The sequence below is a fragment of the Vipera ursinii genome (assembly GCF_947247035.1).
Source record: "Vipera ursinii genome assembly, chromosome: Z".
In the NCBI taxonomy this organism is placed as follows: domain Eukaryota; kingdom Metazoa; phylum Chordata; class Lepidosauria; order Squamata; family Viperidae; genus Vipera; species Vipera ursinii.
In genome coordinates, this window is record NC_139517.1 from 125876330 (window position 1) to 125941366 (window position 65037).

A 65037-nucleotide genomic window follows, 5' to 3' on the forward strand; every position below is an offset into this window, starting at 1 on the left:
TCTTTGGGACATTGGCCAAGCTGGTCAAAAGAGCGTGTGATAAGTGGGCATCATCAGAAGATAAATCCAACTCATAACAATAACAATAATGTTGGAAGGGACCTTGGAGGTCATCTAGTCCAACCCCCCGCTCAGGCAGGAAACCCTACACCGTTCCAGTCTCTTCTTAAAAACTTCCAGTGTTGGAGCACCCACAGCTTCTGGAGGCAGGTTCTTCCACTGCTTTAATTGTCCTAATTGTCAGGAAATTCCTCCTTAGTTCCAGGTTGCTTCTCTCCTTGGTTAGTTTCCATCCGTTGCTTCTTGTCCTGCCTTCAGGTGCTTTGGAGAAAAGCTTGACTCCCTCTTCTTTGGGGCAGCCCCTGAGATATTGAAAGACTGCTATCATGTCCCCCCTCATCCTTCTCTTCATTAAACTAGAGATGCCCAATTCCAGCAACCGTTCCTTATATGTTTTAGCCTCCACTTCCCTAATCATCTTTGTTCCTCTCCTCTCCTCATCTTCTCAGAATTGAGTTTGGCATCCTTCTTTCCGCCATTGAGAAAGAGCCAACATTTTTTCTCTTCAGGCTTTTGAAGATGGAGTCACTGTTTTCACTTTTTGCTTCTAATGGATTTTAGCTGTTCTGCATTTTCTTTTACATTTCTTATCATTTTGACCGACGTCAGAAAATATTTGCAAACCTGGAACATTTTAAGTGAGCAAAGGATGATACATAACGTTGATTCATTGATGGTCCATGTTGGTTCATCCTTCTTACTATAAAGTCTCCCAGCAAATCAAAACATTTGAAATTTTACACCATTGAGATCACTCTAGTATCATCTGCTTGAGACGTGCACACTTCGGTTCCCAGAATCCCCCAGCCAGTCAAGCTAGCTGGAAAATTCTGGGAGTTGATCCAAGGTTGGGAAATCCTGATAGACATTGTGGCAACTTTAATTCACACGTTGTGTTTGAATTAATTACATTGTAAAACATCTTTTCTCTGTTCACATAACATGCGATGCTGAAATGGAATTCCAACTAACCCCAAGTGTTATAGTTTATTGTGATAATCTGATTTGTACATGTCAAGACAATAGCTTAGATGCCACCAACACAAAGGAGAGGGCATCAGCTTATTTTCCAAAGCACCTAAAGGCAAGACAAGAAACAATGGATGGAAACTAATGAAGGATAGAAGCAACCTGGAATTAAGGAGAAACTTCCTAACAGGTAGGACAATTAACCAGCAGAATGACTTGGCCCCAGAAGCTGTGGGTGCTTCATCAGTGGAGGTTTTTTGAAGAAAAGATTAGACAACTATTTGTCTGGAATGGTATAAGATTGCCTGCTTGAAGAGGGGGTTGGACTACAAGACCTCCAAGGACTTGATTAATTGTCCTCACTATCAGGAAATTTCTCCTTAGTTCTAGATTGTTCCTCTCCTTGATTAGTTTCCATCCATTGCTTCTTGTCCTGCCCTTAGGTGCTTTGGAGAATAGGTGGGCCTCTTCTTCCTTGTGATGCCAATCAAGGCCTATACCGATGATGTCCAACAAGCCTTTACTAATTCTACTTGATGGGGCCTTCTTGGTAGCTCGGCCCATTCAAACAATACAGAGGAAGCCATTTTGGTATTTCCTTCTCAAAGAACATGCCATATACTCATTTACCAGAACTGACTAGCAGCAAGAAGGACATTGACGCTGAAGAAAAGCAAGACGTAAGCATGGAATATGGGTCCCTATGAAAATACTTGTGCTTTGCATGTACAGATGGCTGAAGAGATTAGAAGAAGGAAATAGAAGCTTAGTAGATGCCATGACATCCTAAAGAACTTCCAGTTAAGGAAATCTGGTGTTTACAGTTGTCCATTGTATGCACCAACTTGTTAGAGAAAGATATCCTTGCCGTACTTACCTCCACATCTGGAATCTATCATTGACTCCAGTTCTTTCCATTTTGTTAACCCTCATGACGTTTCCTCCTAAATCTTCAAGCTAGTCTGACCTTCTCGACCAGGTCTGAATGGCTAAAACAAACAGTGAATTCTGTTCCCTAAGAATTACAAATCCATCTGACGTTTTTTCAAATTTCTTCCTGGGTTTTGGAATTCCAAACAATCACAAATCGGGACAGTTGGATTTTGAATTCTTCAGCAGTCCTTGGATGTGGGATTGTAGGGAGACCCACAACTGGATAGACTTTAGTGTACTTAATTCAAATATAGGTATTCTCGATTTACAACAATTCATTTAGTGACCGCTCGAAGTTATAACAGCAGTGAAAAAAAAGTGACTTAGGATCGTTTTTCACATTTACAACCGCCGCACCATCCCCGTGGTCATGTGATCAATATTCGGATGCTTGGCAACTGATTTATGATGGTCGCGGTGTCTCGGGGATCATGTGATCCCCTTTTGCGACCTTCTGACAAGCGAAGCCAATGGGGAAGCCAGATTCACTTAACAGTCAGATCACTAACTTAACAACTGCAAAGATTCCTTTAACAACTGCAGCAAGAAAAATTGTAAAATGGGGAAAAACGCACTTAACAACTATCTTGTTTAGCAACAGAAAGATTGGGCTCAATTGTGGTTATAAGCCGAGGACTAGTGTATTCACTTGTATGTGTGCTTTTTTATGACTTCTTAGGCAAGTCTATTTTTGGTAAGGGACTGCAAGTGAGAAGAGAAGGGGAGGAGAAAAGGAAGAGAAGAAGGAAGGGAAAGATGGGCAGGAGAAGGAGAAAAAAGGAAAATGAACAACAAAGGAAGAAGGTGAATGGGAGAAGAAAAGCACAAAGACCAGGAGGAAAAAGAGAAGGAAAATTAGAGATGGAAAAAGGGAAAAGAGGAAGAGATGATGGAGGGAGAGAAGGAGAAGGAAAGGAGAAGAAAAAAGAGGAGGAGGAGGAAAAAGGAGAGAAGAAGAAGAAGGGGAAGAGAGAAGAGGAGATGGAATAAATAAAAGGAGGTGGAGAAGGTGAGAATGAAAAAAGGAGGACAAGAAGAAGGAAAGGATCACCCAAGTAAATTTGGAAAACTCAACAGTGGCCACAGGATTGGAAAAGATCAGTTTACATTCCGATTCCAAAGAAAGGCAGTGCCAAAGAATGTTCAAACTATCGCACCATTGCACTCATTTCTCATGCTAGTAAAGTTATGCTTAAAATCCTACAAGCTAGACTCCAGCAGTATGTGGATCGGGAACTACCAGACGTACAGGCAGGATTTGTTGGATCACAACAAACTGTGGCAAGTTCTTAAAGAGATGGGAGTACCAGACCATCTTATTTGTCTCTTGAGAAACCTATATGCGGGCCAAGAAGCAATAGTGAGAACTGGACACGGAACCACTGATTGGTTCAAAATTGGGAAAGGTGTCCAGCAAGGCTGTATACTGTCGCCCTGCCTGTTTAACTTATATGCAGAGCATATCATGAGAAAGGCAGGGCTAGATGAATCAAAAGTTGGAATTAAGATTGCCAGGAGAAATATCAACAACCTAATATATGCAGATGATACCACTCTAATGGCAGAAAGTGAAGAACTAAAGAGCCTCTTGTTGCGAGTGAAGAAGGAGAGTGCAAAGGTTGGCTTGAAACTTAACATTAAGAAAACCAAGATCATGGCATCCGGCCCTCTCAATTCCTGGCAAATAGATGGGGAAGAAATGGAGGTAGTGACAGATTTTATTTTCCTGGGCTCCAAGATCACTGCAGACGGGGACTGTAGCCAAGAAATTAAAAGACGCTTGCTTCTGGGGAGGAAAGCCATGGCAAATCTAGACAGCACACTAAAAAGCAGACATCACCCTGTCAACAAAAGTGTGTATAGTCAAGGCTATGGTCTTCCCAGTTGCAATGTATGGCTGTGAAAGTTGGACCATAAGAAAGGCTGAGCGCCAAAGAATTGAAGACTTTGAACTATGGTGCTGGAGAAGACTCCTGTGAGTCCCTTGGACTGCAAGGCGATCAAACTGGTCAGTCCTAGAGGAGATCAACCCTGACTGCTCTTGAGAAGGCCAGATCCTGAAGTTGAAACTGAAATACTTTGGCCACCTAATGAGAAGGAAGGACTCACTGGAGAAGAGCCTCATGCTGGGAAAGACTGAGGGCAAGAGAAGAAGGGGACGACAGAGAAGGAGGTGGCTGGATGGAGTCACTGAAGCAGCAGGCGTGAGCCTAAATGGACTCCAGAAGATGGTAGAGGACAGGAAGGCCTGGAGGAACGTTCTCCATGGGGTCACGATGGGTCAGACACGACTTCGCAGTTAACAACAACATGTTTAATCTGATGTTTGGACTTTTGTGGGTCACTTAAAATGAAGGTCCAATGGTGCCATGGAAGAGAAGAAGTTACAGAACTTTCTGGAGGAGCTTGGATAGGGGTTCTGGGCTCACAATGATTTTTGTGGTACATTCTTATCTTGCAAGTAGACAAACAAGAAATCTGAGACAGATATGTATATTTCCATCATTTCTATTTAAAAAAAGTAAACAAAAGATGCCCATGACCACTTAACTGAAGCCTTGCCTCCTCTTAGTATATGCTGAGGTGACAATACATGCTTCAGGTTCTCCCTCCCTTTCTCTTCCTCCTCCTCCTCCTCCTCCTCCTCCTCCTCCTCCTCCTCCTCCTCCTCCTCCTCCTCCTCCTCCTCCTCCTTAATTTTCAGTCCAGTTTATCCTCAAATCAAGATGGAGACTGCTTCTGTCATTGTTGCTCTACTGTAGGGGTCTTCAAACTTGGCCCTTTCATGACTTGTGGACTTCGTCCCAGAATTCCTCAGCCAGCGTGCCTGGCTGAGGAATTCTGGGACTTGAAGTCCACAAGTCATGAAAGGGCCAAGTTTGAAGACCCCTGCTCTACTATAACTCTAAGTAGATCCATGGCAATCTTACAGAAACCTGGGGATTGTTGTCCAGATTTTTCCCCACCCTCCTTCTCAATAACAGTAGGTTCCCTGTGGGTTCTTTATGTACAGATCGGAACAAACCGACCTGTTTGTTAGTTCATTCCAGGACAGAAGCATTAGTTGGTCAGGCGTCTCCCCAAAACGCCGCAGCATTCTTTCTGTTGGCTAATGAGGCCATACTCATTGAACTCAACCCAAAGTACACATTACAGCTCCCCTGGAATTTCTCCAGCCTTCCGATCTTTTGAAGAGGGTTTCATTTTGGTCCTTAAGTGCAAGAAGGCCTCTTCATTCAATGAAAATCATGATCCACTTGAAGGAACCAACTTTTTGCCAGCCACATCCCGCCTAATAAAAGACAGATCTCCAGATCTTAACACCCATCACTGAGGAAGAGTGTAGAGAAATGTGCAGCACTCATACAACCAAGGGTTACAATAACATGGTTTCCTCTAATCCTGAATCTTTCCAGATGTGTTGGAACTTTAATGTGCGAAACTCTGGGTCCAAATACAGCCTGGAATGGAGATTACGCTGATTTTCAGACTGCAACAAGTGAAGTAAAAAAATATACACATGGTCCCCTGCCTCTGAGCAGTCCAGTAAAGCATTCTCCTTTTAGAGATAGTCCTTGACTTATGACCACAACTGAGCCTAAAATTTATGTTGCTAAGCAAGATATTTGTTAAGTGAGTTTTGCACCATTTTACAATCTTTCTTACTTCAGTTGTTAAGTGAATCTCTGCAGTTGTTAAATTAGTCACAGGTTGTTAAGTGAATCTGGCTTCCCCAATCACTTTGCTTGTCAGAATGTCGCAAAAAGGAAGTCACGTGACCATGGGCCACTGCAACCATCATAAAGGTGAGTCAGTTGCCAAGTATCCAAATTTTGATCATGTGACCATGGGGATGTTGCAACGGTTGTAAGTTTGAAGAATGGTCATAAGTCACTTTTTTCAGTGCTGTTGTAGCTTCAAACAGTCATTAAATGAACTGTTGTAAGTCAAGGACTACCTGTATGTCCTAAAAATCTGTGCAAAAATATTGGACTTTAGCTCCCGGGAATTCCCTAGTTAGCAGTACAATTGCTGAAAATTCTGGGCATTCAAGGGCCCCTTCCAGATAGACAGACTACAACTCCCAGCATTCTCCAACCAGCAAGGTCATTACAAGTAGTTCATTTAGTGACTGTCCAGAATTGCAGTGGAACTGAAAAAAGTGACTTAAACCGGTCCTCGCTCTTACGACCATCACAGAAAACCCATGGTCACGTGATCAAAATTTGAATTTTTGGACGACCGCTATATATTTAAGATGATTGCAGTGTCCCAAGGTCAGTTGATCGACATTTCCAACCTTCCAGACCAATTTCGGACAAGCACAATTAATGGGGGAAGTTGGATTTACTTAAAAACCATGTGATTCACTTAACAACTGCAATGATTCACTTTACAACTATAGCAAAAAAGGTTGCAAAACAGGGCAAAACTCACTTTAAAAATGTCTCACATACGAATGGAAATTTTGTGGTTGTGGTTATAAATTGAAACCCGTAAGAGGTCTCTAGTCGGCTATAAATGAAATATTAGGAGTTTTTTTGGAATGAAAGAAGGACAGACTAACCTGTCTTATTTAATATTTAACTCAATTAACAACTACCCTGTTTAGCAACATAAATTCTGACTGTGGTCATAAGTCAAGGGCTACCTGTACATATTTCTAAACAAAGTCTTATAAAATACATGTCAGGACTTTAAAAATGCTTATCAGCATTGATTTAATTTTTTGCTCAATAAAATTCCGAATAGCTGTAGAATTATTAAAATGAAGAATTCAAGGCAAGGTTTTTTTTTTAAAAAAATGTTCTGAATTTGCCTGAGGTCCTAACTTACAATGTACATATTTTAAAAAATAGTGTTTGATTTCACAGACTGTAGATTATAGACTTGCTTTTACTTGCCTTTACACAAATGAAAAACATATGTGTGCAAAAGAAAAAGAAGAAGAAGAAGAAAAAATAACACATCAGCACACCAACAAACCACTGGAGAAATTGTTCATTTTCTCCTAATGGAAAATGATATTTCTGGAAAAGACTCATAGCATTAAAGCAGCTCGTTACAAAACGCAAATTGGTGCAAATTAAAACTGGTTGTGTGTGTAGCTATCAGAAAGCCAGAACTGATTTGTCCGAAGTTCTGCCCTCAAATTAAGACAGTGCTAGGATCAACATGATCAACACCTACTTCTTTATGGGTGTCAGATACCTGCAAAAGTTGTGGGTGCTCCAACACTGGAAGTTTTTAAGAAGAGACTGGCCAGCCATTTGTCTGAAATGGTATAGGGTTTGTTGCTCGGGCAATGGGTTAGACTAGAAGACCTCCAGGGCCCCTTCCAACTCTGCTACCTTGTTATCTTTCTGCTTAGCACTTGAGTGGAGACCACTAGGAGTTTATTAGCTAAAGAGCAGAGTAGAAAAGAACACACTGTAAAAAAAAAAGGCGAGAATATTTACAACTCTACGTTGATCTGTGGGGTCCTTGGTGCTCCCTGAATTTGAGTGGGTGAGAGTGGGTAGGATATTATTTCTTTCTTGGTTGTTGGTCTAAGGCCAATTTTGCTGTAAATCTCTGCTTATCTGCAAACCATACCCCAATCAAGGAGCTCCCAAACAAGCTAAAAGTAAACAGCAGCCTAATCAAGGACACGGCCATAAACAATGACAGGGAAAAACCACCGGTATATATGTTGTTGTTGTTGTTAGCTGCGAAGTCATGTCGGACCCATCGCGACCCCACGGACAACGTTCCTCCAGGCCTTCCTGTCCTCTACCATCTTCTGGAGTCCATTGAAGCTCATGCCTCCTGCTTCAGTGACTCCATCCAGCCACCTCATTCTCTGTCGTCCCCTTCTTCTCTTGCCCTCCATCTTTCCCAGCATTAGGCTCTTCTCCAGTGAGTCCTTCCTTCTCGTTAGGTGGCCAAAGTATTTGAGTTTTAGCTTCAGGATCTGGCCTTCTAAAGAGCAGTCAGGGTTGATCTCCTCAAGTCCACAAGTCATGAAAGTCCACAAGTCATGAAAGGGCCAAGTTTGAAGACCCCTACAGTAGAGCAACAATGACAGAAGCAGTCTCCATCTTGATTTGAGGATAAACTGGACTGAAAATTAAGGAGGAGGAGGAGGAGGAGGAGGAGGAGGAGGAGGAGGAGGAGGAGGAGGAGGAGGAGGAGGAGGAGGAGGAGAAGGAAGGGAAAGGGAGGGAGAACCTGAAGCATGTATTGCCACCTCAGCATATACTAAGAGGAGGCAAGGCTTCAGTTAAGTTGTCATCGGCATCTTTTGTTTACTTTTTTTAAGTAGAAATGATGGAAATATACATATCTGTCTCAGATTTCTTGTTTGTCTACTTGCAAGATAAGAATGTACCACAAAAATCATTGTGAGCCCAGAACCTCTATCCAAGCTCCTCCAGAAAGTTCTGTAACCTCTTCTCTTCCATGGCACCATTGGACCTTCATTTTAAGTGACCCACAAAAGTCCAAACATCAGATTAAACATGCTGTTGTTAGCTGCGAAGTCATGTCGGACCCATCGCGACCCCATGGACAACGTTCCTCCAGGCCTTCCTGTCCTCTACCATCTTCTGGAGTCCATCTAAGCTCACACCTACTGCTTCAATGACTCCATCCAGCCACCTCATTCTCTGTCGTCCCCTTCTTCTATTGCCCTCGATCTTTCCCAGCATTAGGCTCTTCTCCAGTGAGTCCTTCCTTCTCATTAGATGGCCAAAGTATTTGAGTTTTAGCTTCAGGATCTGGCCTTCTCAAAAGCAGTCAGGGTTGATCTCCTCAAGTCCACAAGTCATGAAAGTCCACAAGTCATGAAAGGGCCAAGTTTGAAGACCCCTACAGTAGAGCAACAATGACAGAAGCAGTCTCCATCTTGATTTGAGGATAAACTGGACTGAAAATTAAGGAGGAGGAGGAGGAGGAGGAGGAGGAGGAGGAGGAGGAGGAGGAGGAGGAGGAGGAGAAGGAAGGGAAAGGGAGGGAGAACCTGAAGCATGTATTGCCACCTCAGCATATACTAAGAGGAGGCAAGGCTTCAGTTAAGTTGTCATCGGCATCTTTTGTTTACTTTTTTTAAGTAGAAATGATGGAAATATACATATCTGTCTCAGATTTCTTGTTTGTCTACTTGCAAGATAAGAATGTACCACAAAAATCATTGTGAGCCCAGAACCTCTATCCAAGCTCCTCCAGAAAGTTCTGTAACCTCTTCTCTTCCATGGCACCATTGGACCTTCATTTTAAGTGACCCACAAAAGTCCAAACATCAGATTAAACATGCTGTTGTTAGCTGCGAAGTCATGTCCGACCCATTGCGACCCTATGGACAACATTCCTCCAGGCCTTCCTGTCCTCTACCATCTTCTGGAGTCCATCTAAGCTCACACCTACTGCTTCAATGACTCCATCCAGCCACCTCATTCTCTGTCGTCCCCTTCTTCTCTTGCCCTCAACCTTTCCCAGCATGAGGCTCTTCTCCAGTGAGTCCTTCCTTCTCATTAGGTGGCCAAAGTATTTGAGTTTTAGCTTCAGGATCTGGCCTTCTCAAGAGCAGTCAGGGTTGATCTCCTCTAGGACTGACCGGTTTGATCGCCTTGCAGTCCAAGGGACTCGCAGGAGTCTTCTCCAGCACCAGAGTTCAAAGGCCTCGCAATTCTTTGGTGCTCAGCCTTTTTTATGGTCCAAACCCCTTCATGGATTACTGCCTTGTCGTGGCGAAGGGGCTTGCGTAATTCAATGAAGCTATGAGCTATGCCGTGCAGGGCCACCCAAGATGGAAAGGTCATAGCAGAGAGTTCTGACAAAATGTGATCCACTGGAGAAGGAAATGGCAACCCACTCCAGTATCTTTGCCATGAAAACCCTATGGACCTGTATCTATAAAAAAGAGCAAATCCTATTCAGTTCTAGCACTGATGTTATTACCTAGTTGGGTCGTGAAATGTCTGCAACAACCAATCTCATCGAGCATCAAGACTCCACAATCCTCCTCCTCCTCCTCCTCCTCCTCCTCCTCCTCCTCCTCTTCCCTTCTCCATACCCCACTCCCTCCTAGCACTGATTATGTTACCTAGCTGGGTCATAAAATGTCTGCAAGAAAACAACCAAGTTCAGGATGCACCCAGCAGCCCAGAAAAAGATTAAAAGCAAAGTACTTATGTACAAGACTAGAAAACTGGGCGAATATGTCCCCAAACCCACCAGAGGACCTTGACTTGAAGACTTTACGCATTCAACCCCCAAGCCCCACGTCTTGCCTTAAAAATTAAATACATTAACAGTTATCTTTGCACAAATAGCAATTAGCTTCAGAAACGTTTGCAAGGATAAGTGAACAGGGCAGAAATAAAATCCAGGAGCATCAGAATGTTTCTATCTTAGCTCAACAGTGGTTCATCTTTTCTGTATTCAGCAACTTTTAATTTGTAAGGGGCTTTTTCCTTGTTGTTGTTGTTGTTGTTGTTGTTAGTTGCGAAGTCGTGTCCGACCCATCGCGACCCTATGGACAATGTTCCTCCAGGACTTCCTGTCCTCTACCATCTTCTGGAGTCCATTTAAGCTCACGCCTACTGCTTCAGTGACTCCATCCAGCCACTAAAAAGCAGCTGATGGAGATAATTAAAACCCCTCTAATCCTCTTACACGTTTCACTTTTCAGAACAGAGTGAAATCATTTCTCTTTTGTTTATATAATATTTCCATTAACTGTGAAGAGGCATTAATAAAAGACAGAAAGAACGTTGCTTTGTGCCTTCCCTGGAAAGCTGTTTAACCTCTGATGGTCCATGAGTTCCAAGATCAAACCCTTGATCAGATCTTGACTATCATCCTCTCTGTCTCGATGCTCAAATAACCAGTCTAAGATTGACAACAGAGTGCTTGTTCTTCACTCACAACTGAATATTGACAGACTTGAACACAGGGACCTATTCTAACAAAATTAAATTCAATGGTTAGAAAAGTAAGGTTCTACATTTAGGCAAGAAAAACCAAACGGACAGGTATAGTATAGGTGGTACCTTGCTCAATAGGAGTAACTGTGAGAGGGATCTTGGAGTCCTAGTGGACGATCACCTAAATATACTAAGCCAGCCGTGTGCTGCAGTGGCCAAAAAAGCCAATGTAATCCTTCGCTCCATTAACAGAGGGATAGAATCATGATTACATGAAGTGTTAATATCACTTTATAACGCCTTGGTAAGATCCACACTTGGATCCAGTTTTGTTTGCCACAATATAGAAAAGATGTTGAGACTGCAGACAAGAGCAACAAAGATGATCAAGGGGACTGTAGGCTAAAACATAGAAGGAACGGTTGCTGGAATTGGGTATGTCTAGTTTAATGAAGAGAAGGACGAGGGCAGACATGATAGCAGTGTTCCAGTATCTCAGGGGCTGCCATGAAGAAGAGGGAGTCAAGCTATTCTCCAAAGCGCCTGAAGGCGGGACAAGAAGCAACGGATGGAAACTAATCAAGCAGAGAAGCAACCTAGAACTAAGGAGAAATTTCCCGACAGTGAGAACAATTAATCAGTGGAACAGCTTGCCACCAGAAGTTATGGGTGCTCCAACAGTGGAGGTTTTTAAGAAGAGTCATTTGTCTGAAATGGTATAGGGTTTCCTGCTTGAGCAGGGGGCTAGACTAGAAGACCTCCAAGGTCCCTCCCAGCTCTAGTCTGATTGATTGATTGACTTTGCTTGTCAGGTCACAAAATAAGATCAAATGACCCCAGGACACTGCAACTGTCACAAATGCAAGTCAGTTGCCAAGTTTCTGGATTATGGTCATGTTACCACAGAGATGCTACAATGGTCATAAGTGTGAAAAACAGTCACCTTTTTAGTGCCATTGTGCCTTGGAACTGACACTAAATGAAATGTTGTAAGTTGAGGACTATCTGTTTGGGGTCTATGCTGTCCTGAAGTGTACATGTGCTGCCTGAGCAGGGGGTTGGACTAGATGACCTCCAAGATCCCTTCCAACTCTGTTATTTTGATATTGTGGGATTATCAAATGTAGGTTGCAACCATTCAAAACCCCTTTTCAGACAAAGCAGGATGGGGGAAGATCTCCAAAGGATTGGGAGAGGAAACACACTGCAATATTTTAGGTGCGATTAAATCTATCAATCCTCTTTAACAGAAGGCAATTGCTTAGTTTCTTTCTATATGGGTAGCCCTCGAATTATGAACACAATTGAGCCCCCCCCCAAATTCTGTTATTAAGTGATACATTTATTAGGTGAGTTTTGCCTCATTTTACAACCTTTCTTGCCACAGTTGTTAAGTGAATCACTGCAGATGATAATTTAGTAAACTGGTTGTTAAGTGAAACTGGTTTCTCATTGTCAGGTCGCAAAATGAGACCACGTGGCCATGGGACACTGCAATGGGTCATAAATATGAACCAGTTGCCAAGCATCTGAATTTTGACCACATGATTATGTGATTCCCGAGGTTGCTGCAAAGGTCCTAACTGTGAAAAACAGCCAGGAGTCACATTTTTCAGTGATGTTCTAACTTCAAAAGAAACTCTCGTAAGTTGAAGATTATCTGTATTGTTCACCCAGAGAAGACTGCAAAAAATACGCTACCCTGCCACGATGTAAATAAATCAACAACGAGTATCTCAGAAAAGTTGCATGTTGACATTTCTGGCAAGGATTTATAAAGCAAACAGATGCTTATATAGTTTGGAATGTGTTAAGGGAGATTAAAAAATTGTTTAAGTCTCAATAGCGTTTGGGCTTGCCCATCAAAATCTTGGAATATAGTTCTCTAAAGATCACATCCTGATGCTATATCATCCTGATAGTCATTACTGCACACCATCTGCACATTTTATTAATGAAAATCAAGTTGCACAGTGATTAAATGTAAAGAAAATCAACTTTAATGAAAACTGGTTTAATGAAAAGACGGACTACGGGTGACATGATAGCAGTCTTTCAGTATCTGAGCGGGCTGCCATAAAGAAGAGGGGGGGGGGTCAACTTATTCTCCAAAGCACCAGAAGGCAGAACAAGAAGCAATGGATGGAAACTAATTAAGGAGAGAATCAATCCAGAACTAAAGAGAATTTTCTTGACCATGAGGACAATTAACCAGTGGAATGGCTTGACTACATTAGTGGGGGGAAAGTGGCAAGAAGGTGACAAGCAACAGGGAGAAAGCAGAACTATTTCACTCATTGTTTGCATCTGTCTTTACACAAAGGGAAAAAAAACAGTCCAACCTATCAAAACCAGTGCCATAAAAAACAGATTAGAAACGCAAGTTAAGATAGGCAAGAAAATGGTAAGTGAGCACCTGTCCAGCCTAGACGAGTTCAAATCACCAGGACCAGATGGATTACACCCCAAGGTTCTCAAGGAACTGGCAGACGTGATCTCAGAACCATTGAACTATATCTTTCAAAGATCCTGGAGCACTGGGGAACTACCAGAGGACTGGAAGAGAGCTGATGTAGTTCCCATCTTCAAAAAAGGGAAAAAAATAGATCCAGGAAACTACAGACCTATCAGCCTGACCTCAATACCTGGGAAGATTCTGGAAAAGATAATCAAACAACAAATCAGCGAACACCTTGATGCAAACAAAATCATCACTAAAAATCAACACAGGTTTGTCAAAAACAGATCATGCCAGACAAATCTTATTACATTCTTTGACCAAGTGGCAAAATTAGTGGACCAGAGGAATGCTGTAGATATAACTTACTTGGACTTCAGTAAGGCATTTGATAAAGTAGATCACAACCTACTACTTGATAAGATGGAAAAATGTGGGTTAGACAGCATCACCACCAGATGGATTCGTAGCTGGCTGACAGGCCGGACTCAGCGTTTGGTCCTCAATGGAACCGCATCTACATGGAAGGAAGTGTGTAGTGGGGTGCCCCAGTGCTCTGTTCTGGGCCCAGGGCTCTTCAACATCTTCATCAACAATTTGGACGAAGGGATAAATGGGGAACTCATCAAATTTGCAGACGATACCAAGCTGGCACGGAATAGCCCACACTCCAGAAGACAGGCTTAAGATACAGGAGGATCTGGACAGACTCGAACACTGGGCGCTATCTAAAAAAATGAAATTCAGTGGTGAAAAAAGGAAGGTTCTACATTTAGGCAAGAAAAACCAAATGCCCAGGTATAGTATAAGTGGTACCTTGCTCAAGAGTAGTAACTGTGAGAGAGATCTCGGAGTCCTAGTAGACAATCACTTCAATATGAGCCAGCCGTGTGCTGCAGCTGCCAAAAAAGCCAACATAGTGCTAGGCTGCATTAACAGAGGGATAGAATCAAGATCGCGTGAAGTACTAATACCACTTTACAATGCCTTGGTAAGGCCACACCTGGAATACTGCATCCAGTTTTGGTCACCACGATGTAAAAAAGATGTCGAGACTCTAGAAAGGGTACAGAGAAGAGCAACAAAGGTGATTGGGGGACTGGAGGCTAAAACATGTAAGGAACGGTTGCTGGAATTGGGTATGTGTAGTTTAACGAAGAGAAGGGTGAGGGGTGACATGATAGCAGTGTTCCAACATCTCAGGGGCTGCCCCAAAGAAGAGGAAGTCAAGCTATCTTCCAAAGCGCCTGAAGGCAGGACAAGAAGCAACGGATGGAAACTAGTCAAGGGGAGAAGCAACCTAGAACTAAGAAGAAACTTCCTGACAGTTAGAACAATTAACCAGTGGAACAACCTGCCACCAGAAGCGGTGAATGCTCCAACATTGGAAGTTTTTAAGAAGAGACTGGACAGCCCTTTGTGTGAAATGGTATAGGGTTTCCTGCCTGAGCAGGGGGTTGAACTAGATGACCTCCAAGGTCCCTTCTATCTCTGTTATTCAGTTATTCAGTAAAACTGATGATCACAAGTACAACAATCAGCCTCAAAAGTGAAGAAGATTCTGAAGTGGAAGACACCTTCTGTTTTTCAGCATCAAAATAAATGTGTTTTATTTTGGGGATGTTTTTATGCTTGATTGTTTTAACACAGGAAGTGTTAACACAGAAATTGCGGTCAGAATTCCCAATGATAAGCAAGGCAGTTGTCACATCCAATTTTGTGAACTCTCTTGCTGTGTTTATCCCAAAGATGCCTTTTTCACGAGGCAACTGGAATTTCTTTTTCTTTGAAGACGTTTCGCTTCTCCTCCAAGAAGCTTCTTCAGCTCTGACTGGATAACAAGAAAGTCCAGTTGCGTCCTGAAAAAGCATCTTTGGGATAACTACGACCTGGATGGCTGAGAATATCCATAGACATCTTCCATGTTTGTTAAGTGAATTGCTGCAGTTTATTTATATATTTGTTAAATTTATATGCTGCCCATCTGGGCCAACAGGCGACTCTAGGTCACTAAATATCAATTGTTAAATGAATCATGCAGTCGTTAAATGAATTTGGCTTCCCTCATTGGCTGGTTGTCGGAAGCCAGTTGGGAAAGTTAAAATAGGGCTCATGTTACGAACATAGGTCGGTTGCTAAGTACCTGAATTTTGTCCGTGGAACTGCAATGGTTATGAATCATATTTTTAGCGGCACTGTACAGGTAGTCCTTGACTTATGACCAAAATTGAGCCCAAAAAATTCTGTTGCAAAGCGAGACAGTTGTTACATGAGTTTCCCCACTGACTTTGCTTGTCAGAAGGTCGCAAAAGGGGATCACATGATCCGAGGACACTGAGGCCATCATAAGTATGAGCCAGTCACCAAGTGTTCAAATTTTGATCACGTGACTGCAACCGTGATAAATATGAACCACATGGCAGGCGTCCAATTTTGATCACGTGACCATGGGGATGCTGCAATGGTCGTAAGTGTGAAAAATGGTCATATGTCACTTTTTCCAGTGCTGTTGGGACTATGAATGGTTACTAAATGAACAGGACCGCCTGCATCATTTCCTGCGTGTGCATTTAAGAGGTTTCTTCTAGGAAGGTCAAAAAAGTCAAGATGGCCACCATAACCAGAGACACTTTAGACAGCAAGATTGACGGCATATAAATTTAATTTAAAAAACATGCCATTTTTTTACACCATACTTGGAAATGGAGTGGAGATTTAATGACGTGGTTGTGGAGGCCATCTTGACTTTTTTGACCTCATCCCTCTGGACCCCCCCCTCAGATGTTTCAATCCTTGAAGTGTAGGGAATATAAAATGTCCTTGGGTGTATTTTCGTTTTGTTTTGTAACCAGCAGATATTATAGTAACTCACAGGATATACATCTATTTTTCAAACATCCTGAACAAAAGGTATTACATTTGAATAGGCTTTGTGTCTGCACTTGAAAACAATAAATTAAACAAAAAAAAGGCTTTTAAAATATCTCATACAAAAAAACACCTTATCAAGATAATCATAGCCCTCATTTTACATAAAAGCAAAAAGAAATTTTAAAAAGAGAAGTTGTAAATGGAATTCTTAATTTTGTGACCTCTGAGAAATCTATTTATGTTTATAGATTATATGATTTATCACTTTGTTGCTATATGTTTACTGAGAGCACCTGAGACAAATTCCTTTTGTGTCCAAACACCCTTGGCCAATACAGAATCTTCTCTTCTCTTCTCTTCTCTTCTCTTCTCTTCTCTTCTCTTCTCTTCTCTTCTCTTCTCTTCTCTTCTCTTCTCTTCTCTTCTCTTCTCTTCTCTTCTCTTCTCTTCTCTTCCTTTCTCTCTTCCTTTCTCTCTTCCTTTCTCTGTCTTGGAATAAAATGTTGCCATCATTGGCAATAAAACCAGTATTTAAACTAGATACTTCCTGAGTAGCTCCCGCTCCTTGGAACATTCTTCCTGGGAAACAGAAAAAGGACTGCCTTGGAGGGTTTGATGTATACTCGGCTAGCCTATTTCCCTGGTGTCATCAAAAGCAAGTCCCAACTTTAAAAAAAATGTGAGGGTTAAAATAAGCAGTGAAAAATAAAAGGAGAGCCAGTTTGATTAAGGCATCAGCCTAGAATTCAAGAGATGGGGAATTCTGGTCCTGCCTTAGGCATGAAAGCCATCTCGGTCATTTTGGGCCAATCACCAGGAGACGGTGAGTTCTAGCTTTATCTTAGGCATGAAAGCCATCTTGGTCACTTTGTGCCAATCACCAGGAGACGGGGAGTTCTAGCTTTGCCTTAGGCATGAAAGCCGGCTGGGTGACTTTGGACTTTGGACCACTTTGGACTTTGGACCACTCATTCTCTCAGTCCAATCCATCTCACAGGGTTGTTGTTGTGGGGAAAATAGGATGAAGGAGTTATATGTTTGTCACCTTGAGTTACTTATAAAGTAATAAAGGAGAGAGAATGAATGAATGAATGAATGAATGAATGAGAACGGATGGATGGATGGACAGACAGACAAAGTTCCAGGTCATTTGCATCTCTATTTCCTTTCTTCTGCCATCATTTTTTTTATGTGTCCTTAATCTACACCAATATTTCTCAACCTCTGCAACTTTAAGATGCACCGAATCCCAGAATTCCCCAGCTGGAAGCTGAAGTTCATCCACCTTAAAGCATGCTGGGTAGAGGATTCTGGGAGTTGAAATCCACATATCTTAAAATGGCTAAAGCTGGCAAATACTGTCCTAGTCCAGGGCTTTTCAACCAGTGGTATGGGTACCACCAGTGGTACATTTGCACCTGGCAGGTGGTACGTGACCATCCTAGAAAAGTGGTAGCGGGGGAGGGGAATGAGCTGAACTGGTGGCAGCACCGCACAAGCCTGAGTGAGAGACGGCTGGAGCTGCAGGGCTGTCAGGGCTCAGAGGAAGCACCGGGATCAGCGCCAGGCTCCAGCTGGAGCTCGGCACTGATCCTGGCGCTTCTGCTGAGCCCAGAAGAAGCGCCAGTCAGCTGGAATGTTGCAGCATCTCCAGGGTCTTGTGATTTACATTCAGATGTTTGGCAACTGATTCATATTTATGACAGTCACAGTGTCCCAGGGTCATGTGAAGTGACCAAAACCTTCTGCAACCACCCAGCAGATGGGGGGAATAAAAACCAACCCCCCCACCCCACCCCCGCTGCCAATCCTCAACAGAAACACAACAATGAAAACCTCGGACAGGAGGAAGAGCGCTGCTGGGCGGGCAGGCAGGTATCTTGTTCAGCTGTGGCTTGGGGGGCACTTTTTTCCGTGCCATTGTAACTTTGAACAGCCACTAAGCGAACTGTTGTAAGTCGAGGACTACCTGTACTTCATCACTTTTTTCTTTTTTGGGGGCGGGTGTCATCACGTTTTTGACACCTTGACATCCGACTGGTGGTACTCGGATGTTGCCATATCCTAAAAGTGGTACAATGGGTGAAAACGTTGAAAAGCCCTGTCCTAGTGGATAAGATTATGATTTTGTCCTCATTTTCCCCCCAGTTTTTCTTTAGTAAACATTTGCAGAGATTCTATGATTCCAATGCTTCCAGTTTCGTTTGTTTAATGTCTATTCGAAGGTACCTTAGTGCTTAAAAAAGTGACATGATTGTTTTTCACACAACCATTGCAGCAAGCATGTGATCATGTAAATTCACAGTCTCCTGTTGATTGGCCCAAAGTCACCCAGCCGGCTTTCATGCCTAAGGTGGGACTAGAACTCCCAGTCTCCTGGTGATTGGCCCAAAGTCGCCCAGCCGGCTTTCATGCCTAAGGTGGGACTAGAACTCCCAGTCTCCTGGTGTTTGGCCCAAAGTCACCCAGCCAGCTTTCATACCTAAGGTGGGACTAGAACTCCCAGTCTCCTGGTGATTGGCCCAAAGTCACCCAGCCGGCTTTCATGCCTAAAGTGGGACTAGAACTCCCAGTCTCCTGGTGATTGGCCCAAAGTCACCCAGCCGGCTTTCATGCCTAAGGTAGGACTAGAACTCCCAGTCTCCTGGTGATTGGCCCAAAGTCACCCAGCCGGCTTTCATGCCTAAGGTGGGACTAGAACTCCCAGTCTCCTGGTGATTGGCCAAAAGTCACCCAGCCGGCTTTCATGCCTAAGGTGGGACTAGAACTCCCAGTCTCCTGGTGATTGGCCCAAAGTCACCCAACCGGCTTTCCTAAGGTGGGACTAGAAGTCCCAGTCTCCTGGTGATTTGCCCAAAGTCACCCAGCTGGCTTTCATGCCTAAGGTGGGACTAAAACTCCCAGTCTCCTGGTGATTGGCCCAAAGTCACCCAGCTGGCTTTCATGCCTAAGGTGGGACTAGAACTCCCAGTCTCCTGGTGATTGGCCCAAAGTCACCCAGCTGGCTTTCATGCCTAAGGTGGGACTAGAACTCCCAGTCTCCTGGTGATTGGCCCAAAGTCACCCAGCCGGCTTTCATGCCTAAGGTGGGACTAGAACTCCCAGTCTCCTGGTGATTGGCCCAAAGTCACCCAGCCGGCTTTCATGCCTAAAGTGGGACTAGAACTCACAGTCTCCTGGTGATTGGCCCAAAGTCACCCAGCCGGCTTTCATGCCTAAGGTAGGACTAGAACTCCCAGTCTCCTGGTGATTGGCCCAAAGTCACCCAGCCGGCTTTCATGCCTAAGGTGGGACTAGAACTCCCAGTCTCCTGGTGATTGGCCCAAAGTCACCCAGCCGGCTTTCATGCCTAAGGCGGGACTAGAACTCACAGTCTCCTGGTGATTGGCCCAAAGTCACCCAGCCGGCTTTCATGCCTAAGGTGGGACTAGAACTCCCAGTCTCCTGGTGATTGGCCCAAAGTCACCCAACCGGCTTTCCTAAGGTGGGACTAGAAGTCCCAGTCTCCTGGTGATTTGCCCAAAGTCACCCAGCTGGCTTTCATGCCTAAGGTGGGACTAAAACTCCCAGTCTCCTGGTGATTGGCCCAAAGTCACCCAGCTGGCTTTCATGCCTAAGGTGGGACTAGAACTCCCAGTCTCCTGGTGATTGGCCCAAAGTCACCCAGCTGGCTTTCATGCCTAAGGTGGGTCTAGAACTCCCAGTCTCCTGTTGATTGGCCCAAAGTCACCCAGCCGGCTTTCATGCCTAAGGTGGGACTAGAACTCCCAGTCTCCTGGTGATTGGCCCAAAGTCGCCCAGCCGGCTTTCATGCCTAAGGTGGGACTAGAACTCCCAGTCTCCTGGTGTTTGGCCCAAAGTCACCCAGCCAGCTTTCATACCTAAGGTGGGACTAGAACTCCCAGTCTCCTGGTGATTGGCCCAAAGTCACCCAGCCGGCTTTCATGCCTAAAGTGGGACTAGAACTCCCAGTCTCCTGGTGATTGGCCCAAAGTCACCCAGCCGGCTTTCATGCCTAAGGTAGGACTAGAACTCCCAGTCTCCTGGTGATTGGCCCAAAGTCACCCAGCCGGCTTTCATGCCTAAGGTGGGACTAGAACTCCCAGTCTCCTGGTGATTGGCCCAAAGTCACCCAGCCGGCTTTCATGCCTAAGGCGGGACTAGAACTCACAGTCTCCTGGTGATTGGCCAAAAGTCACCCAGCCGGCTTTCATGCCTAAGGTGGGACTAGAACTCCCAGTCTCCTGGTGATTGGCCCAAAGTCACCCAACCGGCTTTCCTAAGGTGGGACTAGAAGTCCCAGTCTCCTGGTGATTTGCCCAAAGTCACCCAGCTGGCTTTCATGCCTAAGGTGGGACTAAAACTCCCAGTCTCCTGGTGATTGGCCCAAAGTCACCCAGCTGGCTTTCATGCCTAAGGTGGGACTAGAACTCCCAGTCTCCTGGTGATTGGCCCAAAGTCACCCAGCTGGCTTTCATGCCTAAGGTGGGACTAGAACTCCCAGTCTCCTGGTGATTGGCCCAAAGTCACCCAGCCGGCTTTCATGCCTAAGGTGGGACTAGAACTCCCAGTCTCCTGGTGATTGGCCCAAAGTCACCCAGCCGGCTTTCATGCCTAAAGTGGGACTAGAACTCACAGTCTCCTGGTGATTGGCCCAAAGTCACCCAGCCGGCTTTCATGCCTAAGGTAGGACTAGAACTCCCAGTCTCCTGGTGATTGGCCCAAAGTCACCCAGCCGGCTTTCATGCCTAAGGTGGGACTAGAACTCCCAGTCTCCTGGTGATTGGCCCAAAGTCACCCAGCCGGCTTTCATGCCTAAGGCGGGACTAGAACTCACAGTCTCCTGGTGATTGGCCCAAAGTCACCCAGCCGGCTTTCATGCCTAAGGTGGGACTAGAACTCCCAGTCTCCTGGTGATTGGCCCAAAGTCACCCAACCGGCTTTCCTAAGGTGGGACTAGAAGTCCCAGTCTCCTGGTGATTTGCCCAAAGTCACCCAGCTGGCTTTCATGCCTAAGGTGGGACTAAAACTCCCAGTCTCCTGGTGATTGGCCCAAAGTCACCCAGCTGGCTTTCATGCCTAAGGTGGGACTAGAACTCCCAGTCTCCTGGTGATTGGCCCAAAGTCACCCAGCCGGCTTTCATGCCTAAGGTGGGTCTAGAACTCCCAGTCTCCTGGTGATTGGCCCAAAGTCACCCAGCCGGCTTTCATGCCTAAGGTGGGACTAGAACTCCCAGTCTCCTGGTGATTGGCCCAAAGTCACCCAGCCGGCTTTCATGCCTAAGGCGGGACTAGAACTCACAGTCTCCTGGTGATTGGCCCAAAGTCACCCAGCCGGCTTTCATGCCTAAGGTAGGACTAGAACTCCCAGTCTCCTGGTGATTGGCCCAAAGTCGCCCAGCCGGCTTTCATGCCTAAGGTGGGACTAGAACTCCCAGTCTCCTGGTGATTTGCCCAAAGTCACCCAACCGCCTTTCCTAAGGTGGGACTAGAACTCCCAGTCTCCTGGTGATTGGCCCAAAGTCACCCAGCTGGCTTTCATGCCTAAGGTGGGACTAGAACTCCCAGTCTCCTGGTGATTGGCCCAAAGTCGCCCAGCCGGCTTTCATGCCTAAGGTGGGACTAGAACTCCCAGTCTCCTGGTGATTTGCCCAAAGTCACCCAACCGCCTTTCCTAAGGTGGGACTAGAAGTCCCAGTCTCCTGGTGATTTGCCCAAAGTCACCCAGCCGGCTTTCATGCCTAAGGTGGGACTAAAACTCCCAGTCTCCTGGTGATTGGCCCAAAGTCACCCAGCTTGCTTTCATGCCTAAGGTGGGACTAGAACTCCCAGTCTCCTGGTGATTGGCCCAAAGTCACCCAGCTTGCTTTCATGCCTAAGGTGGGACTAGAACTCACAGTCTCCTGGTGATTGGCCCAAAGTCACCCAGCCGGCTTTCATGCCTAAGGTGGGACTAGAACTCACAGTCTCCTGGTTTCTAGGCCAACACCTTACCATTATACTAAATTGTCTCTGTCTTTTCTTATCTGCACTCTTCTCTTTAAAGCTACCAGTTTTGAAGTCTTTTAAAACACAGCATCAGAATACATCAGCAAACGTCTTGCCAACATCAGATCAGTCTATATGATCTAATCATTGGCTATTAGTTCTCAGTGCCTGTAACACATACATAGCAGTCAGCTTGTTTTTCCTATGTTGTGAGATTTTTGTCTGATGCCATTTTTAATTTTTTTAAAAAAAATATTTATATTATGTGCAATGTATATGTTTGATATAGTGCGGATGTTAAACAAATATGTATAGCTCTCCCTTGGATCATATTTAACATGTTTAAAAACATGTATTTATGATTAATAATTTTCTGATGTGCAATAGAATTACTGCTATATTCAGTATTGGGCTAGATATTCAGAAAAAATGTAAACCACTAATTGAGGAAGACCCTGTACTGAGTTTACTTCAGACTTCAAACTACAAATTGTGTACACAAGTTTAGGATGGTCGTAAGCAAAGCATTGCTCAGGAAGATGACTTAAAATGTGTGTACTGTATTTGTGTGTGGGGTGTGTGTGTGTGTGTGTGTGTGTGTGTGTGTGTGTGTGTGCAGAGAGGAATAAGAAAAAAACAAGTGGTGCCGCAAGAAGGAGGAGGAGAAGAAGAAGGAGAAGGAGAAGAAGAAAGAAAGAAAGAAAGAAAGAAAGAAAGAAAGAAAGAAAGAAAGAAAGAAGAAAGAAAGAAAGAAAGAAAGAAAGAAAGAAAGAAAGAAAGAAAGAAAGAAAGAAAGAAAGAAAGAGAAAGACTTTGGCCCAGTCTCCCTTTTTCAGCTCAGACTACCTCAAAAGATTGTTGTTCCTGCAAAAGGAAATTTGGAAATTTGCGCTGAGCCTGCAAAGCTCTGCAAAGAAGGTAGGAGAAATATCTAACAAATAAGAGATCCAGTTTGGTTACATGTAGTCCTCGACTTACAACCATTTGTTTGGTGACTGTTCAACCTTACAATGGCACTGAAAAAAGTGACTTACAGTAGCTCATTTAGTGGCCTTTCAAAGTTTCAATCACACCGAAAAAAGTGACACAACAATTTTTCTCACTTATGACCATTGCAACATCCCCGTGGTCACGTGGTCAAAATTCAGATGATTGGGACTCATATTTATGACGGTTGAAGTGTCCCGTGGTCACGTGATCCCCTTTTTGTGACCTTCTGACAAGCAAAGTCAGTGGGCAAGCCAGATTCACTTAACGACTATGTGACTGACTTAAACAACTGCAGTGATTCACTTAACAAGTGTGGCCAGAAAGGTCATAAAATGAGGCAAAACTCACTTAACAACTGTCTTGCTTAGCAACAGAAATTTTGGGCTCAGTTGTAGTTATATGCCAAGGACTACTTGTGGGGAAGCAGGAAGGCCAAGATTATAGTCCCATGAAACTTCACAGGCTGGCTTGTAACCCATTCCTGTCTTCCAGACTGGCTTACCTTGCAGGGTTGTTGTGGGAGAGAAATATGTTTTCTACTGCTCATAGATAAAAAGACACAGCAAATTCTATAATATTATTTGGAACATTTTACATCAGTTCACGAGGTCTGGACCACAAACACATTTAGAAGCTTGTCTTGTACATTTTTTTCTAAACAGACATTTACTGTACCATCTATAGAATTTCCTTCCCTTTTGATGTAGAAAGCTGGCCTGTAATTGTGTAGTCTCTGCTGATGGAAAACAGCTCTACACACTACTTTATTTTTATTTTTTTGTTATTGTTCTTTTTTTTCTTCCAGGGTTGAAAGTGCTCCCAGCAGAAAAGTTTTCTTAGTTCCCCCTCCGGCCCCATATCAAATGCTGTTACAGTGCAGAATAGCTTAAAAATAACAGAAAACAGAATAATAGCTTTGGAAGGGACCTTGAAGGTCTTCTAGTCCACCCCCCCCGCTCAAGAAACTGTAACATTTCAGACAAAATGGCTGTCCAATCTCTTCTTAAAAACCTCCAGTGTTGTAGCGCCCACAGCTTCTGGAGACAAGCCATTCCACTGGCGAATTGTTCTCGCAGTCGATATAAAACTTATTGTAAGTCTCCTTATTTTTGGCTGCCTGAATGCCACATCATGGTATCCAAGCAGCTTCTGGTTTCATCTGTACCAAATGGATAACTCTGAAGGCTAATTTGACGAGGAGTGGAGTTTCACAAAAAAAAACAACAACAACACAACACGAACAAATATTTGAAGAGAAGAGATAGGACCGGTGAAGACAAATGCAGTTTCTGCTTCAACAGGTCGTTCTGATAAAGCTTCTAAAAGTCTGCATTAAATATGAATAGGAGAACTGTTAACGCTACTTCAGATCCCTGGAGGCTACTCACCCAGAAGGAATGTCAGATACTAACAAAATATATCCTAAGCCTAGATCTGCTGTTATCAAGTTGTACTTCAAAATGCCGTTCGGAAAAAAAAGCTTCTGAAGGAATCTAAGATAAAATTCAAAAAGTTTAAATGGAGTAAGTCAAATTCCTTGGACAAGCATCAGGACTCTCAGGATCTGAAGCTGTTAGGAGCCCCTTTTCAAGTGACTGAAAGTTCCCACTTCTTTTGCTGGCATTTAGCAGAAAAAATATCATACGTTTTTTTCTGCTGCGTTTTCCTGTTTCCCAGACTGTGCAAACTTGTCCTTCGTGAGATCAGCTTTCTAACAATCAAGGGTACCTATTTATCCAGAGGAGGGGGGGGGAAATAAAATTGATCACCACCCCTGAAAAGCACAATCGGAGAAGGCTGCTATCTCCCTTACAGCTGCAGAAGTGAAGGACTAACCATTATTCTCTTTTTTTGGTTATTGTACCTCTGATTTTTATTTATTTATTATTTATAGGTCAGGACCCTCACCACCACCAACACGGTCACTTGCAAACATTTCCAGAAAACTCAGCTAAAGCAGTTCCTTGGTAAAGAAAGTCAGAAAGGGCTTTAATTATGGCCTGTTTCTGCATTTGCATATGCACAAGACGAGAACAAGGCGTTCAAAAGCCTGGCTATGAGCAACGTTGGGTGGCTGGCTAATCAGGAATTATTCAAAAAAGGAGAAGGGTGCAGCAATCGCTCGAAGAACAACGGAGTCTGCGGAGGGAGAAGTGAAGGAGTAAAAGTTTTGTGGGTGGGAGAAGCTAAAGGAAGAGGGAGGGAAAGAAATTATTGGCAAGCAAGGGATGGTGCTTCGCATCAGTGTAACAGTGAGCAATAAGCTTCTTTCCTCTCATTGTACACCACCCTTCCCTCCTCCTGCCCACCCAGGACCCTATAAATAATTCGTTTTCTCCTGTCTTTTTCACTTCCCAGTTTTTAAGGCAGCAGGGAAAGCCAGCCTAGGAGACCAGAAGAGGACCTTAAGAGAAGGGGAGAAAGAAAAGGAGAAAAGGGCGAAGAGGAGAAAGAAGAAGGAGGAGAAAGAGAAGAAGAAGACCAGAGAAGGAAGAACATCATGGCTAGTGAATTAAAGAGGCTAGCTTTCTGGAGAGCTGTCGTGGCTGAATTTCTGGCCATGAGTCTCTTCATCTTCATCAGCATCGGCTCAGCCCTGGGTTTCCGATTCCCTGTGACGGTCAACAAGACCGTCACGCCCATTCAAGACAACGTGAAGGTCTCCTTGGCTTTTGGCATCTCCATTGCCACCATGGCCCAAATTGTGGGCCACATCAGTGGAGCCCACTTGAACCCAGCTGTGACTTTGGGTCTTCTGCTCAGCTGCCAGATCAGCGTTCTCCGGGCTGTCATGTACATCGTGGCGCAGTGCTTGGGGGCTGTGGTGGGCACTGCCATTCTTTCCGGCATCACGTCCAATCTGAAGGACAATTTGTTGGGACTCAATGAGGTAAGTGGGCTGGGAAGCGCTTCTTGTCTGCTGGGTGGGGGGGGGGAGAGGCTGATTTTAAAGATTCTAGTCCTCATGGGCGATGGAAGCACGAATTGGCCCCCCGCTGCTCCAAATGAATTGAGGATGTTGGTGATGTCCTTCGGCATGCTTAGCTGGTGGGAGATTAATTCCGTGGCAACCAGGAGAGCAAACTCTTCTTTCGATGGGTTTTCAGGAATTTCCCCCCCCCCCAAGAGCTGCTCATAAGATTTTGCCTCCAGCCAGAGTTGGTGCTTTGTAACAGCTGGGTGTGAAACGAAGAACAGCTATTGTAGCTAGAGATAAGAACGGGGCAGAGCATGGGGTTGTTAATGGGGACGTAAAGGCATATTTGGTCACGTGTGGTTGGGAGATAAGCTCCAAAGGATGGACATTTTACCCCTTGACAAGGCGAATTTTAAATACTGGAGCTCTCCAGGTTTCCAATTGCCCCGTGTTGGTCATCTGATGACCGCATGGGATTTTCTTTGTGGAAAGGATGTTGACAACCTGCATTCCTTGTTCAGCCTTGAAGCCAAATGCTTCACCAAAGTCTCTGGTGGAATTTGAAGTACACTGTCCTAGAACCCAGAATTCACTGGAATGAAACTGGTGTCCTGACTGGAGCATCCAAGCATGAAGATTGAGAGTTTAAGTCTGAGGGCTTAGCTGGTTACAGTGAGGGAGCAGGCAGAAGTTCAACAAGTGGAATCCTCCACCTCCACCCTGCCCTCCTCTTTCCTTTTCACCTCCTTCCTTCCTTCCTTCCTTCCTTCCTTCCTTCCTTCCTTCCTTCCTTCCTTCCTTCCTTCCTTCCTTCCTTCCTCCCTCCCTCCCTCCCTCCCTCTCTCCCATCTCCTCCTCCCCTCCTCCTCCTTTCTCCTCTCTTCTTCTCCTCCTCCTCCCTCTCCCTTTCCTCCTCCCTCTCCCCCTCCCTCCCTCCCCTCCTCCTCCTCCCCCCTCCTTTCTTCCTCCTCCTCTTGTGTCTGTGTGTTTGTGTGTGAGTTACTCTGTTTTTCTTAAAACTATAGGGTTCAGAGGAATTAAAACTGGGCGTGGCCCCTTTGGTCTCCTTCAAACACAGAAACATGTCAGTCATCAGGCTGTACCTACAGCCTGACTCTTATCTTCTCTAGCAGACTACTCCAATGGAGAGATTCAAAGATATTCAACCAGCAGTTTGTGCTCATAGATGGTCTCTTATCTTCTCTAGCAGACCACTTTGGAGACATTCATAGTCACCAAGGCAAATAGAGACGCCAGCCTGGGGCAGCCCATTCCAGGACTGTGTCTTTAAGAAGGGCACAAAAGGGAAGCTGGGAAAGCCTTTCAGTTTTCATGCTTTGATGCACCAGTCTCCTTTAATAGGAGTGACCAAAAAGAGTGAGCATTTGGCCGTCTTCCACCCTTGCACGTGTAGGCACGCCCTTTGCACGCTCAGGCATAACCTATGTCCCTTGGCACATGTCTCTGGGGACTCTCAGTTGCAACAGTCAGTGTGTCACCTCACCTTCCTGGCCCAGTTTACAGAATCTAAGGAGGTGCTTGATTCTTTATGACAAGAGTTCCCCAACCTTTCCAGCCTTGCAGTCCAGCTGGAGGAAGGGGAAGAGGAGATGGTTCCACATGAGCGGTGGGCAAGCCCGTGCATACAGCTCCATTTTGCACTAGGGGTGAGTACACACGCCCACCGCTTGTGCAAATGGAGCACGCATGCACATGTTCGGCCACTGCTCACACAAGTGGGGATGCACATGAGTGCACTCGCCCACCATTACTGCGGCCCAGTTCCAAACAGTTCAATTCATGGTAGTGGGCTACATCCTGGGAGTTGGGGACTGCTGACATCTGAAGTTCCACCAGGCAACAGCTCAAAATGGTTCTTAGCTTCAATCTGAAGTTTTCAAAGTTGAAAGCAATCAATCAATCAATCAATCAACCAGAATAGAGCTCAAGCAGGAGACCCTATGCCATTTCAGACAATCTTCCAGTGATGGAGCACCCACAACTTCTGGTGGCAAGCAGTTCCACTGGTTAATTGTCCTCACTGTCAGGAAGTTTCTCCTTAATTCAAGGATCCTTCTCTCCTTGATTAGTTTCCAACCATTGTTTCTCGTCCTGCCCTCTGGTGTTTTGGAGAATAATTCGACGCCCTCTTCTTTGTGGCAGCCCCTCAGATACTGGAAGATTTTTATCATGTCACCCCTTGTTTCTTCTTTTCTCTAGACTGGCCATATTCCTGCAACTGTTCTTCATAGGTTTTTGTCTCCAGGACTTTAATCATCTTAGTTGCTCTTCTTTGCACTCCCCCCCCCAAAGTTTCAACGTCTGTTTTGTAATTTTTTCAGTTTTTTAAGCAATGTGTTGCTCCTTATTTATCTACCCCTCTTTAAAACCAGGCTGATCAAATATTGGAGTAAGTGGGTGCACACTAAGGCATGGCAAGGGGTCCAAAGGATAAGGTCAAAAAAGGCAATATGGTGATTCAGAGGGTCCGATCAAAGTTGCAACTATTTTTATGTGCATTTCATTTTGGCTTTTTGATCATACTTTGCAGACTGCCTGCATGATGAGGTCCAGGTTTGCCTGTCCATGTTCTAATATCTGCAAGAAAAATCTTCTCCACTGGCTAAAACAAAGAGGATCATTACACCAATGCTTTCTTTTTTCATGCATGTTTAGGGGGCCACCAATTATTAGAAAGTTTGTCATGGAATTGTGCAGCAGCTGTCCAGATAAAATTGGAAACACACACCATCTTGAAGTCTTTTATATAAGTATAAATATGTTTAATGTTCAAATTTACAGGAGTCTTTGTCCTCATCCAGAAAAGGAAGAACATAAGATAGTCAGGAACACACAAACATCATGAGGTAAATCTAAACTGTGTACAGAGCACACAGAAGAAAAAGGCGGGAAAAAAGGGAAACTCCCCCTTCTCTCCCAGCAACCAATCATAGGGTAGATTGCCGCATGCAGGAGCCCCCACTCTCCAACCAATGAACTACAACTGTGTATTCTGGCGCATTGTACACTTTACTGTTTCAGATAATAAATTCAATATCCTAACAAGGTTCTCCATCATTTAAGAATGCTTAGGAGCATGCAGCATTTTTTTCTACTTGCAAAAAAGAAATTCACACAACTTTTCTTATACCTCCCAACTTAATCACCTCCTCCTCCTCCTCCTCCTCCTCCTCCTCCTCCTTCTTCTTCTTCTATTTCTCCTCCTCCTCCTCCTCCTCCTCCTCCTCCTCCTCCTCCTTTGGCTTAAAATCGGGGTGAATGGATGGATGGATGGAAGGAAGGAAGAATGGAAGGAAGGAAGGAAGGAAGGGATGGATGGACAATGGATGGGAGGACAGTGGAAGAAAGGAAGAAAGGGATGGAAGGATGGATGGGTGAAAATGGAAGAATGGATGGGATGGGTAGATAGGAAGGAAGGAAAGGATGGGTGGATGGGATGGGATGGGTGGATACATAGGAAGGAAGGGAGATGGATGGATGGATAATGGATGGAAGGACAGCAGATGGAAGAAAGGAAGAAAAAGATGGATGGATGCATGCATGCATGGATGGAAGAATGGATGGGTGGATAGATAGGAGGGAAGGAAGGAAGGAAGGAAGGAAGGAAGGAAGGAAGGAAGGAAGGAAGAAAGATAATATCCCATGCTCGGTTATTGAGTTTCAGCAAAATCACTTCACACAGTGGTAGATTCCTTCAGGGTCCACACAACCAACTAGTATCTGCCTAGAACACCAGCCAAACCACCTGACCTGACTTGGATTTATAAACATTGATTCTTCATGCCAGAAGTCCATTCTCTTGACTATGGCAGTATTGAAAATGTAAGGTCAGAGAATGTTGGAGATCAGCCTGGGGAAGAAGCTTTCTTCCTTAAAAAGGTAAAGGTAAAGGTTCCCCCGCACATGCGTGCTAGTCGTTTCTGACTCTAGGGGCCGGTGCTCATCTCCGTTTCAAAGCCAAAGAGCCAGCGCTTGTCCGAGGACGTCTCCGTGGTCATGTGGCCGGCATGACTAGACGCCAAAGGCGCACGGAATGCTGTTACCTTCCCACCGCAGTGGTCACTATTTTTCTACTTGCATTTTTACGTGCTTTCGAACTGCTAGGTGGGCAGAAGCTGGGACGAGTAACAGGCGCTCACTCTGCTACGCGGCACTCGGGATTCGACCCGCCAAACTGCCGACCTTCCGATCGACAAGCTCAGCGTCCTAACCCACTGAGCCACCGCGTCCCTATAGGTTGGCAGAACCTGGGACGAGTAACAGGCGCTCACTCTGCTATGCGGCACTCGGGATTCAACCCGCCAAACTGCCAATCTTCTGATCGACAAGCTCAGCGTCCTAACCCACTGAGCCTTAGGTTGTGGTAAATGACACGGCAGCACAGTGAGGACTAGAAAGCTGTTTAGACTAACTACTGTTAGAGGAAGAGCAGTTAGCATAGAAATGAAGAATTGTATCTCTCTTATTCAGGGGTGAGATACTATTAATATGGTCTGTCTGAGCCGGGTATTTCCCCTCTCTAAAAAATAAAATACAATTTAAAAACTTGTCCCCTACCTGGAAATTCCCCCATGAAAAAACACACGAGATTCCCCCTTTTTCTTTTTCATGGTGCAATATTGGAGTCCAAAGCCCCTTTTCCTTAGTGACTAGATATTTGGCTTTTATTTTATTCTATTGCAATAGCAAACCAGGGCTTCTGTTCTGGAGGCGAAATGCTACGGTTTGTCTACCTCCATTCTTGGCCCATTAGAAATTGCCATCTGTGGTCACAGGAAGGAAAACAAAGGGGAAGCCAACGAGAGAAGGAAAGGAGGGAGGGAGGGAAGGAGGAAGGAAAAGAGCAAGAGAAAAGAGCAAGTGAAAGAAAGGAAGGAAGAAAGAAAGAAAAAGAAAGAAAGAAAGAGAGAAAGAAAGAGAAAGAAAGAAAGAAAGAAAGAAAGAAAGAAAGAAAGAAAGAAAGAAAGAAAGAAAGAAAGAAAAGAGAGAAAGAGGGAAGGAAGGAAGGAAGGAAGAAAGCAAGGGGAGAGAAGAAAAGAGAGAGAGAGAGAGAAAGAAAGAAAGAGAAAGAAAGAAAGAAAGAAAGAAAGAAAGAAAGAAAGAGGGAAGGAAGGAAGGAAGAAAGCAAGGGGAGAGAAGAAAAGAGAGAGAGAGAGAAAGAAAGAGAAAGAAAGAAAGAAAGAAAGAAAAGAGAGAGGGAGGATAAACAGGGAAGTGAAAGAAGGAAGGAGAGAGGGAGGAAGGGAAGAAAAGAAAAAGGGGAGGAAAGGAAAATAAAGGAAAAAGAGGGAAGGAAGGGGAAGGAGATGGAGAAGGGAGGATAAATGGAGGGAAGCGAAGCTTCATCCTAGCTGAGCGGAAAAACTCTACCATTTTTTTGCTGTTGGATCCTGGACAAATTCTCCCTGCCAATCCTAGTCAGAACACATTGGGCCTTTATCTTTCTGCTGCTTTGCGTCTATCTTTTATTTTTCAATCGTTGTATGCACTTAAATCACTTTTTGGAGAGGCTTCTTGGCGCTTGAAGGACTGAAGTGCTGATGAATAGACGCAGTGAGCGAGTCAGGAAGACAGGGGACAGAGGTTTCATTGACTGTTTGTCATCTCAGGCCAATTCTTCTGTTTCTTGGATCCATTTTTCTTCCTAACAGAGAACAGAAACAGAGGAGACTACTATAAACAATCATTTGCTGACTTTATTAGGCAAGCAACCTCCTTATCCTAGGAACAAAATGTCTAACAATGTGACGCTTGGTTTTGGAAAACTCCACATCTGGGCTGCAAACATACAAGTGGCCACTAGGGGGCAAGAAAGACTCTTAAACTCATGGGCGCTATCTCTGGCTAGACAGATTTTTGCAGGCTGGTTAAAGTCCAGCTAGATATTTGGATTCTTTTACCTGTTCAGGAAAGTTTGATTTCCAGTCTGGTTTTGCCTCAGGGAAAAACTAACGTACCTCAGGATGAATGGGGAACGCCAGTTTTCATCTCCTTTAAGGGTCATTATTCAGTTGTCTTCAGCAACCCTAAATTTTGAGCATGCAAGAAAACAGTGCTGAGAGATGGAAAAAATAATATCTATAAATAATATATTGCTTATTCAAAAAGGTCTTTCCCCCCCCAAAGTTCACCTTCAATCACTGAGGAATTCTGGGAGTTGAAGTCCGCAAGTCTTAAAGTTGCCAAGTTTGCAGACCCCTGCTCTGTAGAAAAAAAAACAAATGTAAAATCTCAGACATTTGGATGAGAAGGGTGAGAATTTCTGCCTTCCCAACTTCTGACTGTAATTTCTGTTGAACTAGGGAGTGGGGAAGTCCAGTTCAGCAGCATAGACTTTAATAGATTTTAATTTGCCATGTTTGGAATTCACATTCGCCATTCAACCAGTCAATTCCCCTCATGTCAGGTTTTTATTTTGTGCTTGGCAAAAGAGAGAGAGAGAGAGAGAGAGAGAGAGAGAGAGAGAGAGAGAGAGAGAGAAGAGGAAATAAAATCCTCTACAAAGTTGTCAACCAAACTTTTTAAAGGTTGCAAAGTTTTGGAAAGAAAAGCTACGTTTCCAAGTCACTAATGGTTTCAAAGCCTGAAATTTGCAGCAATGACCATTTCCTTTCTTCCTCCTTAACTCCTCCTCCTCCTCCTCCTCCTCCTCCTCCTCCTCCTCCTCCTCCTCCTCCTCCTCCTCCTCCTCCTCCTCCTCTTCTTCTTCTTCTTCTTCTTCTTCTTCTTCTTCTTCTTCTTCTTCTTCTTCTTCTTCTTCTTCTTCTTCCTCCTCCTCCTCCTCCTCCTCCTCCTCCTCCTCCTCCTCCTCCTCCTCCTCTGTTGACCATTAGGGTGCATTTTGGGATCTTCTGGGATGGGCCAAATGGCAAAAGAATACAGCCTGGGACCACAAGCTTTCCAACTGGCAGCTGCATGGATAGTAAGAAAAGGCTTGTTCCTGAGCATAGGCTGAGTATTTTATCTAAGAATGGCCTTATGAAGACACAAAACTAACAAGGAGAAACTTGACTTTTGACTTTTCTCAAAGCTGGCATTTGAGAACCTACCTGTTGGAAAAATACCCTCTGCCCCACTGCCAATCTGGGACTATACAGGATAATAGAGCCAGTTCTTGACTTACAACCGTTTCTTAGTGATGTTCCCAGCTGCCTTCCAACCAGCCTAGTCAATGGCAGAAGCTGGATACACTTAACAACCATGTGCTTCTTTTTAATAGTCGCAGTGATTTGCTTAGTCAAGGCAAAACGGTCATAAAACTCATTTAACTACTGTCTTGTTTAGCAATGGTAGTTCTTCTCTCAAATGTTGTTGTAAGTCGAAGACAGCCTGCATATTTTTTTTAAGTCCTATGACCACAGGGGCAAGGGCAGACTTCTAAACTTTGGAACCGGTTTGTAAGTAGCTTTCAGCGTGGTTCGTTGTATTGTCAAATGGTCGTTAAGCAGTCGGTCATAAGTCGAGGACTACCTGGATGTGGCTGTATAATAGCAGACTCTTGCAAGTCTGCTTGTTTGGGATTTCCTGTCCTTCTTACAACCCGTTGAATCCCCCTCCAAGGTAAATTATGGGTCCTTTGATAGATATCATGGATAACAACTAACCTAGGAGAGAAGCAACCTAGAACTAAGGAGAAATTTCCTGACAGTGAGGACAATTAATCAGTGGAAGGACTTCCCTCCAGAAGCTGTGAATGCTCCAACACTGGAAGTTTTTAAGAAGAGACTGGACATTTGTCTGGAATGGTATAGGGTTTCCTACCTGAGAGGGGGTTGGACTAGATGACCTCCAAGGTCCCTTCCAACTTTCTTATACTGTTTTATTGCTGAGGGATAGGGATACACTTTTCTATGTGCAGGACAAGAAGCTGAGTTTCGGTGTCGTTTATTTGTGTAGAAATCCTTTGTGTTCTTAAGGCAACTGTTTCCAAGCTTATGCCTAAATTTTGTGGCATGGAAACTTTTGTTAACTTTTTCCTATGGCAACTAAGGGAGGGAGACAGAGCGTAAAGGCTAAAGAAATGATGTCAAGGAAGGGGGGAAAAATAGAGATCTGTTTTTTTCTCCTCTGTTTTTACTGGCAAGGTAGAACATTATAATTCAGAGTCCAGATAGCTTGCCTGGACTTCAGCCCCCAGAATTCCCCAGCCTCCATACAATTCCCTAGAATTCTGGGAGTTGAAGTCCATACATCTTAAAGTTGCCAAGGTTGAAAAAAATATTTCTGAGGATGATTAAGTTTTTGGTGATTAATAGACACATCTGTGGTGCGTTCTTGGAAACAACTGTGGAAACAGTTTACCCCTGTCTTTTTCTGGAATAGGGACGTGGTGGCTCAGTGGGTTAGAACGCTGAGCTTGTCGATCAGAAGGTCTGCAGTTTGGCAGGTCGAATCCCGAGTGCCGCGTAACAGAGTGAGCGCCTGTTACTCGTCCCAGCTTCTGCCAACCTAGCAGTTCAAAAGCACGTAAAAATGCAAGTAGAAAAATAGGAACCACTACGGTGGGAAGGTAACAGCATTCTGTGCGCCTTTGGCGTCTAGACATGCCGGCCACATGACCACGGAGACGTCCTCGGACAAGCGCTGGCTCTTCGGCTTTGAAACGGAGATGAGCACCGGCCCCTAGAGTTGGAAATGACTATCACGCATGTGCGGGGGAACCTTTACCTTTACCTTTTTTCTGGAATGGTTTTCAATTTCTGAAAGATCTCCTGGTGGCCTCCACTCCTGTGGTGTCCTTGCTGTTCTCTGAGCTTGGATGATTTATGACACAATAGCATCATCAGTGCTAATGAGTTTGGCTTTGCACCCGGCTTATATTCCAGTAATCCTCAACTTATCACCACAATTGAGCCCCAAATATCCATCGCTAAGCAAGACAGCTGTTAAGTGAGTTTTACCCCATTTTGTGACCTTTCTTGAAAATCTGACATTACTTGTCAGAAGGTCACAAAAGGGGATCACATGACCCTGGGAAACTCCAGCTGTCATAAATATAAATAATATGAGTTATCAAATATCTGATTTTTCATCATGTGATCATGGGAATCCTGCAACAGTTGTAAATATGTCACTTCTTTAAGTGCTGTTGTAACTTTGGACAGTCATTAAATTGATAGTTGTAAGTCAACAACTACCTGTATAATAGTTAGTCCTGCCTCTGTTGATGAGACGTGCTTTTCTCGTTGGTAGTTCCTTGATTAGGGTACTGGTGTCTGCTGGCTTATTTATCTGGTGTTAATCCCTGCTTATCTAGGTATAGACTGTCGGAGAGATTGTGCTCTTTGTCTTTTGCTTCCTGCTTATCTTTTTCATTTTCTCTCTTTAATGGTGTATAAATGTGATTTACTATAAATATGGTTTACCATAAAAGTGAATTTTGTAGAATTCACTATTTGGAGATTTCCTAGTGGTCTCCCTTCCAAGTCTGCTTAGGACCTATTAGGTGCTGATATCTGTAAGCCAATCATAATAAGCCCAGGAAAATTCTCATTCAATTATAGAAGAAAACTCCTTGCAGAAGAGGAGAGGATTTTGCAAAAATTCTGATGGGTTAATATAGCATTCGTGCACATTTATGCGGCAAGATGTGGGGGCTTTCAACTTTGAGCCAATCACTAGGAAACTGTGAGTTCTAGTCCCACCTTGGCATGAAAGCCAGCTGGGTGACTTTGGGCCAATCACCAAGAGAGGGTGAGTTGTAGTCCCACCTTAAGCAAGAAAGCCAGCTGAGAGACTTTGAGACAATCACCAGGAGACGGTGAGTTCTAGTCCCGCTTTAGGCAGGAAAGCCAGCTGGGTGACTTTGGGCCATTCACCAGGAGATGGTGAGTTCTAGTTTCGCCTTAGTCACGAAAGCCAGCTGGGTGACTTTGGGCCATTCACCAGGAGACGGTGAGTTCTAGTCCCACCTCAGGCATGAAAGCCAGCTGGGTGACTTTGGGCCAATCACCAGGAGACAGTAAGTTCTAGTCACGCCTTAGGCACAAAAAAACTGGCTGGGTGATTTGGGCCAATCAACTAGGAGACCGTGAGTGTCAGTCACTCCTTAGGAATGAAAGATGGCTTCATGATTTTGGGCCAATAACTAGGAGACTCTGAGTTCTAGTCCCACTTAAGCGTGAAAATCAGCTTGGTGTCTTAGGCCAATCACCAGGAGACAGGAGTTCTAGTCCTGTCTTAGACATAAAGTCAGCTGGGTGACTTTTGAGCAATCCCTCTGTTTCAATCCTAACCACCTCAGAGGGTTGTGGGAAAACAGGACGAAGAAGAAGTTTAACTCCTCAAATTACTGTAATTAATTAAAGCGGGATTTTTAAAAAATTGTAATAATCCTGGCAAAATACAGCCATTTGCGTCTTGTTGTCAGGCTCTTTTTTCAAAGCTCTTCTGTTGGAGATTCCTTCTTTAACACAGAAGTTGAAACTTCACAAAAGGAGACTTTGGCACGGTTAAGCCATTCACTCCTAATTTAATTGCCTAGTTTTATGCCTTCTTCCCCCAGCTAGGACTGCAAGCTCGATTCAGCATCATGTGAAATTGGCTTTTTCATCCCCACATTCCAATCTTGCTGTGAAATGTCACAACCCATGTACCAACTTCTCTTATAGAATAGCAGAGTTGAAAGGGACCTTGGAAGTCATCTAGTCCAACCCCTTGCTCAGGCAGGAAGCCCTATACCGTTTTAGACAAATGACTATCCAGTCTCTTCTTAAAAAACTCCAGGGATGGAGCACCCAGAGTTTCTGGAGGCAAGTGGTTCCACTGGTTAATTGCTCTCACTCTCCGGAAATTTAGATTGGTTTTCTCCTTGATGAGTTTCTATCCGTTGCTTCTTGTCCTGCCTTCAGGGGCTTTGGAGAATAGCTTGACTGCTCTTCTTCGTGGCAACCCCTGAGATATTGGAACTCTGCTATTATGTCCCCACTCGTCCTTCTCTTCATTAAACTAGACATACCCAATTCCAGCAACCATTCTTTGTATGTTTAGGCCTCCAGTCCCCTAATCGTCTTTGTTGTTCATGTCTGCACTCTTTCTAGAGTCTCAACATCTTTTTTATAACATGGTGACCAAAACTGCATGCAGTTTTCCAATTGTGGTCTTACCAGAGCATTTAAAAGCGGTACTATCTGTTCTCATGATCTTGATGCTATCCTTCTGTTGATGTAGCCAAGGACTGCACTGGCATTTTTGGCAGCTGCAGCACATGGCTGGCTCATATTGCCCTATCTCTGCCCTTTTGAGAATTGCTTTTAATTTCATTCCAAGTGTTGCCATGTAAAGCAGATCGTGCCCCAAAGCGACGATGGGATCTTGAGGTTGGTGCCAGTGACTTGATCCACAGCCTTGCAAACGGTAATTGCTATGTGCTGATTTGATTCCCAATTCCCAAACTTTTAATATTCCTCAATATTACAGGGGAAGGCATGATTCTTAGATGTGATGGGAGGTCATTCCATGGGTGGTGTGTGTGTGTTTCCTCATGAAGTGGATGACCTGTCTCCAAAACCCAATGGCTTAAGAACACTGGAGGAAACTCTTGTATTCTTCTGTGCACAATTCAATGTCTTACGCCAGGGGTTCCCCAACCCCTGATCTGTGGACCGGTACCGAACTGCGTCATGCCAGCAACTGGTCCACACAAACAACCAAAGCCCCAGCTGTGGGATGCAGGCAGCACACAAAACCACACATTCTATGGTCCGTGGAAAAACCTCTCTCCACAGAAGTGGTCCCTGGTGCCCAAAAGGTTGGGGACCTCTGCCTTATGCTACAAGGCTAGAAATTCTTGGTATGGATAGTTGATAACTGTGACATGATCAGAGTTAGGTAAAAAGGTAAAGGTAAAGGTTCCCCCGCACATGCGTGCTAGTTGTTTCCGACTCTAGGGGGTGGTGCTCATCTCCGTTTCAAAGCCGAAGAGCCAGCACTTGTCCGAGGACGTCTCCGTGGTCATGTGGCCGGCATGACTAGACACCAAAGGCGCACGGAACGCTGTTACCTTCCCACCGGAATGGTCCCTATTTTTCTACTTGCATTTTTACGTGCTTTCGAACTGCTAGGTTGGCAGAAGCTGGGACGAGTAACAGGCGCTCACTCTGTTACGTGGCACTCGGGATTTGACCTGCCAAACTGCCGACCTTCTGATCGACAAGCTCAACATCCTAACCCACCGAGCCACCACGTCCCTTAGGTACTTTAGGTACTGCATACCAAAATTGTACATATCATGTTTCCCTGAAAATAAGACCTAACTGGAAAAATAAGCCCTAGCATGATTTTTCAGGAGGCTTGTAATATATTCCCCAACCCAAAAATAAGCCCCAGTTAAGATTGACAGCCAGACAGATGCATTTAGTACCATATTTCCCTGAAAATAAGACCTAACAGGAAAATAAGCCCTAATGTGTATTTTGGAGCAAAAAATTAATATAAGATCTGGTTTTATTTTCGGGAAAACATGGTAGGAATGTTTTACCTGTAAATTACTTTTTTAGTTTCAAAAAAGATCTTTAGTTTTAACTTGTCCCTTCACGACCAGGCTGAGGAATTCTGGGAGTTGAACTCCACAAGTCATAAAAGGGCCAAGTTTGAAGACCCCTGTTATAGGGCATTGCATGCCAAAACAACTAGACACAAACACAGTTTTTCCCCATGCCATCATTCTAATTCTAACTAATTCCCACAATATTGTCTTACGCCTTAGGATATCAAATCATATAGTAGGGCTGCATTACTATTATCCTTCTCATATTTCCTATTCACTTTAGCTTCTTATGACTATCACTTTGTTGTTTGTATCTTATGGTTTATGTTGCTTTCATTTAATATCTTATGACTATCACTGAGTGTTGTATTTTATGATTTATGATAACTGTATTATGATTATTAATGCCTCCTTAAGTAACACCAGCTGCCTGCAATTAGTGCAGGTTCGAGTCCCACCAGGCTCAAGGTTGACTCAGCCTTCCATCCATCCAAGGTAGGTAAAATGAGGACCCAGATTGTTGGGGGCAATAAGCTGACTTTGTAATAATGCCGCTTGGGGTGTGTGTGTGTGAAAGCCCTAATAAGCAGGCATATACATAGAATGAAGGCTACTGCTAAGCTTGTAAGCCGCCCTGAGTCTTTGGAGAAGGGTGGGATATAAATGTAGTAAAAAAATAAATAAAAAATAAAAAAATTATGAACATGATTTATTACTTGCTGCTTGTATGTACACTGAGAGTTTTTGCAACAGAAAACAATTCCCTGTGTGTCCGATCACACTTGGCTAATAAATAATATTCTATTCTGTTCTGTTCTATTCTATTCTAGTTATAATCGTAATGGAACGCATGCGAACAACTGTTCTAAACTTAATGCAAACGGCTTTAAACTGGATTGTAAAAAAATCGATTTTTGTAATAGAGTTTCAAAGTCTGGAATATCTTACCCAATTCATTTGTCTCCGTTACTAACTTTCACAGTTTTAATTCCAGCTTAACTTCTACGAATCTCATCCCATATTTAAGAGATTCCTTAAGGGCGCATGTGTAGGAAAGGTACACTATTAAGGAACGTATCATCCCTGTCGCATTTTTTCCCCCTCTTCATTTTGTTCATTTGAATTTGTAATTTTTGTTTGATGAATGAATGAACGAACAAACAACAAACAAATAAAGTCTATTTTTGCTTGGTCTCTCAATGGCATCTGTATGGCTACTTAGACAACCAAAATAAAGATCTAAGATGGATCTTGGCCTTGTCCAGTAGATAAGTTGCTCCTGAATTCTTATTAGAAGAGGCTTAAACCTCATGAAGGTCAGGTCTGTTGAGGATGTTCATTCTTGAAGTTTCACTGTTGGCTCCAGCTGCGGTGGATTGCTTCTGAGATACTTCCAAGCACCAGCTGCATGAAAACCATGCAGGAAAATGGTATTTCTCTTTCTTGGAAGTATCTCAGAAACATCTGGTTGGTCCCCATGAGAAGGAAAGGTGGACCTTTTGTGCAAACCAGCAGGACAATCCTTGTTTTGTATCATCTTCTCAGTTGGCGTCCTTCAGATGCCTTAGGCCAGGGGTCTTCAAACTTGGCCCTTTTATGACTCGTGGAATTCAACTCCCAGAATTCCTCACTCATTTGTGCAATGAATTTTATTAATTCTCTTGCTACCCATTCCTTGCAAAAAAACAAAAAAACAAAAAAACCCAGATGCAGAGGGGAAAAAGAATCTCAGCACGAGAGAACAATATCATCTGGGATTGTTTGTTCTGTCCTCATTTCCTGTTTCCTTTCCCCATCCTTTTTTGCATTAAAGTTCAGAGAGAAAATGAGAAGCCGGACTCTGAAATATGTGCCCTGTTACCAGCATTTTTTGTTCAAATGGTGGAAAATACACACACACACACACACACACACACACACACACACACACACACGAAAGGCAAAATAAAGAGAGAAGGAGGGAGAAAGAAGGAATGAAGGAAAAAAATCATCAGTTAGCATGATGCATTTAGAAAATCTGTAAATGTCATCTCCTCCTCCTCCCCCGCCACATTTGCTTCCATCTCTCCCTAACCCCTGATTAAGATGAAAGCCTGCTGGGTGACTCTCCGCCAGTCACTGGTGATGGTGAATTCTAGTCTATCTCTCTCTGTCTCTGTCTCTCTGTCTCTCTCTCTCAAATGGTTGTTGTTGCGGGAAAAATAGGAGATGGGAGGAATATTAAGTATTTTTTAACTTGAATTATTTATAAAAATAATTCATACGTGCGTTTATTTATTTGTATATCTATTTATTAAATTTGTTTACTACTTACCTCACCACAGTAAAGGTGTGATCAAAATAAATAAAATAAAAATGGATTGTTGTTTTTTTCTCATGGAAGAGCTGGGCTGCCAATAATTCAGAAGACCACTAGATGGTGGTCAAGAGTTTAGATGATTCCCACCAGCTCTTTGCCACTGCCTGCAGCCCCCTGCAATATTGCAGCCTAGATCTAACTGGTTTCTAAGGTTGGGGTCCCCAACCCCCGGTCCGTGGACCAGTACTGGGCTGCAGCACGCCAGCAACCGGTCCACACAAACAAGCAAAGCCCCATGTGGGATGCAGGCAGCACACAAAACCACGCACTCTCCGGTCTGTGGGAAAAACCCCTCTCCACGGAACTGGTCCCCAGAGCCCCAAAGATCGGGGATCTCTGTTCTAAGGTGTCTATCAGAAATTGCCTTGAATATGGAACATTTTATTTCCATTCCATCTGTGAAAATGCCAAGCTGGCTTTTGAATGACAGTTCAGACATTCCCAAGGCACCAGTTTGAGAAAGCGGAGAGCCCTTTTTCGATGCCAGGAGTATCCGTGGGAAGGGAGGGGGGGGGGTCAAAAAATTCAAGATGGAAGCCACATTCCTTTTTGCCATACAGTTCCTTAGACTTTATGGGTCTTCCCTTCAGCGCACAAAGCCTTGCGCAACTATAGTATTTCCACAAGGGTCTACTTTGTCATGAGTAAAACGTCTCTTTTAAGTTTGTGATATTTCTCTACTTATAATGTGTTCTTTTCTACAGGTCTGCGGTTTGCTCCTCTATTATAGCTTAATATCCCCCCTAGTTTTCATGGTTTTAATGTTTACTTTTTTTGTCAATTTAGCGTGGACAGCTTATAACAGACTAAAAAACGCACACATCTAACTGCGCATAACAGCAGTCTCAAACTCACGAAGGCAATGGCGCCAGCCATTTTAGTTGTAAATCAAGATAATTATCAAGGATGTCACTATGTGACAACGTCTGATTATGTGACCTTTTTCTGTGATGGTCATAAAGTGAACATGATGGTGGTTAAATGAATGCCACCATTGTTAACTATGAGGCGTTTTTGCCGGGTACCAGAAGTAAATGCCTGTTTCCATCAAATCATACCAAATAGTGGTCATTTACAATCTCTTCTCCTTCTTCTTCCTCGTCTTGTTCTCCTTCTCTTTGTGCCTTTCCTTCTTTCCCTTCTCCCCCCTTCTCCTCCTCCTCTTCCTTCTCCCCCTCCTCACCACACCATCTCTCCCTAACCCCTGATTCAGATGCTCTTAAGACCTCCTTATTTCTTCCAGCATCCAAATAACATTTTCCCCATTCTGCCAACGGTGTCCGAAAACCTCAAGCGGTCTACAATCTGTCCTGGAGGGAAGGCTGGGGCCCGACAGAAATTGGGCACAGAGAGCAAAAACGGGGCTGGCAGCAGTGGCGTAGCGTAGGGGGTGCAGGGGGGGCGGGCCGCACCGGGCGCAACATCTGGGGGGGCGCGCTCGCACTCGCAGCTCTCTGCCCCTGCCTGGCTCACTCACTCTCTCTCACTGCAGTGCTGGCTGTGCGAATCCGATCCGAGCCGCCGGGTCGCCACCCACTGTGGAGGGGGGAGTGCCAGGCGTGCGGTTAGGGGGCGCAAATTACTTGCCTTGCCCCGGGTGCTGACAACCCACGCTACGCCACTGGCTGGCAGTGAGGACAAGGCATTTCACGGCTGCCTGGTTGCCTCCAGATTCAAGAATGAGAACCCTTCAATTCAGCCGCCTTTTAACCCGGCCAGTTAAACTCTGGCTTTCTGCTGCGGATGCTCTGAAGCTCCGTATTGCGCTGTGTGTGTGTGTGTGTGTGTGTGTGATCGCTTCAGATGCCAGGGACGTGCTCTCTCCTTTGACCGAGTGTTCCCATTGATACTGACAAACAACCCAGGTGTCAGGGGACATGTTTCCACAGTAGCACTTAGTCCACTTTGGCATTTATTCCGACAATTCCTACCATTTAGTTCAAAGGCGGCCGGCTCCCTCCCGGCCTCCTGCCCTCTGGGACCACAAATGTTATTATCCCCTGCTTTAGATGGCCGTGGACGTGAAAGACGTGGTGCTTTAGCCCGCCACATCCCAGAGGGCAAGCTCGAGGAAGAGCAGTCAAGATAGAGCTCAGGAGTAAGAGAACCAAGGGGTTTTGTGGACTACTGGTGAAGGGGCCAGCTAGAAACCAGGAGGCAGTGAGTTCTAGTTCCAATTTAGGCATGAAAGCCAGCTGGGGAAGGTTGGGCCAATAACGTGGAGAGGGTGAGTTCTAGTCCCGCCTTAAGCATGAAAGCTAGTTGGGTGACTGTGGGCCAATCATCAGGAGAGGGTGAGTTCTAGTCCCGCCTTAAGCATGAAAGCCAGTTGGGTGACTTTGGGCCAATCACTAGGAGAGGGTGAGTTATAGTCCTTCATTAGGCATGAAAGCCAGCTGGGTGACTTTGCACGAATCACTGGTGATGGTGAATTCTAGACCCGCCTTAAGGATGAAAGCTAGTTGGGTGACTTTGGGCTAGTCACCAGGGGGTGCTGAGTTCTAGTGTCATCTTACTCATGAAAGCCAGCTGGGTGACTTTGAGTCAACCCCTCCTCTCTCCCTCTCTCAAATGGTTGTTGTTGCAGGAAAAATAGGAAATGGGAGGAATATTAAGTATGTTTGACACCTTGAATTATGTATAAAAATTATTTAGATGTGCATTTATTTATTTATATATTTATTTAGTAAATTTGTTTGCCACTCACCTCACCGCAATAAAAGGTGGGATTACAATCAATAAAATAAAAGTTTAATGGATTGTTCTTTTTTTCTCATAGAAGAGCTGGGCTTCCAATACTTCAGAGGACCACTAGATGGTGGTCAAGAATCTGGATGATTCCCACCAGCTCTTCCTGCCCCCTGCAGCCCCCTGCAATATTGCAGCCTAGATCTAATTGCCTTCTAAGGTGCCTATCACTCATTGCCTTGCCCATGAACCATTTTTTCTTCCCATTACATCTGTGAAAATGCCAAAGCTGGCTTTTGAAGATAGTTCAGACATTCAGTGTGAGGAAGCATAGACCCCTTTTCCGATGCCAGGAGTATCCATGGGAAGGGAGGGGGTCAAAAAATTCAAGATGGAAGCCACACCCCTTTCTTGCATGTAATGGTTTGGAGTTTCTGAGCCTTCCCTTCAGAGTGCAAAGCCTTGCACAACTATAGTATTTCCACAGGTGTCTACTTTGTCACGAGTGAAACGTCTCTTTTAAATTTGCCATATTTTTCTGCTCATAAGGGGTTCGTTTTTACAGGTCTGTGGCCTGCTCCTCCATTATAGCTTAATATCTCCCCTAGTTTTCATGGTTTTTAATGTTTACATTTTTTGTCGGTTTACGGTGGACAGCTTATAACAGACTAAAATAACACGCACACCGAACAATGCCTAAAAGCAGTCTTCAGTTTACGAACTAATTGAGCTGGACATTTTAGTTGTAAATCGTGATAATTGTAAAGGAGGTTGCTGTGTGAGCTTTTTGACCTTTTTCTGTGGTGGTCATAAAGTGAACATGATGGTTGTTTGGTGAATGCCACCATTGTTACCTATGGGGCATTTCTGCTGGATACCAGAAGTAAATGCCTGTTTCCATCAAAAGTGTACTAAACTGTGGTCATTGAATGCACTTACAATCTCTTCCGCTTCCCCTGTTCCTCCTCCTCCTCCTTCCCTTTCTTTCTTTCTTTCTTTCTTTCTTTCTTTCTTTCTTTCTTTCTTTCTTTCTTCCTTCCTTCCTCCCTCCCTCCATTTTTCTTCTTCCTCCTCCTCATCCCCCCTTCCTTCCTTCCTTCCTTCCTTCCTTCCTTCCTTCCTTCCTTCCTTCCTTCCCTCCCTCCCTCACTCACTCACTCCCACCCTTCTCATCCTTCACATCATCCTTATTATCCACTCTCTAGTTCTCAGCAACTACTTAGACCAGACATGTCAAACACAAGGCCCGGGGGACAGATGCGGCCCGCGAAGTGGTTTCATGTGGCCCGCGAAGCCATCCTGGAAACAGTGAGGGAACGGCCCCCACTGCCTTGGCCCTGGCCCAGAGACCCTCCTTCTTCCAGAGACCCTCAGATCTGTCCCACTCCTGCCCAGGCCCCCATAGGCACCCTTGATGCCAACGATGTAGAGATGGCCACGCCCACCCAGCAGGCCATACGCACTCTAGCCACGCCCACCCAGTAGGCCACGCCCACCCAGGCCACACCCACCCGGCCCCTTGAGGGCAACCACAATGCTGATGCGGCCCTCAATGAAATTGAGTTTGACACCCCTGACTTAGACATTCCCAGAAATCTACAACAGCGCTCTCACATTATCTCTCTGCATTCCCTTAGTAACTAAAGCCAAAGCGATTCTCAATAAGGGGATCTTGCCCTTTTGTTCTTTTGTGAATTTGCAGATCCATCTAGTGGTGAGGTTGTTTTAGACCAGGGGTCCCCATCCCTTGGGCTATGGTCCCTTTGGAACTGGGGCACTGATGCAGTGGGTGTGCATGCCTGCCCGCGCAAGCCCCACTCACCCAAGGGATGGATGCCGCGCTTGCAGCCCCTCTCGTGTGCCCCCAGGCCGGGCCACCAATCAGGAAAGGTTGGGGAGTGCTTTTTCAGAGGGTCGTCAAAAAAAGTTGGGCAATAACGTTTGCTCCAGAAAGAGAAACTCAAAACAAAAATAAGATAGCCTTTTTGGACCACAAGGGGGATGCCCACGAAATTGTGTAATCACATTAAGTCATGTCATACCTTGCTCAAAGCAACACAATTGATTTTTCTCCCTCTGTAGATAGAATAATGGTCCGTGGACTGTTGGGAAACCATCCACAGAAGTGGCAGGCGAGGGTGTGAACCTTCATTTGCGCATGTGCACAATCTTGGTTGCATGTGTGAAACCATCCTCCTAGCCCAGGTGTAGGCAACCTCGGCTCTTTTATGACTCATGGACTTCAACTTCCAGAATTCCTGAATCAGCTATGCTGACTCAGGAATTCTGGGAGTTGAAGTCCATGAGTCATGAAAGCCGAGGTTGCCTACCCTTGTCCTAGCCACTGCCATCACCGGTCCTTGGCACCAGAAAGGGTTGGAGACCTCTGATATAGGAGTCACTAAATGAGTGGTTGTAAATTAAGGTCTGGCTGTCCTATCCGAAGCTTAAGCAAATGGCATCCAGTTTTGGCTTCTGACACTTTTATCACTTATTTATTGTGTTGCTTGGAGCCATAAAACATAAAGTGTGTATGTAAATAGAGTGTCATTAACATAAGTTTGGGGATAAAAAAATTCAGGTAATTCTTGAAATATGACCCTAATGGAGCCAGCCCATAAGTCACGATAGTGGTAAAACAAGTTGGTCTGATCATGTGACCCAAACCGATTTTATGACCTTTTTTGCGGTGGTTGTTAAGTGAACTTAACGATCATAAAGCGGTCATTAAGTGAATCAGCGTCCAATTCAGCTTCATCCTGGTTGTGATTTCTTCTCTTTGCGGTCTTTTTCCTTTGCAGTTGGCAACTGGGATCAATCCCGGGCAAGGCCTGGGCATTGAAATAATCGCTACGTTGCAGCTGGTGTTGTGTGTGCTCGCCACAACGGACAAGAGGCGAACGGACCTCTCCGGATCAGCACCATTGGCCATTGGTCTTTCCGTTGCATTGGGTCACCTGCTGGCGGTGAGTATGAATTCAGGAGCTATAATGAACCAAAACAACCAGGGGGTTGGACTAGATGGCCTCCAAGGCCCCTTCCAACATTATTATTATTATAAACATAGTTTCCTGGCTTAATCCAGTTGTGTGTGCTGGTCCTTTCAGGTCAGGAAACAGGGACCACAAGGATCACTGGAACTTTATTCTTAAAGGCAGTCCTCGACTAACAATCATTTGCTTGATTCAACATGTCAACGGCATTGGGAAAAGTGACTTAGGACCTTTTTGTTCACACTTACAACCGTCGCAGCATCCCCCACGGCCACATGATCAAAATTCAGATGCTTAATTCATATTTATGACGGTTGCAGTGTCTAGGGCTCATGTGGTCCCCTTTTGTCACCTCCTGTTGAGCAAAGCCTGATTCACTTAACAACCACGTTACTCACTTAACAACTGCACTGATTCAGATGACTGACCCATTTTACAATAGCTAAGGCATCTAACCACAGTGCACAGGCTCTGTGACAGTTGTACAAGGGAAATTCAGAAATAAACCTCCGTTTAGGATGTGAAGTTTAAGGAGGCTATTAAACTGTTAAGAGGAATGGTTTGAGTATATCCAGAATAAATATGGGACAAATGGATTGAGTATATCCAGAACAAATATGGGACTAAAAAGTTTTATGTAGTATTTGAACAAGTCTTCCCTTCTTTTCTCTTTTTCTTTTTTCTTATTTTATATATTTTATATTAATAGTGTTTGTAGTTATCCTATATGAGCTAGAGAGTGATAGATTTTAGAATTTACGGTTGTTAGCATATGGTTGTTTATGATTCTTTTTTTTTGTTTTTTATACCTTGTACTTAGCTCTGGGAAGTCGGGGGGGGGAGGGGGGGAGGGGAAAGGAGGGAGGGATAGGGGAGGGGTAGGGGGGATTGTTAAAAATAAAATGTATGATAAAACTTTTCAATAAAAAAAAAAGAAATAAACCTCCGTTTGGTTATCCATGACAGACAATCACAGACACAGAATCTTTATTATACACATTAGGAAACTACACATTGCATTACTTTTTGATGTAATCGCCATTCAAATTGAGGCACGTGTCATAACGTTTTACAGGGTTTGAAATTCCTTAGTAGCAGCTGATCGGTGCCAAATCTGGGCTATGTGGGGGAGGGTGGCGTGATCAAAAACATCCCAACAGAATTGCTTCAAACGTTCTTGGGTGCGCCTGGCGGAGTGCAGGCGAGCATTGTTGTGGACCAACACCACACCTGAAGTGGTGCCATAGAAAATCCCACCAAATGTGAAGAGGCCCAAGACGTACGGCTAGCGAAATTCATGGAGCATGGTTCGACCATCAGTTCAGAAGTCTACTGTGAAACGTTACAAAAACTCAGATGAGCCATCCAGAACAAGTGTCGGGGCGGTATGGTGTTGGTCCACGACAATGCTCGCCCGCACACCGCTAGACACACCCAAGAACTTTTGTAGCAGTTCTGTTGGGATGTTTTTGATCACACACACACACACACACACACACACACACACACACACACACCTTATAGTCCAGATTTGGCACCGAGCGACTACTACTAACGAATTTCAAACCTTGTAAGACATTATGACAAATGCCTCAATTTGAATGGTGCTTATGTCAAAAATTGTAGTTTTCTAATGTGGATAATAAAACTTCTGCATCTGCAAATGTCTGTCATTGATAAACAAATGGAAGTTTATTTCTGAATTGCCCTTATATGTCAAGAACTAACCTTGTTATTGGATTAACCCATATTCTAGATTGATGCAATATGCTGAATCATAAATTAACCAGACATGCTGGATTAATTTCATATATTAAACCTATAAAATCTGACCATAGTCAACACTCAAGTTTAGCATGTTGTGTGAAAGTAGTCTCTAGGCTTTCATGCACCTATTTATGCCTATTGTACGAAACTAGCCATAAGATTATTTTTAAAAATAGATTTATGCACAGATAAATAAGAATATAGAAGAGGATTTTTAAAAACAACAACAACAAAGAGCTAAGAAATAGTTAAAAAAGATTTATACACAATACAACTACTTGCACAAGTAGAAGAACAATTTAAAAAACTAAGAGCTAACAAGTAGTTAAGATTAAAAACAGCATAAGATTTATACGTAGAAGAACATAAAGAAGAAAATTTGAAAGAACTAAGAAATAGCTGAGGTAAAAAAATAACCGTAAGATTTATACACATAGAAATGAGAACATAGAGATTTTTTTTAAAAAAATTAAGAAATAGTTAAGATAAAGAAAAAATAAGATTTGTGCACCGATAAATAAGAATATAGAAGAGAGGAATTTTTTTAAAAAAACAACAAAGAACTAATAAATAATTAAGGTAAAAAAACATACGACTTAAATACAGGACTACATACATAGAAAAGGAAATTTTCAAAAGACTAAGACGTCGTTAAGATTATAAAAACATAAGATTTATACATACATGAATAAGAACATAGAAAATAAGAAAATTTTAAAGAGCTAAGAAATAATTAAGTTTTTAAAAAGTTATACGATTTGTACACATGAGAATAAGAACATAGAGAAGAGGATTTTTTTTAAAAAAAAACAACCCTGAGGTAAGAAATAAATAGTTAATGTAAAAAAAAACAACCGTAAGATTTATAGAGAAAGGAGTAAGAACATAGAAATAGAACATAAGGATAGCAAAGGCATAGATTAAATAAGAATAGAAATGAACGGAAAATAGAATAGGTTAGGAAATTATATTTTGTACTGTAAGAGTGTTTTATGGAAAAATAAAGTGCTGTCTAGATTTTGTACCATATTAAGTAAAGCCCTAACATAGGCCAGGTCTGTTACCAAAGCGACAGATGTCAAAACATACGTTAAGTCCAAAACAAGCAGAAAGGATATGGAAGCACTTCAAACTGATGCCACAATAATTCACGTAAGTATAAAGGGAGGAGATACAGCACAGGCTTGCAAGATTCGGTTAGGGTACCCACTCTCAATAAACGTGGTCTTTAGCTCTCGATGGTGGAACTGATTTGTGATGTGGTTTATTTGGTGGGGACTGACACAGTCTTTAAAAATGTTATCAAAAGAAGAGAATATTTGAAGCTGAGAGTTGAACTGGGCGGCCCTTGATGGTGCTCTCTGAGCTGGGTGGTTTTCTTGCAGACGTTTCATGACTCAACTAGGTAACATCATCAATGCTAGAAGGGGGTGGGGGTTTGCAGAGAGGAGGAGGAGGACTGTGGGGTCCTTGGTGCTCTCTGAGCATGGTGGTTTTCCTGAAGAGATTTCGTTACACAACTAGGTAACATCAACAGCGCTTGTATATTAGTAGCTTGCAAGCTATTGTACAAGTTTTTATAGAGTAATGCTGGTGAGCAAACCCCACACTTACCAGCACTAATGATGTTACCTAGCCAGGCAATGAAACTTCTGCAGACCATCAACCAACCTCAAGAGAACCCCTACTTTGGAAGTGTTCCATGCTGGCCACAAGCCAGACACACTGGCTGAGGAATTCTGGGAGTTGAAGTCCAGAGTCATAAAAGGCCGAGTTTGAAGATCCCTGCTCGTGGGCTTCAACTCCCAGAATTCCTCAGCCAGGCACACTGACTAAGGAATTCTGGGAGTTGAAGTCCAGAGTCATAAAAGGCTGAGTTTGAAGACCCCTGCTCGTGGGCTTCAACTCCCAGAATTCCTCAGCCAGGCACACTGGCTGAGGAATTCTGGGAGTTGAAGTCCACAGTCATAAAAGGGCCATGTTGGAAGACCCCCTGGTTTAGATAAAGGAGGAGGCCCCAACTTGTCCCTAGAACTTGTCGTACTCTGGGACAAGTTCTCGTGTTGTCAAGATTCCCACAAACCTTCAACTGCTAAGGCATCTTTGTTCCTGGAACGGAGAGCAGACACCATCCAATGTTGGCTTTTTCAAAGATAGGAAAGTATCTCGGCTTAGTCCTGTTCATCTCAATTGCAGCCCATTAGGGTAGATCTTTGAAAAATTCTATTTTTGGAATAGACTATTCCAGGGAACTCCAGAAGCTTCCATCCTTTCTCCAGACCACAACTGAGGGACTTGGACTATGCCAAGTCAGCTCTCCCAAACCACTTCCTGTTCTAGAAGATTTGCTTTTAAAAAAATGCCGGACCACCCCAAAACAGCTGGATTGGCCTGGTCTGGAGAAAAAATAGATGGCTAAAGGAATATTTTTTCATCCACTTAGATAACCCTAAGCCCTAAATTTCTATTGCTAAGGAAGACAGTTGTGAGTGAATTTTGCCCCATTTTACAACCTTTCTTGCCACAGCTGTTAAGTGAATCACTGCATTTATTAAGTTAGCCAAAGGGTTGTTAAATGAATCTGGCTTTCCCATTGATTTTGCTTGTCAGAAGGTTGCAAAAAGGGATCCCGTGAACCCGGGACACTGTGACCGTCTTAAGTATGAGTCAGTTGCCAAAAACATCTGAATTTTGATCACGTGACCACGGAGATGCTGCAATGGTCCTAAGTGTAAAAAAGGTCATAGGTCACCTTTTTCATGCCGTTGTAACTTTGAACGTTTACTATAAATAAACTATTGCCTGGACTTCAGAATGTTTTTTTTTTGAAGAATTCATTTGGGAAGCAAAATGCCATTTTCCAGGCCTGAAGGAAACATCTGATGTTGAAAATTGTGCTGGAGGTGGATGAGGAAGATTGTGCTTTATTAAAAAAAATAAAATAAAATTGCTGAGTGGGTTCAAGAAGGAAAGTTAAATGTGATTCAATTTCAGGTACATTTCAGGGAAAAGGGAAAAATATTTGGAATTGATGGGACAAGCACGCTATGATTTAATTCATGGGCCCAAATGCTTCTAGGTAGATTAGGGGCCCTGAACGCTCTGGGTTGGCCTGTGTTGTGGCTGAGGTAACCGACACTGTCTGGTAGGATGTCAAAGATGGTTTTTTTTCAGGAGGCAACTGGAGTTTTTTAATTTTCTTTGAAGACGTTTAACTTCTCTTCCAAGAAGCTTCTTCAGCTCTGACTAGATGGCGGGGAATGGAAGTGAGAACTGAAGAAGCTCCTTGGAGGAGAAGCAAAACGTCTTCAAAGAAAAACAAGAAAGCGCAGTTGCCTCCTGAAAAAGCATCTTTGGGACAACGCTGACCTGGATGACGGAGGATCTCCATGTCTGCTAACATTTCCTTCTCACAGCTATTTGCCCTCTTCTGCAACCACATACTCCTTTTTACCACGTTCTTTCCCTCGAGTTACGACCGCAATGGATCCTGCCCATTACGATCGCAAGTCGTGACGTGTGTAAAGCAGGTCATCACGTGACCAACCCCGTTTTATGACCTTTTTAAAGTGGTGGTTGAATCAACATGGCTGTTAAGTGAATCCACGGTCGTTAAGTGAACAACACAGTTTTTCCAGAGAACCAATAGTTGTTTGCTATTGGGTTGTTTTTCTTTGCCAAAAGCCGGAAGGAAATCCCAGTCATAAATCCCAGTCATGTGTGGTAAAAGCAGGGCAGTTGCCAAGCAACCCAAAATGGGGTCATGTGACTGGCGGAACTTCAGAAGCTGGTCCTAAGTACCTTTTGGGAGTTTTAACTTTGAATGGTTGTAAGTCAAGAACTAACTGTAATTATGTGCCACAGTCCTTGGCTTACAACCATTCATTTAGTGACGTTCGTGAAGCAACTGGTATTAAGTTGAGAACTACTTATATATCTATTGTCTGAATGCAAGCTGTGAGTTGTTTTCTGGTTTTATAGAGAATATGGAGATACAGGTTGTCCTCAACCTACAACCTTTTATTTAGTGACCATTTGAAATTACAAGGGCACTGACGTAAGTGAATTATGACCAGTTTTCACACTTACGACCGTTGTAGCATCCCCCTGGTCACATGAACAAATTTCAGATGCTTGGCCATTGACTCATAATTATGACGGTTGCAGTGTCCCAGGGTCATGTGATCAAAATTCAGTCACTTGCAAATTGACTCCTAGTTATGATGGTCGTAGCATCCTAGGGTAACATGATCCACTTTTGCGACCTTCTGACAAGCAAAGTCAATGGGGAAGCCAGATTCACTTAACAACCATGATACTGACTTAACAACTGCAATGATTCACTTAACAACTGTGGCAAGAAAGCAGATAAATGGGGCAAAATTCACTTAGCAAATGTCTCTCTTGACAACATAAATGTTGGGGTCAATTGTGGTCATAAGTCGAGGACTACCTGTATTATGATATTTATGACAGTTGCAGTGTCCTGGATGTGATCCCCTTTTGTGACCTTCTGATAAGCAAAGTTAATGGGGAGGCCGGATTCACTTAGTGTCTGTATGCGTCACTTAACAACTACAGCAATAAAAGTCGTAAAATGGGGAAAAACTCAGTATCTGTCTCAGTTAGCAATGGAAATTTTGGTGACCCCTGCTTGGAGTATGACCATGGAATAGTTCCACCATGGACACGCCAACAGAGCGCACGTGTTTTGCTGATCTAGACAGAATCCACCCACCATTCTAATTCTTCTGTAGATGAAACGTTCTGGGAGGCATAAAAAAAGATTTTTTTTTCTTTGCCGCGAAGAAAACAACAACAAAAAATCATCTACTTATTTTCTTCCTGATGCATTTCACACGCTGCATCTGAATTAAGGTAGTCAATATGCATAATAATAATAATAATAATAATAATAATAATAATAATAATAATAATAATAATAATAATAATAATAATAATAATAATAATAATAATAATAAAATAATAATAATAATAATAATAATAATAATAATAAATAATAATAAGTTGGAAGGGACCTTGGAGGTCATCTAGTCCAACCCCCTGCTCAGGCAGGAAACCCTATACCATTTCAGACAAATGGCTGGCCAGTCTCTTCTTAAAAACTTCCAGTGTTGGAGCACCCACAACTTTTGCAGGTATCTGACACCCATAAAGAAGTAGGTGTTGATCATGTTGATCCTAGCACTGTCTTAATTTGAGGGCAGAACTTCGGACAAATCAGTTCTGGCTTCCTGATAGCTACACACACAACCAGTTTTAATTTGCACCAATTTGCGTTTTGTAACGAGCTGCTTTAATGCTATGAGTCTTTTCCAGAAATATCATTTCCCATTAGGAGAAAATGAACAATTTCTCCAGTGGTTTGTTGGTGTGCTGATGTGTTATTTTTTCTTCTTCTTCTTCTTTTTCTTTTGCACACATATGTTTTTCATTTGTGTAAAGGCAAGTAAAAGCAAGTCTATAATCTACAGTCTGTGAAATCAAACACTATTTTTTAAAATATGTACATTGTAAGTTAGGACCTCAGTCAAATTCAGAACATTTTTTTTAAAAAAAACTTGCCTTGAATTCTTCATTTTAATGATTCTACAGCTATTCAGAATTTTATTGAGCAAAAAATTAAATCAATGCTGATAAGCATTGTTAAAGTCCTGACATGTATTTTATGAGACTTTGTTTAGAAATATGTACAGGTAGCCCTTGACTTATGACCACAATCAGAATTTATGTTGCTAAACAGGGTAGTTGTTAATTGAGTTAAATATTAAATAAGACAGGTTAGTCTGTCCTTCTTTCATTCCAAAAAAACTCCTAATATTTCATTTATAGCCGACTAGAGACCTCTTACGGGTTTCAATTTATAACCACAACCACAAAATTTCCATTGGTATGCAAGACATTTTTAAAGTGAGTTTTGCCCTGTTTTGCAACCTTTTTTGCTATAGTTGTAAAGTGAATCATTGCAGTTGTTAAATGAATCACATGGTTGTTAAGTGAACTTATTGCAAGTTCCTGCAATAATTCCAGCAAAGCTACAAAAAACTGCGCTACTTGGAACATCTTACATTTTAAGGAGATACCTGTTTAATACCTAGGATGCTGGCAGCAGCCCATGTCAACCATTAATGCCAGTCAATTGGAGTGTTCAGTTGACTGAGTTTCATGTTTTGTGAATAAAAGTTTTATAATAATAATAACAACGACAACCATGTTGGAAGGGACCTTGAAGGTCATCTAGTCCAACCCCCTTGTTTGTGTTGTGAGGAAAATAGGAGGACAGGTATTAGATAAGTTTGCTGCCTTGAGTTAGTTACAAAATAAAAGGCAGAATAAAAATAAATAATATCTATCTATCATCTATCTATCTATCTATCTATCTATCTATCTATCTATCTATCTATCTATCTATCTATCTATCATTTATGTATATGTACTGTTTGTACAGTTGTGTGTGTGTGTGTGGGGGTGTATTTTACAGAGGTGGGGCTACTTAATTAAATGGATTACATATACATAGCTCAATTTATGGAAAACAAGATAGGGAGAGAAAGAGTGCAGAGAAGAGCAACAAAGATGATTGGGGGACTGGAGGCTAAAACATATAGGGAACGGTTGCTGGAATTGGGTATGTGTAGTTTAACGAAGAGAAGGACGAGGGGGGACATGATAGCAGTTTTCCAGTATCTCAGGGGCTGCCACAAAGAAGAGGGAGTCAAGCTATTCTCCAAAGCACCTGAAAGCAGGACAAGAAGCGACGGATGGAAACTAGTCAAAGAGAGAAGCAACCTAGAACTAAGGAGAAAGTTCCTGACAATGAGATCAATTAACCAGTGGAACAACCTGCCTCCAGAAGCGGTGAATGCTCCAACCCTGGAAGTTTTTAAGAAGAGATTGGACAACCCTTTGTCTGAAATGGTATAGGGTTTCCTGCCTGAGCAGGGGGTTGGACTAGATGACCTCCAAGGTCCCTTCCAACTTCTTCTTCTTCTTCTTCTTCTTCTTCTTCTTCTTCTTCTTCTTCTTCTTCTTCTTCTTCTTCTTCTTCTTCTTCTTCTTCTTCTTCTTCTTATTATTATTATTATTATTATTATTATTATTATTTTATTATTATTATTATTATTATTATTATTATTATTATTATTAAGTTTTTGGACATAGTTCCCAGTGCACCGATGACGATGGGTATCACTGTTGCGCGTTTCATCCATAATCGTTCAGTTTCAATGGCCAGGTCGCGGTATTTCGTAATTTTTTCCAGTTCTTTTTCTTTGACTCTGGCATCTCCTGGTACAGCGATATTAATCAGCTGTACGCTTCGGTTCTCTATGACTGTGATATCTGGCGTGTTGTGTTCCAAATGGTGATCTGTCTGTATTTGGAAGTCCCACAAGATCTTCACCTATTATTATTATTATTATTATTATTATTATTATTATTATTATTATTATTATTATTATTATCCTGTGAGGTAGGTTGAACTGTGAAAGAAGGGCTGGTTCATATCACCCAGCTGGTTTTCATGCCTAAGGCAGGACTTGAACTCTCGGTCTCCCAGTGATTGTGGCAGCCCCTGAGATATTGGAAGACTGCTATCATGTCCCTCCTCGTCCTTCTCTTCATTAAACTACACATACCCAATTCCAGCAGCCGTTCCTTATATGTTTTAGCCTCCAGTCCCCTGATCATCTTTGTTGCTCTTCTCTGCACTCTTTCTAGAGTCTCGACATCTTTTTTACACCGTGGTGACCAAAACTGGATGCCGTATTCCAACTGCGGCCTTACCAACTCAGGCCCACACTTGGAACTGTGCATCCATCAAGTGTGCCCTGAGCTACCTGTGATCTTTGTAACTCGGAAACCCAGCTCTCCTACGTCGAATGAAAATCCCTAAGCAATTCTCGGTGAAATGAGTAACTTTGATCTTCAAGCACGGCTCCTGCTAACGAAACTTCCCTCTTTGCCTCTCACAGATTGATTACACCGGTTGCGGCATCAACCCTGCACGTTCTTTCGGATCCGCTTTGGTGACCACTAACTTTGCCGACCACTGGGTAGGTTTCCAATCAGAATCCCAAGGTAGGCACGGGCCTCACGTAAGGGCTAAACTGGGAATCCTGTGGTTCGATCGAAGAAGTTTGTGAAAATTACATTTTAGCTGCTCGGTGTAATTTCAGGATACAAAGGGGGGAAATGGCAAAAAAGCTAATGAAGGAATCATCAGAGGGGGCTCCCCTTCAAATATTTGGGGTGATGTCATTTTACACACACACACACAAACACACACACACACACACAAACATATACAATCATTGCTGGCAACCATCACCCCAAAATTCAGGAGAAACCCCTTTGCTGTTTCTGTTTCTAAAGCACGGGACATATCAGTTGCCGAACGTTGAACCTTGATTGGGTGACCATGGTTGCAATGGTCATAAGTGCGAGGACCAGTCCTCAGTCCCTTATTTCCAGTGCCATTGTGACTTTGGAAGGTCGCTAAATGAACGGTTGTAAGTCGAGGACTATCTGTGTAGTCATTTTGCAGGTTCCCTAATGGTTTTCTTGCAGATGTTTCATGACCCAACTAGGTGACTTCATCAGTGCTTGGAGGAAGTGGGGTTTGCAGAGATGAGGAGGAGGAGGAGGAGGAGGAGGAGGAGGAGGAGGAGGTGGAGGAGGAGGAAGACTGTGGGGTCCTTGGTGGTCTCCGAGCTTGGTTCTTTTCTTGCAGATGTTTCATGATTCAAGTAGGTAACATTATCACTGTTAGAAGTGAGTAGGATTTGCAAAGAGGAGGAGGAGGAAGAGGAGGAGGTAGAGGAGGAGGAGGAGGAGGAGGAAGAGGAGGAGGTAGAGGAGGAGGAGGAGGAGGAGGAAGAGGAGGAGATTGTGACATTCTTGATGCTCTCTGAGCTTGGTTCTTTTCTTGAAGACATTTTGTGACCCAACTAGGTAATATCATCAGTGCTAGAAGCTAGAATTGCATTCCCTTTTTGGACTGATGATGTTACCTAGTTGGGTCAGTAAATATCTTCAAGAAACAACCAACCTCAGAGAGCACCAAGGACCCCACAGTCCTCCTCCTCCTCCTCCCTTGTAGCATTGATGACATTAACACGTTGGGTCACGAAACGCCTGCAAGAAAATCCCCCAAACTCAGAGAGCACCAAGGACCCCACAGTTCAACATGCATTGAGGGAACATACAGGGTAGGGGTTGATTGACGGCTTGGCAGCTCTGCCAACCTGGGACGGGCACAGCTGTATTGAACAGTGCCTCCTTTGTGTTGAATTTCAGGTCTTCTGGGTTGGCCCCTTATTGGGGGGCGCCAGTGCGGCGCTCATCTACGACTTCATCCTGGCACCCCGAAGCAGCAATTTCAGAGAACGCATGAAGGTTTGGACCACCGGCAACGTGGAAGAATATGACCTGGATGCCGATGACTCGCGAGTAGAGATGAAACCGAAATAAAAGGAAGAGGAAGTTCGGAAAAGCAAGGCACCCATTTCTGAAAATGTGCCCTTTTTTACACGTGTGTCTGTTCGATCAGTATTATAGACTCTTTATAAAACAACCTGCCTTTTTTGCAAATGTTTTTATAAGTCGCTATGTTTTTATTTTTTTCCTCTCCGAATTTCTGGATTGGGAGGGGAGCATCTTGGGAGAATCGAAGGGAGATGTTTCTGGAGCCTCATATTTTTTTCCCCTATTTTTTGCCTTGAAAAATAGATTATTTTTGTATTATTTCAGCCCAGAGTGATAGCAAGAGTCTGCTGCAGCGGGGAATAAATATGGAAAAATGTTATCCAGAGAGAAAAAACAGTCAAGGAAGGGCAAAGACTCAGGTTTTTAGAGGTGAGAAAATGAGTGGGGAAAAATAAGTTTAGTAGAGTTTGCTAGAGCATCTGGGCCATTCGGAGATATTAGGAAAAGAAATATTTCCCCCCCTATTGTTAGCGAATAGAATGCGCACATAAACAAACACACACACACTTCTTTATAGAGATATTTTAATTCTATGCCCTCAAATCAGTGTTGACTTATAATAACAATATAGAGACATGTTTCTCAGCTTTGTCAACTGTAAGCTGGGGGGATTTCAACTCCCAGAATTTAGCAGCTGAGAGTTGAAGTCCATACCTATTAAAGCACAGGGCTGAGGAATTCTGGGAGTTGAAGTCTACCCATCTTAAAGTCACCAAGGTTGACAAAGACTGACATACAGTTGGTAGGCCTTCTCCAGGATGTTGGTGTAGTTACCACTCCCAGAATCATTGAATATTAGATGGGAACCTAAGATCATCTAGGCCAGGGGTAGGCAACCTTGGCTCTTTTATGACTGGTGGACTTCAACTCCCAGAATTCCTGAGCCAGCATGGCTCAGCTTGGAAACTCTCCCTTTCCCCTCAGCATGGTTGGCTCAGGAATTCTGGGAGTTGAAGTCCACTAGTCATAAAAGAGCCAAGGTTGCCTACCCCTGATATAGCCCAATCCACTGCCCAATGCAGGAAGCTCTACTATAGCATTCCAGGTAAATGCCTTTTTCTCCTGAAGCCCCTCAAGTTGTCCACCATCACCCAAGGCATCCCGTCCTCTTGTTGAAGATCTCTTACCTTTAGAAGACTTCTTGCCATGGGGGAGATCTCATATGACCTCATCTGGACCCACTAGATTCTTTAAGGCAATGAAGAATAGTGTCCTGTTCCTCAGTCAGAAGCAGGTTCAGCCCAGTTCTACCAGCTTCCGGAAACAAGAGCCCTTCAACTTAGAATATTAAACATCTTAATCCAATGACAGAATACAGAGTTGGAAGGAACCTTGGAGGTCTTCTAGTCCAACCCCCTACTCAAGCAGGAAACCCTCTACCATTTCAGACAAATGGTTGTCCAATCTCTTCTTGTGGAGCACCCACAACATCTAGAGGCAAGTTTTTCCACTGGTTAATTGTTCTCACTGTCAGGAAATTCCTCCTTAGTTCCAGGTTGCTTCTCTCTTTGATTAGTTTCCATCTGTTCCTTCTTGTCCTACCTTCAGGAGCTTTGGAGAATAGCTTCACACACACACACACACACACACACACACACACACACACACACACACACACACACAAACACACACATCGTTCTTTGGGGCAGCTGCTGAGATATTGGAAGACTGCTATCACATCACCCCAAGTCCTTCTTTTCACTAGACTAGACAAACCCAATTCCTGCAACCATTCTTCATATGTTTTAGCTTCCCTTGACCTGGCCCACTTCTGACCATTTATACATTATATTCCCACAAGGCATTAAACTGGGTCACTTGGAAATATGATGCCTAATAACCAGCTGTTGCTTAACATGTACTTATGCGTGGGCCACTAAACAGGTTGAAAGAAAAAAAATTACTTCGGTAATTAAGCTATATATGTTATGAGGTGGGGATGCGGTGGCTCAGTGGGTTAGGATGCTGAGCTTGTCGACCAGAAGGTCGGCAGTTTGGCGGGTCAAATCCCGAGTGCCGCGTAACAGAGTCAGCGCCTCGTCCCAGCTTCTGCCAACCTAGCAGTTCGAAAGCACGTAAAAATGCAAGTAGAAAAATAGGAACCACTATGGTGGGAAGGTAACAGTATTCCATGCGCCTTTGGCGTCTAGTCATGCCAGCCACATGACCATGGAGACGTCCTCGGACAAGCGCTGGCTCTTCGGCTTTGAAACGGAGATGAGCACCGGCTCCTAGAGTCAGAAACGACTAGCACGCATGTGCGGGGGAACCTTTACCTTTTACCTTTATGTTATGAGACGACTGCCATATCTTATTGTAAAAACCTCTCTTCTGTAAACTGTTGGTGACATCCATATGTTTATTTTATACCTTTCTTACTTAACAATCATTTTACGGATGTCAACTGTCACCCTGAAACTGTAAGAATGTCGCAGTTGTCTTGCTTGTGAACCCAAAGTGCATTGATTGCTTGCTACGTATCTTCCAAAAACATTCCAAAAACTCAAGTAAAAGTATCTGGAATATCTGAATGTATTACTGCTTATCTTTTTTTTCCTCTCTCCATGGGAAACGGTGGCTGATTTAACTTTAGAACTCGGCACAAGTTGAGGATGTTGATCTGGGTCAAACTGAATTAAAACTCGGGTTTGATCCTCCGACAAGTAAGGTGGCCAGACTTAACTGGACGTAAGGGGAATTCTGTGTGAAATTTTTATGTACAGATAGTTCTCGACTTACAACTATTCATTTAGTGACTTGAAGTTACAATAGCTCCGAAAAAAGAGGACCATTTTTCACACTTATGACCATTGCAGCGTCCCCATGGTCACATGATCAAAATTCAGATGCTTGTCAACTGACTTGTATTTATGACGGTTGCAGTGTCCTGGGGATCACGTGATCATCTTTTGTCATCTTCTGACAAGCAAAGTTAAGGGGAAACCTGTTTGACTTAACAACTCTGGTATTAGCTTACCAACTGCGGTGATTCAACTTAAAAATGGTGGCGAAAGGTCGTTAAATGGGGCAAAATTCACTTCACAGCTGTCTCACTTAGCGACTGAAATTTTGGGCTCAGTTATGATCGTAAGCCGAGGACTACCTGTGCTATGTAAGACTGAACTATGTAGGACAAGCCAAAGGTTATGTAAATCTGTTCAGATGTGTTCCTAATATGTGATCTGCCATTATTTCTGTGGCGTGCAAAAAAAACCCTGCCCAAACAAGGTGTGTTTGCATCTTGTGAATATATAAACAACATTTGTACCAATTTGCTGGGATTCATTTTGTATGCAAAAGGAAATATGCGACTGAAAATGCAAACGAATAGCTGAAGTTTAAAATGTAACCCATTCATTTTATATCTCTCCTCCCCTCTATATGTAATTGTTTGGTGAAATATTTTCAGTTTTCACTGTTTAACAAATTTGCATTGCGGAATACTTGATATCTTGGTGATATCTGCAAAGGCAAAAAAAGAAGAGAAAAGAAAAATACAAGAATTTTATTTCCTAATTACGGGTAGTCCTCAACTTACGATCAGAATTAGGGGCAGAGTTTTGCTGGTTACGCAAGGCAGTTTCTAAGTGAGTCACATCTGATTTTCTGACTTTTTATGCCATGTTTGTTAAGCGAATCGCCATGGTCGCTAAGTGAATCACAGGGTCGTTAAGCGAATCTGGCCTCCCCATGGACTTTGCTTGTCTAAAGCCAGCTGCAAATGTCGCAAATAGCGATCACGTGACCCTGGACACTGCAACTGTCATAAGTACATGCCAGTTGCAAAGTGTCCTGATTTCGATCATGTGACTGGGAATGCCGATAGTCATAAGTCTGAGGACTGGTTATCATCATTGTTTTTTCATACGATTGTAATTTGAATGGTCATTAAATGAATGGTTGTAAGTCAAGGACTACCTACATGGGTTTGACCTATCCTTTGATGCTTCATTTAGAAACTGGGAATATTAGAATTTCAGTTCTGAACCAGCAATAATATTCAGGCTTAAAGAACAAGTGATGATTACAGGTCCTCGACTTACAACAGTTCATTTAGTGATCATTCGAAATTACAGCAACAACAAAAAAGTGACTTACGACTATTTTTCACACCAGTGCAGTCACTTGGTCAAAATCCAGACATTTGGCAACTGACTCATATTTATGACAGTCGCAGTGTCCTGGTCATGTGATCACCCTTTGCTGCCTTCTGACCAGCAAAGTCAATGAGGAAGCCCAGATTCACTGAACAACTGTGTTACTCACTTAATAAATGCTTGATTCACTTAACAACTGTGGCAAGGATGGTCGTTAAATGGGGCAAAATTCACTTAACCTGTCACACTCAACTGTAAAGAACATTCCCACCAAAACTGACAGAGCGCTTCACTCTCTCCTAGCACTGACCATGTTCCTGTTGTGATTCAGGGTCAGCCTGTGGGTTCGGCAGTTGGGTTGGACGACGACTCAGAGGAGGAGGGGGGTGTTGAAGACCTTGCTGATGATAGCCCTCAGGCAGGCCCCTCCCACTTGGTCACCACAGAGACCCAGCTGTGTGAGCCTGACAGTGTGGATGAAGATGACCCACAGCTGGCCCTGGTCAAGGACGCCCGACGCAGGAGGCAGTCAAGTAGGAGTAAACAGAGGAAGGCTGTGGGGCTTCTCGGAAGGAGGCAAAGAGAGGCCACGCCCTGAACTCTTTATAAAGGGAATGTGTGGGGAGGGCTGGTTTGCTGAAAGCAACCACTCAGTGTTTCAAAGCTCCTGTATCTTGGTTCGTATCTTGTTTGTTTTCTTAGTAATAAATTTGGCAGACGTCATTCCAGCCTCTTGCCATTTGTAAAGGGGTTGCCTTTTCTGCAGGGCCGGTAGCAGGCTGGTACAGAACAGTTCCCTAGTTGGGTCGTGAAACATTTGCAAGGAAACCATCAACTTGAGAGAGCAGCAAAGACCCCACAAGATAAACCCATTTCCCCTGGAAGTATCCTCTATTTCCTATTTTCTTGGAAATATCAGAGGCTGCTTTTAAAGAGCTGGGAGCAGTCGGTTTTTCCATTTCCTGGAAGTCCCGGTGCAATTACTTGGATAGTTCTTCCAGGAAATGTTGAAAAGAAGCTGTGATTACTGCACACTCTTTCACAGTGATCTAGGGAGAACGTGGCCTCTCTGCTAGCTCACTTTCTACCTCCTCTTCCTCATTATTACTATTATTAACAAGGTGTACTTCCTCTGCTGTCTGTTCCATCTAGAATCTTGTAAAAATGAGAGGCCCAAATTTGCTTCCAATCGACTTCTGGTTGGACTGCATTTTAAAACGTATCCATGCTAAACCTACCCATTTCTCCGTTACATTTAAAGTTAAACCTTGGGCATTACAGCAACCACGGCTGTGGGAAACAGGCAGACAGGCCTGTTCCCAAACACCCTTCACTTATTCTGAACCAGAAAAAAAAGGGGTGGGTGGGGTTTAACATAATGTATCTAATAAAACTTGGCATTCATTTACCACCCTTGCAGCATCCTGAGGTCATGTGATCGCCATCTGCAATCTTCCCAGCAGGCTTTCGATAAGCACCATCAATGGGGGAGTCAGACTTATTTAATGACCTCATGATTCACTTAACAACTGAGGTGGTTTGCTTAACAGCTGTCCCAAAAAAGGGCATAAAATTGGGCAGGACTCACTTAAAATGTGGGCCCAGGACTATGTCTATTGATAGTTGATAGCTGGATAGCTGATAGATAGATAGATAGATAGATAGATAGATAGATAGATAGATAGATAGATAGATAGATGATAGATAGATGATAGATAGATAGATAGATAGATAGATAGATAGATAGATAGATAGATAGATAGATAGATGTAGACAGACAGACAGATAGGTGATAGATGTACAGACAAAAATGATAAAAAGAAAAAGATGATAGACATAGATGATAGATAGAAAGAAAGAATATAGTTGGTAAGATAGATGATAGACATATAGAGATAGAGATAGATAGATAGATGATAGAAAGAAAGATAGATAATGATAGATAGTTGAGATAGATAGACAGACAGATGATTGATTAGAGAGAGAGAGAATGGACAAAGATGATAGACAGATAATGATAATAGATGACAGAGAGATGATAATGATAGATTTGGATATAAATTATCTATCTATCTATAGATATAGATATAGATATAGATATATAGATAGACGGACAGACAGACAGACAGAGAGATACACATACATCCATATACATACTGTCTGCTTTTATGAGAAAAATTACAGGGCCCACTCAGAGGTCCCCAAAACAATTGACCCTGGAAATTTACTGACAGTTATTTAACCATCTGTTACATTATTACTGCCTTTGTGCCATCTGCTGTTGTTTGAACTAAGAAGAGACAAAACGTATGTATCCTGGGATTTTTAAATTTTATTTTCCCCATAATCGCAGAACTTTGCAGGAGGGAAAATTCTGCAGCAGCCGAGAAAGAAATGGGTTTTCCTCCCGTGAAAGATTTTACAAGCCTCCGTAATTCTCCAGAAAAATCCCTCAAAGAATTGCGTGAAAATGGACAGCTGGGTTTCTTTCAGTGGATCAAGATAGAAGTTGCTCTCCTTACCTTTTTGAAATTTTGCATTTCAAAAGACCTCCTCAAATAATAAGGGATTTAAAGGCCAAAGATACGTTTTGCTCTGTCATAAATCTCTTTGTTGACAGAAAATTGGGGATAAATGTCTGCCTTTACAGGTAGTCCTTGACTTGCCACAGTCATTAAGAAAATTCTTGCAGCTGTTAAGTTAAAAACACAGTTGTTAAGTTAATCCAGCTTCCCCATTGACTTTGTTGGCAGAAGGTCGCAAAAGGGGATCATGTGACCCCAGGACATTGCCACTGTCGCTAGGCATCCAAATTTTGATCACGTGCAGTGGCGTAGCGTGGGGGGTGCAGGGGGGGCCGGCCGCACCGGGCGCAACAACTGGGGGGGCGCGCTCGCACTCGCAGCTCTCTGCCCCTGCCTGGCTCACCTACTCTCTCTCACTGCAGTGCTGGCTGTGCGAATCCGATCCGAGCCGCCGGGTCGCCGCCCACTGTGGAGGGGGGTGTGTGCCAGGCGTGCGGTGCG

General features: G+C 43.5%; 1 protein-coding gene across 3 annotated transcripts; it reads left to right on the forward strand.

Annotated features, from left to right (window-relative positions):
• The first annotated feature begins 25289 nt into the window (after nt 1-25289).
• Nucleotides 25290-60445, forward strand: AQP1 (aquaporin 1 (Colton blood group)). Of its 3 annotated transcripts, none has more exons than XM_083377025.1 (5): nt 25290-25427; nt 25534-26065; nt 46449-46613; nt 56402-56482; nt 57726-60445. In XM_083377025.1, the coding sequence occupies exons 2-5, from the start codon at nt 25676-25678 to the stop codon at nt 57897-57899; spliced, it is 810 nt and encodes a 269-aa protein (XP_083233151.1). In that variant the 5' UTR covers nt 25290-25427; nt 25534-25675; the 3' UTR covers nt 57900-60445. The 3 variants fall into 3 exon arrangements, with proteins under 3 accessions (XP_083233151.1, XP_083233152.1, XP_083233153.1); XM_083377026.1 differs by having other exon boundaries at nt 25290-25336; XM_083377027.1 differs by having other exon boundaries at nt 25291-25312.
• Nucleotides 60446-65037: the final 4592 nt, after the last annotated feature.

Excerpts from the sequence above, each read along its gene's own strand:
- AQP1 (XM_083377025.1), top strand. The coding sequence starts at position 25,676 with ATGGCTAGTGAATTAAAGAGGCTAGCTTTCTGGAGAGCTGTCGTGGCT. Across the intron at positions 46,614-56,401 it reads CATTGGGTCACCTGCTGGCG|ATTGATTACACCGGTTGCGG; the intron begins GTGAGTATGAAT and ends TGCCTCTCACAG. Across the intron at positions 56,483-57,725 it reads CTAACTTTGCCGACCACTGG|GTCTTCTGGGTTGGCCCCTT; the intron begins GTAGGTTTCCAA and ends GTTGAATTTCAG.